Source organism: Heteronotia binoei, chromosome 12, assembly GCF_032191835.1.
Source record: "Heteronotia binoei isolate CCM8104 ecotype False Entrance Well chromosome 12, APGP_CSIRO_Hbin_v1, whole genome shotgun sequence".
NCBI lineage: Eukaryota > Metazoa > Chordata > Lepidosauria > Squamata > Gekkonidae > Heteronotia > Heteronotia binoei.
In genome coordinates this window covers 40,936,204-41,007,823 of record NC_083234.1, presented here as the reverse complement: position 1 = coordinate 41,007,823, position 71,620 = coordinate 40,936,204, and the positions used below count along the sequence as shown (strand labels likewise).

The following is a 71,620-nucleotide window of genomic DNA, read 5'->3' as shown; positions in this document are numbered from 1 at the left end:
CTCAGTTCTATATATTATTCATCTGAAAATGTGAGATCTGACTCACCAAAGTTTACACTGGGATGAAGTTTAGACAGAGACAGTACCTTTAATGGCATAGCAAAAACCTGCCCAAGCCCTGCAGAGACTTACATCCATACACACAACTGTAAACTGGGCATCCAGGAAAGGCTTCACAAGTTTTCCAGGCAGCTGACCAGAACTACATAGAGTTGCCAATCCCCAGGTGGGGGCAGGGGATCCCCCAGTTCGGAGGCCCTCCCCCCGCTTCAGGGTCGTCAGAAAGCGGGGGGGAGGGGGGGAGGGGAGGGAAATGTCTGCTGGGAACTCTATTATTCCCTATGGAGATTTATTTCCATAGAAAATCATGGAGAATTGATCTGAGGGTATCTGAGGCTCTGGGGGGGGGGCTGTTTTTTGGGGTAGAGGCCCCAAATTTTCCATATAGCATCTAGTGCCTCTCCCCAAAATACCCTCCAAGTTTCAAAAAGATTGGACCAGGGGGTCCAATTCTATGAGCCCCAAAAGAAGGTGCCCCTATCCTTCATTATTTCCTATGGAAGGAAGGCATTGAAAAGGTGTGCCGTCCCTTTGAATGTGATGGCCAGAACTCCCTTTGGAGTTCAATTATGCTTGTCACAGCGATCTTGGCTCCACCCCTAATGTCTCCTGGCTCCACCCCCAAAGTCCCCAGATATTTCTTGAATTGGACTTGGCAACCCTAGAACTACACAAAGCTCAATTCCTTGGGAATTCAGGAAAGTTCTAACGTTAGACCTCCAACCCCACACAGAGCATGTTTCTGTACTCCTTTTGAAAGGAACTACTCCTGTCAGAGTTGGAGTTCTGTACTGGTTTCCTGTATTCATTAAGGCCGCCAATTGCCTGCAGAGGAAAAAAAAAATATCCTGTCCCTTTAATAAAACTCTAACAGGAAGTTATTTACCAGATTACTTAAACCGCCAATTTCCACACATTAAGCTCTATTAAAAGAATTAGACTTTTGCTCCAGGCCTGTTGGTAACTCCCATTCATCAATAGCTAGAATGTTTTTAAAATCATAGAAGGGCATGTGTTCTTTCATTTGCCTGGTGATGATATAAGGCCATTTTAAGGTGTTGGGTTACACTCAGATGAGCCCAGTTGAAACATAAATGGAACATATTGTCTTCATTTATTTACAGGACTTTGTTTTTCACTCTGTACTCAAATTGTCCAGTGTTGCCAGGTCTTGATCCAGCTCTTGAAGCTGTCTGTTTCTAGAGTTGCCAATCTCCAGTCAATTTCCTGGGATTACAACTGATCTCTAGGCAACAGATCAATTTACCTGAACAAAATGGTTATTTTGGAAGGTGGACTCTTTGGTATTATGCCCCTTTGAAGTCCCTACCTTCCCCAAATTCTAGTCCCAAAATCTCCAGGTATTTCCTAAACCAGAGCTAGCAACCCTACCTTTTACATAGTGCTTTGATCAGTAGCAGGTCATTATCAGGCTTTATATCCATGTTAGGAAAAACTTCACCTGATGAGTACTGCAGGTGATATCTTTAGGAGAAAGATACCTTCAAGGCATGTTGGGTAATCCCACCCCCTTTATCTGGGCTAGTTAATAATTCTTCTTGATCTGGTAGTTTGGCATAGTTGCTGCTTAAGGTTGCCAGGCTATCAGCAGAGGATGGAGGCTGGGGAGGGCAGAGACCTCACTAAAGTACAAAGCAGTCATTTTCTCCATGGGAATTGATCTCTGTAGTCTGGAGATGAGCTGTAATTCCAGGTGATACCCAGACCTCACCCAAAGGCTGGCATCCCTATGCTGCTAGAAGGCCCAACAGAACTGGTGAGCTGAGTGTTTGATAGACTGTTTAGAAAGTTCTAGAATCTACTCTCCAAAGCAGCCATTTTCTCCATGGGAACTGGTCTCTAATCTGGAGATGGGTTGTAATTCCAGGGGATCCCCAGACCTCACCTGGAGGCTGGCATCCTTGGTAGAAGGCACAACAGAATTGGTAAGCTGAGTGTTCAATAGACTGTTTAGAAAGTTCTAGAATCTGGAAGAACAAGTTAAGTCCTTCTTAGAAGTAGTAGCAGTTGGCTAAAACAGTTGATGCTTCAACAACCTTTTTTAAAGGGCATTTTTAATTTATGAGAAAATTATCTATTTACAGGAGGAAAATTAGGCAATAAGAGAAAAATTGGGCTAGAGACTAGTGATGGGCTGGAAAAAGGAACTACTGCTCATGATTTGTTCCAACTGCTATATTTCTTTCTTCCACATTCCAGGTTATAAAGAAACACCTGGCTTTTGACAGACTTTTCTTGAGGTGGTGGTAGTTTGGTATAAATGTAGTACATTGGGGGGGGGGGGGTTGGTATAAATGCAGTACATTCATTTTAAGTTAGAGCTGAACTGGTATTTCATCTGATCTGGAAGTTTAATTTATGATGATTTGGAATTTCTCAGAGTTGTCATAGGGTCTGAAGAGATCTGTCCCTTTACCTGAAGCTTAATAGGATGTCATTTACAAGGTGATGTTATTTACCTTTGTGTCTTGAAAAGCTTTGACTGTCCATTTCCAAGTATCAGGTCTCTAATAAAAGGGCAAGACATTGTTCACCAGGCCTGTTGGCAGCTCTGTAACTTGGCCCTTTACTATTCTCTGCCTTTTATTTTGTCCACACCTGTTCTAATATGTGCTGTACAATTCTCTGGAGAATTTTGTCCTGTCTTGGTAATTACAGCTGAAGCTGTCATAGAATGGAATTTCACTATTTTTTAAAAAATTAAAATATGGGCCACATACTATCTCTATTACGTAGCACATACAAATGCATAGGGTGGCCAGTCTCCAGGTAGGGCTTGGAGATTTCCTGGAATTAAAAATGATGACAGAGATTAGTTCCCTTAGAGAAGTGGCTGCTTTGGATGGTGGACTGCTGAGACTGGTTGGCTACTGGGTGAGCCAGGATGCTGGATTAGATGGACTATTGGTCTGATCCAGCAGGGCTCTTCTTATGTTCTTATGACTTCATAGAATTACACTCTGCAGAGCTTCCTGCCCTCCCTCGGTCTCCACTCTCAGGGAATTTCCCAACTAGGAGCTGGCAACCCCTTGCTGGAGGACTGAAAGAGCTGTGACTGGCCCAAGATCACCCAGCTGGCTTCATTTGGAGGAGTGGGGAACAGAACCGGATTAAAAATTAGGCCAAGTAGGCATTGGCCTATGTGCCCCCATGCCTTTAGGAACCAGGGGGGGGGGTTGTGGGTGGTGAGGCAGGTGCTCAGACTCTGTGATAATTTGCAAGCCCCCCCCCCCCGCCCTGCCAAGTTTTCAAATGCCTAGGGGCCTCCACAGGGTTTAATTCGGCACTGGTTGGGAATTGAACCTGGTTCTCCAGATTAGAGTCCACTGCTCTTAACCAGTACACCAAACTGGCTCTTTGTTCTCTTATATTTTACAGTGTTAAAGAATGGGTAATTTGTGGATTTGCTCTCAATCCAATGACCTTCCATCTACAAGTTGTTACAGTTGCTGCTTTCGTTGAAGTTTTTTTAAAAAATCATTCCTTATTCTGTTAGTTACTTTCTGTGTGCCATATTACACCCACAACTGGGTGAATGAGAGGAAAGATGCCATGGACGTCCAAAACTAGGGAGTGTGCGTTTTATGAAGAAGAAAAAAATTCACTGGAGTGTGCAGATAAAGAAGCCTGGCTTCTTAGACAAGTGGCCTCCCAGGGAGTGTCAGACTGGCCACACCTTCATTATCCTGATTAGGAGCTGAAAGAATGGGCAGTGTGGATACAGACTTAGTCCTGGCCACAGAAAATTAGTGCAGATAAGTGTGGTTTGGCATTCCTAATCAGTAGAGAAGCAACAAGCATGTGTTTTAGGATGTTCCACCCTACTGGGTGAGGCAGTGAACAGGGTAGGAGAGCAATATGTCTGTGAACCATAGCCTGGGCCAGCTACAGTTAAAGTCCTAAGGGTACTAGAAGAACCATGAAAGGAGACGGGGAAGGAGTCAGAGAAAGGCTGTGGGCACGCTTATTTCTGAACTCTCTCATACGCAACATTTTTGCTATCCCAATCTTTTCTCAGAAGGGCGTCTAAAGCTGTTTGAGGCTGCAGAGGAGATACACCCTTTTTTTTACAGGTCTGTTCCTCCTTGGAGTTGACTGGTTGCTTTGGGTGAGAATTGCTTCCTGCCTGACAGGAGAGGCAAAAATCCACTGCCCTGTTAATTTTCATATGAGCTTCATTATAGCAAATAATTTTGTCCTTACGGCAAGCAGCTTTGCTCATTTCCCCTGTATTCATCCCTCTCCAGATTTTTAATAACTGTTTTGGAAAAGAATAATTAGCTTCCCTGGGTTGTAACCGTGGGCCCACTGTGGGCTTCTAATACTTAAGAACAATTTATTTTGAAATAAGATGGCATGATTGGAGGAATCTATGCTAGCGTTCTCTGACAATGCAGTTCAGATAGAACTGAGAAGCACAGAAATAAGTTCTTTGTTCAAAATCCTAACCCAACCCATGTTCAATGTGTGACCCGACAATCACTTTAAAAATAGTGTGTGGAGCCAAGTTGACTCCTGAGCACACATGTGTTGTGGCAATAGGGGCTTTATCTTTCCCTCCCACCCCATGTGTTTTTGCTTAACATATTATCTAATCAGGCCCTTAAGGTGTTTAAAACATTTTCTTCACCTTTCCTTTAAGTTGGTTAGGGTGGCCTAGCATGGTTCTCCCTTCCTCAATTTTATCTTTACTACAACCCTGGCTAGGCTCAAAGACACTAGTCAGCCCATACATGCCACATTGAGCACAGTTTTGCCTTTCTAAGTCCATTGAATTGATGGGTTTAGCTTTAGACAGATGTTACTTTGCATAGAATGACACTGCCACTAAGCAACGTGAGCATTTGAAGATGGTATATCCAGTCCCATTCAGACACTCTTAACACTGGGATTCCCAACATTTTTGAGCTTGTGGGCCCACCTTTGGAATTCTGACCAAAGTAGGTGCCACAATATTCTTTTCTAGGTTAAGAATTCTGGTTAGTGTGAAAGGTACAAATGGCTGTGCAAGGGGCAAGAGGAAGGAAGGAAGGGTTGTATCTCCTGTGGGTGCTGATGAGGTCTGACTTGAGGGCCAAACTACACAACAAAAATAATAATCCTGAACTGAAATAGTCCCATGCAGCTCCAAAGCTTGGCAAATGATCCCTCCTGGTGCTGTTTTGCCTTTTGAAAAGAGTAAAGGGAGTAGAGTTGTCAACTCCGGGTTCAGAAATGTCTAGAGATTTGAAGGTGGAGCATGGGAGAGCGGGTTTTAGGGAAGGGAGGGGACCTTTGTGGGGTATAATGCCTTGCGGTCCACCTTCCCAAGCATCCATTTTCTCTAGGAGAAGTGGGATGCATGTTTTAAATTTTTAAAAAAGCAATTTATGTTGTCTGGAGGTCTTCACCCCCCACCTAGAGATTGGTAACCCAGATGGGAAGGGGGAATTCAGGAGCCCTTCGTCTCCCTGTCCTATGGTTTTAAGCAGAATGGCTTCTGCAGGCTTTTAAAATGGCATTCCCCACAGCTGGCATGATGTAGCTTTGACGAAAATGCATCTTCGTTTTAAAAGTCTTGTATAGTTTCGCCCCCGGGAGTGTTATGTATAAGTGGAAGCACCCTGAGCAGAAGCTGTATTCCATGCTCAGTTTTTGCTTAATCTACCCTTTAATCCTGATTCTGTTTCTACCACCCGTCAGAGGTTTAGGCAGCAGGCAGTGGTGCACCATCTAGTTTTAAAATGGGTCCTTGCAAAACAAGAGAATATGGGACCCTGCTGCAAGCCCAGTGCCCAGAGCAGTTTTGCAACTTTGAGAGACACCTCGGGCTCTATGCTGTGTTTGTTGGTCTGCTAGGGAATCTGGGTGGCTAATGTGTGAAACAGAATACTGGGCTGGACAGATCATTGTTGGTCTGGTTCAGTTAGGGCTGCCAATCCCCAGGTGGGGGCTGGGGATCACCCAATTTGGAGGCCCTCCACCTGATTCAGGGTGATCAGAAAGCAGGAGTGGGGAGGGAAATGTCTGCTGGGCACTCCATTATTCCCTATGGAGAGCAATTCCAATAGGCCTAGTCAGGGCTTTTTTTAGCAGGAATGCACAGGAATGCAGTTCCAGCTGGCTTGGCAGCAGGGGGTGTGTGGCTTGATATGCAAATGAGTCCCTGCTGGGCTTTTTCTACAAAAAAGCGCCTTGGGTATAATGGAAAATTGATCCGTATCTACCTATGGCTCTAGGGATGCTGTTTTTTGAGCTAGAGGCACCAATTTTTCAGCATAGCATCCAGTGCCTCTCCTCAAAAACACCCCCGTAAGTTTCAAAAAGACTGGGCCAAAGGGTTCAATTCTGTGAGCCCCCAAAGAAGGTATCCCTATCCTTCATTATTTCCAAATGGAGAAAAGGCATTTAAAAGTGGTTCCTTTAACTGTGATGGCCAGAACGCCCTTTGGAGTTCAATCATGCTTGTCACACCCTTGCCCCCAGCTCCACTCCAAAAGTCTCCTGGCTCCATCCCCAAAGTCCCCAGATATTTCTTGAATTGGACCTGGTGGCTCTAGGTTCAGTGGGCCTGAATCAGTTCATAGAAATCAACAGGCCGCTCCTGGTGGTGGTTGACAGATGGGGTGAAGGACCCTTTGGGACCCCCCCCCCCCCTGACAAGTCAATGCTGTAGCTGCCCAGGGCAAGATTCCAGTTCTTCTTATCCCTCATTCCCCTCAGAATCAGCAGCAGGGTAAGATGTAAAAATGGTTGGGATCTTCAGGGTTCTGTGACTGAAACTGCAAGTTGCCACAGATTATCCATTACTATTCAGAAGCTATTGTGCAAAACCTCCTCTCAAAACTTTTGGCTGTTGCTGTTCAATGTGACTCCACTCTTCTTGTCTCCTTGTGGAACTATTCAGCAGCTGAATGCGCTCTGCATTGTTAGACTGCAGGCACAGAGCTAGTGAGAGAGCCAGCATGATGTAGTGGTTAGAGCATTGGACTAGGATCTGGAAGACTGAGGTTAGCTGCCAGCCTGCCATGGAAGCTTGATGGGTGACCTTGGACCAGGCATTTTATCTCAGCCTAACCTCCCTCTTAGGATTGTTGTGAGGATAAAATGAAGGAGAGAGAATGATGCCAGAAGGATGTGAAGGTTTGCAGACCTGCTGCCTCTCCTTAGTTTGGGCTACCTATTGTTTAGGTAGACTACCTGATGTCTGGTTTCTGTTGCCATGTAGCCTGTGTTCTCTCTGCTCCAAGTGTGGTTCCTCAGTTCTTGCCCTGAGTGTGATACCTTAATAAATTCTAGGCTAGTCTGTCCTGCTTGTAATGCTGTGGGCTATCTGGAACCTAGAAGTTCAGTACCTTTCAAAGAACCATCTCTGGCTGTGATGTTAGATGCATTCTTGTTTGTTTTGGTCAAAGCCTGGTTTCTGATTATGATGATATTGGATTTATATTCCGCCCTCCACTCCGAAGAGTCTCAGAGCGGCTCACAATCTCCTTTACCTTCCTCCCCCACAACAGACACCCTGTGAGGTGGGTGGGGCTGGAGAGGGCTCTCACAGCAGCTGCCCTTTCAAGGACAACCTCTGCCAGAGCTATGGCTGACCCAAGGCCATGCTAGCAGGTGCAAGTGGAGGAGTGGGGAATCAAACCCAGTTCTCTCAGATAAGAGTCCACACACTTAACCACTACACCAAACTGGCTCTTTCTGTGGATGTTTGCATCTTGAAAATGGCTTGCTGCAGTCTTTTATAATGAGGACACCTGTAAAAAGGAATTTGGCACCCAAGACTTACCACCAGTTCCTTTAAACCTCTTTGAAAGTTGGAGCTAAGGGGATGTTGTGAAATTCCATGCACATATGATAAAAGGTGCTAAAATCATGAATGGAAAAAAGCTGTATAAGTAAGGCCACAAGTAGGTATGGTAGGTAATAGCCTTTATCAGGTCTACATCTTTTCTTTTGCCAATGTGATAGGGTTCTGAATCTCACAGAGCTCTTTTACAAGTAACTTTCCACTTTTGAAGAAGACTCCGGCCGATTTCCCACTTACCTTACGTTGCTCTTACGTTCCTCTTCTCAGCGGGACTTCCTTTAGATTTCACACTATCTGTCCTGGGGCTGCAGCTAGTGTTGGCTTTTTTGTGCAGCAAACAGAAACCTCTAAAAACCAGTTTGTTTGCCATGTGAAAAAGCCAATGCTAGCTGCAGCCCCAGAACAGACAGTGAGAAATCGGAAGAAAGCCCCAATGAGAAGAGGAACGTGAGAGCAGCGTAAGGTGAGTGGGAAATCGGTCTCTGTGTAATGTGGTGATTAGAGACTAATAATAATAATATTTAATTTATATCCCGCCCTCCCTGCTGAAGCAGGCTCAGGGTGGCTCACAGCATAAAAACACTTCAACAATAAAACAATACATATAATAAATCAAACTTATTATAGATCATTCATACATATTATAGATCATACATTAAAATCATATATTACAAATCATACATTATAAACCCATCTAACTGGTTCGGAGCTAAAATCTTGATGTTACGCATTTTACAGTTGTTCTGTGGCGACGGTATTCCTTCTGCAGAGGATTTTTTCTTAAGTATAGGCCAGCTGGAAAAGAGTTGTCTTGCAGGCCCTGTGGAACTGAGCAAGACTCTGCAAGGCTGGCACCTCCTCTGGCAATTGGTTCCACCAGTGGGGGGCTACAATCAAGAAAGCCTTTTCTCTGGTGACTTTCAGTCTGGCCTCCCTCGGCCTGGGGATTACCAATAGATTTTGAGAACCAGATTGCAGTACCCTCTGGGGAATATATGGGGAGAGACAGTCCCTAAGGTAGGCAGGTCCTTGGCCATATAGGGCTTTAAAGGTGATAAGGAAAAGGAAAGGTCCCCTGTGCAAGCACCAGTCGTTTTCGACTCTGGGGTGATGTTGCTTTCACAACGTTTCACGGCAGACTTTTTACGGAGTGGTTTGCCATTGCCTTCCCCAGTCTTTAGAAGTAGGGTGCCAAGTCCAATTCAAGAAATATCTGCGGACTTTGGGGGTGGAGCCAGGAGACATTGGGCGGAGCCAGAAGCAAGGGTGTGAAAGCATAATTGAACTTCAAGGGAGTTCTGGCCATCATGTTTAAAAGGACTGCACATCTTTTAAATCACTTCCCTCCAGAGAAAATAATGAAGGATAGGGGCACCTTCTTTTGGGGCTCATAGAATTAGACCCCCTGGTCCAATCTTTTTGAAACTTGGGGGGTATTTTGGGGAGAGGTACTGGATGCTATGCTGCCAATTTGGTGCCTCTACCTCAAAAAACAGCCCCCCCAAGAGCCCCAGATACCTGCAGATCAATTCTCCATTATTTCCTATGAGAATAAGTCTCCATAGGTTATAATAGAGTTCCCTCCCCTCCCCCCGCTTTCTCTCTCTCTCTCTCTCACACACACACTTAACTGTCTCTGGTGCCTCCAAAAGAGGTCTGGAAAATACAGGGGCTATCCTGCTCTCTTTTACACACACACTCGTCTGAAACAAAACCAAAACAAGGAGGGGCTGCACTCTGAGGAGGTCTGCTGTTGCTAACCCTTCCCCATGAAGTACTTCCTGCTCCAATTTAAAGGAACACACATTTTAAAACCTGACCTGTTTGCATGTCCTGCCGGAGATCTAGAGGTACATGGTGGCTGTGGGGGGGAGGGGCTTCCCCTGCTGGCCAGCTGGCAGGGGGCAGGGGGAAGCCTGTAAAACCAGGGGATCCCCTACTGGGGATTGGGAAGCCTATTAAAGGTGATAACCAGCACCTTGTAACGAATCCGGTACAGGACTAGGCCTGTGGGGAGCCCAGTTCAAATTCCTCCTTGGTTTTGAACCTCAATGGGTGACTTTGAGTCAACCATTTGCTCTCACCCTAACTTACTTGACACAGTGGTTATGAAGATACATTGGAGGCAGGGAAGAAAACCATGTCTGCTGTCCTGAGTTCCTTGAAGGGACAGTGTTATAAAGAATGTGGTAGCTCAAAAGAGATCAAAAACTCACCCTCCATGTTTCTTGTTACAGTATTTTGCAAACCTCCTTTTAAAAATCTTACATTGATTATGATGCTTCTCCATAGGGCTCCCAGCGGTCTCTCTGGGTTTTAAATCAGGGCCACACCTGCTTAGGTTCTGCGGGCTGTAGTATCAGTTAATCTCAGAACATCCAGTAGATCCTGCTTTCTGACTTCATTTTCTACTTTGACTTTTCAGCCAAGGAATCTGAGAATTGTAGCAGTTTCTGTAGCAAATATTGTGAGGCATTTATTTTTGTGGGTATACTTATCCCCATGCTGCAATTATTAGTATTGCCATGCATCTGTGTTTTTTAAATCTTTGTTTTTCACTGCTGTGTTTTGTATCTGTGTGGTGTTTTCATTTGTCAGTGGAAATAAATGCATGTGGTCATGCATGTATTGTAGCAATTTGTGCACCTAGCAATCAAGTTTTTATTGTCAAATGGTATCATCCTGTTGCTATACAGTTCTACAGTCTCCTCTGTGGCTTCCAGCCCACTGTTGATGGGTGTGCTGCCCCATAATTTATATGATGGAACATGATCATACTCTGAACCACTTCCACATTCCACAGATGGTTGACATAGGGGGAAAAAGGGAGGGAGAAAAGAACACTGCAATCCATTGTGAACGAGAGTGATAGAACACAGACACTTCTATGCCACATAATCCACATTATCAGGGCTTTTTGTGAGCAGGAATGCACAGGAAAGTAGTTCCGGCTGTCTTGGTGTCAGGGGTGTGGCCTAATATGAAAATGAGTTCCTGCTGGGTTTTTCTACAAAAAAGCCCCATGTGAAACAAGTGACACCAGGGGGTATGGCCTAATATGCAAATGAGTCCCTGTTGGGCTTTTCCTACAGAAATAGCCCTGCACATTATGATTTCCAAATGTAGGTATTAGGCCTTGCTTCCCTTGTGACCCCAGAGAGTTCTGTTGTGCCTTGCCACTGCTAGGGTTACCAGCTTTGAGGTAGGGCCTGGAGTTCTCCTAGTGTGATCTTCAGGCTACAGAGATAGCTTTCCCTGGAGCTGGAGGAAATGACAACATTGGAGGGCAGACTCTGTGACATTGCATCCCTGCTAAGCTCAGTTCCCAGTTACCCCAAATCTCCAGGAATTTTCCATGCTAGAGTTGGCCACCCTACCTCCTCCCAGATGAGAGTGTGCCACCAATGGTCCTCTGCGGCTGTGTATTGTAGGTGAAGACTGACAGTGGACAGACAAGGTATCTCTTAGCTTGTTACCAATTCTTCCCTTCTCATTGAAGTTCCAGGTAACTGTGTTGGTTCAAAGAAAACCCAAAAATGAAAGCCAGGGGTGATGTTGGAAACATCTCTGCCAGGTATTTAATATCCAAGCTGAGCTTCTGTTTCCCCTTCCTGTTGCAGGTATAAAGCTTGGTTGTGAATAAAAGATGTGAAGGTCAAAGAGTTCATGGCCCCTGGATTTTAGCCCTTGATGTAGCCTATGGCAGGGGTGGCCAACGGTAGCTCCCCAGATGTTTTTTGCCTACAACTCCCATCAGCCCCAGCCATTGGTCATGCTGGCTGGGGCTGATGGGGGTTGTAGACAAAAAGCATCTGGAAAGCTACCGTTGGCCACCCCTGGCCTATGGGCTTGGATGAGCTGGCCAAGTAGTTCCAGCCCCAAATGTAGGTTATTCTAAGCCTTTGGTGCATTAAATTGTATTTTGGGTAGCCAGCTTTGAATGTTGCATAGTTTTGAGGGTTCCTTTGGACTTCTCAGTGAAGAATCCTTGAAAAGTTTCCAAAAAGATAGTTTGCCACCCATCACCCTATGGCCCTACCTTTACCTGATCAACCCCCTTTGGTGACTAACACTGCAATTCTGCAAAGAGTTAATCCAGTCTAACACCACTGCAATCAACAGGCTTAGATAACTCTTGCAAAGGACTATATTATAAAAGGCCTAACAGTGCTATCATAAGATGAACCAGTGTGGTTAGCATGTCGGAGTAGAATAGGGGAGATGCCGCTTCAATTTCCTGATAAATCATGGAGATTGTCTGAATTTTCAATAAAGCTCTGAAAATTGGAAAAAAAACCCATGGAGTTTACATACTGCCTTCACCTGCTTATCCTGGGTCAGCCTAACCTACCTCACTGGGCCTTTATGAGGATAAAACTCGGTCAGGGAGAACTACATATTTTGACCTGGGCTTCTCAGAGGAAGGGTGAGATGAAAAATGTTGGGTACTGTTGATGATGAACAGTAACTTCTGTTGGACATAGATACCATCTGAGTAAATAGTATTTAGTTAAAAACTGTGTGGTCTGAGAAAAGCCCTATTCAAGCAGGTGCAAGGAGGCACCATTTAAAAGGATACTGAGATTTCCAATTGAATGGCAGCCACATAACGTGCGCATTATGGGCTTTATATAAGAATAAAGTTGGAGTCCAGCAAAGTTTTTTTCAGAATGTAAGCTTTTGTGTGCTAAAAGCATACTTCATCAGACAATAGTGTATAGGGCTTTTTTTGGTAGAAAAAGCAGGAACTCATTTGCATATTAGGCCATACCCCATGACACCAAGCCAGCCAGAACTGTGTTCCTGTGCATTTCTGCTCAAAAAAGCTGATTGTATGGAATTGAATTAGCAGTCTTACATATATAGAGTAGGCAGTGAATCAGTATGCAAAATAGAGAAAATGTTTTTAACAGATTAAAAGAGTAGCAAGTTTGGATCTGGTAATCGTTGGTTTGTGTTCAACTGATAGGGTTGCCAAGTCCAATTCAAGAAATATCTGAGGACTTCGGGGATGGAGCCAGGAGACTTCGGGGGTGGAGCCAGGAGACTTCGGGGGTGGAGCCAGGAGACATTGGGGGCGGAGCCAGGAGCAAGGGTATGACAAGCATAATTGAACTCCAAGGGAGTTCTGGCCATCACATTTAAAGGGACCGCACACCTTTTAGAATGCCTTCCTTCTATAGAAAATAATGAAGGATAGGGGCACCTTCTTTTGGGGCTCATAGAATTGGACCCCCTGGTCCAATCCTTTTGAAACTTGGGAGGTATTTTGGGGAGAGGCACTAGATGCTATATGGAAAATTTGGCACCTCTACCTCAAAAAACAGCCCCCCCAGAGTCCCTGACACCCGCGGATCAATTCTCCATCATTCCCTATGGGAATCGTTCCTGGAGGTGCATAATGGCTGTGGGGGTGGAGCTTCCCCGCCGGCCAGCTGGCTGGGGGAGGGGGGAAGCCTGTAAAACCAGGGGATCCCCCGCTGGGACCTGGGGATTGGGAAGCCTATCAACTGAGGGGGGGGGGCAGCAAAGGCAATAAACATGTCAGTTTATTTAAGTTGCATCCTTAGGAATTCAGCAAATCATGCTGAATTTCTTTTGTGAATTGGGGGCTGGGCCTGGCAGTGGGGGACCCTGGCCTGCACAGATGAGGAGTGAACAATACAAAAATTACATAGTAGGGTTGCTAGGTCAGACTTATGAAACATTTGGGCGTGGGGCCAGGAGACTTTTGGGGTGGAGCCAGGAGTAAGGTTGTGAGAAGCATGATTGAACTCCGAAGGGAGTTTTGGCCATCACATATAAAGGGACTGTGCTCCTTTTAAATGCCTTCCCTTCATTAGAAATAATGGAGAATGCAGGCACCTTTTTTGGGGGAGCTCATAGAACTGGACCCCCTGGTCCAATCTTTTTGAAATGTGGGTTGTTGTTGTTTTTTTGTGGACAAGCACCGGTTGCTATGCAGAAAATTTGGTGCCTCTAACTCAAAAAATAGCACCCCCCTCAGCCGCAGATACCCAGATTGATTTTCTGTTATATCCTATAGGGACTCTCTCCATTGGGTATAATGAAGTGCCCACTGGACATTCAACCCCCACTCCCCACTTTCTCATAATCCTGAAGTGGGGGGAGAGCCTCCAAACCAGGGATCTTCTGCCCTTCACCTGGGGATTGGCAACCCTACATAGTAGGGTAATCAGAATTGCCAACTTTGGGTTTGGAAATACCTGTAGATTTGAGGGTGAGGCCTAGGAGAGTGGGAAGGGAAGGGCCTTGGTAGTATATAATGCCCTGTATTATGCCTTCCAAAGCAGCCATTTTCTGCAGAAGAAGTGATGTAAATGTTTTAAATAAATAACAATTATCTATGTAGTCTGGAGATTAGCTGTAATTCCTGGAGGTCTCCAGCTCCCACTTGGAGGCTGGCATCTCTAAACAATGCTTCAGTCTACTCAATTATGATGGATGGTCATGGTTGAGAGAGAGGTATACAAATGCAGAATCTGGTAAGATTCCTCTTAATGTTAACTTTAAATAACTAAGATTCATACAGGGGCTGTTTGAGTCTAGGGCCCTGAGCAAAAATCCAGGATGGGGCCTTGGGATCACCACCACCTCCAAACCCCTACTGATAATGATTATAATGAATATTAAAAGTTGTTTTTTAAAACCAAATGATTTGTTGAGGGTCTCACCAATAATATAAATAAGAACTAATTGTCCATTTGAATCTTCAGAGATTCTGGAAGTACCAAAATCATAGCAACCATCATGATGTAGGTTTGGCCTTGTCAACTTGTTTTATGGGGTAGAGGCGTAACTGCTTCCTAGCTGCTGTAGGTGTAGAACAGCTCCTTTTTCTTGGTCTGATAAACGGGGCTCTTCAAAGGTTTTCTGGAATATAAATGCTTCAGTGCCAGATTCAAAATGTGTTTTCAGCTCTGGAGCTGACACTGGAATATATGGCTAATGAAAGCAATTTTGAGAACAGAATTCACCCTTCCTGCTTAATTATACCCTGTACCATTCATTTGAGTTGAGGAGGAGATCAAAAATATGATTTTTTTTGCATACGGTGGCTTTTTGTTGTTTTAAATTGATTTTCATAAATTGCTTTTTTTCTCTTAACCCCAATCCATGCTGTCACCACTCCTTCAATTTAATGGACGTGTAGTACTTGTTCCATTTTTACTGAGAGAAGAATGAAAGTAAGGAAGAAATGGAAATATGTATTTCTGGTTACAGAGGAGTGTGCATAAGTTTATTCATCTGCAGGCTTAGGGATGCTAGCCTTCATGTAGGACCTGGGGATCCCCTGGAATTACAGCTCATCTCCAGGCTACAGAGATCATTTTCCATGGAGAAAATGAAGGCCTTTAAAAGATGGACTGTATGGCATTGTACCTCATTGAGTTCCCTGTCCTCTCCAGGCTCCATCTCCAAATCTCCAGGAGTTTCCCAACCTGGATCTGGTAACCCAACCTGCCCCCATCCCTTACCAGTAGTCAGAGTGGATCTGGCAACCTTGTGAAGGTTAGAATAAGTCCTGTCTCCTTTTGGTTTGTGCAGGTGCGTGTACACAATGACATCAACAAAGTATATCACACAGTGCATATTAAAGAACTGGCTTTGTAAAAAGTAACAATGATTGGACTATGAGTGGTCTATGTGCTGAGGTGAATGAGGGGGAAAGTTTGGACCATACAACTTCAGACTACAGGTGGGTTCAACTTCCAATCACCAAATAAAGGAGTGCTTCTCAATCTTTTTGAAATGTGGTTCACTTATAAGCTTGCTTTACCTTTTAGACTCCACCACTGCATTGGCCATGCATGCATATCTGGGAGGAAATTTGTGTAGGCTGTGCCTGGACACAGTGCCCATTACTCCCCACACGCCAACTCCCTGGGAATGAATGAGAATGCAGGGTAAAGGAGAGGTGAAGGGAGTCCTGCAACTGTTCCCGCTCTTCTTCTTTTCCTACCCTTGGAAAAAGGGGGTCTAGAATAATCTCTGCAAGCTCAGGATTTTCAGCCTCCCTTATGAGACAGTCACAGCCCACTGTTGTGTCATGATGACTCACAATTTGAGAACATCTGAATTGTGTGAGTTTATTTCAGGTTGACTTCTCAGTAGCCTACTTGTGGCTAGATTATTTGTGGTTCACCCATATGTATTTAATTTACAAACAATGTACTTGGGTTTAAAATTTAAAAAAAAATTATGGACAGCTATATTGGTCCATTAGAAAAATTAACAAACAGTAACGCAATATCTTTCCACAGGGCAAAATAAAATGTCTTCTGTTTGGTGACCAATCCTTCTAGTTCCACAGAACTCTTCATCAGTAGGGTTGCCAGCTCTGGGTTGGGAAATACCTGGAGATTTTGGGGGTGGAGTCTGAGGAAGGTGGGATTTGGGAAGCAAAGGGAGTTCAGTGGGGTATATTACCATAGAGTCCACCTTCTCAAACTGCAATTTTCTCCAGGTGAATTTATCTCTGTTGTCTGGAGATCAGTTGTAATCCAAGGAAATCTCCAGCAATCATCTGGAGGTTGGCAGCCCTGTTCATTAGTCTTGGCTGTGTTTATATTATCAAGGGGGTGGGGGAGGAGAGTAGCTGACTTTTCTCCCAGAAGCCTTGAATGCACCTTGGGATCAGTGTTCTCTCTAAACTGAGTTAGCGCGAGCTAGCTCACAGATTTTTAGCCTCCAGCTCAAACATTTTTGTCTTAGCTCAGGAAAACTGGTCCCAGAGCTCACAACTTTAATGCCAGTAGCTCACAAAGTAAACTTTTTGCTCACAAGACTCTGCAGCTTAGAGGCAATATTGCCTGGGATCTTATTTTGTACACAACCCTCACCACTCTTCCTGTGGTCCATCTAATGACTGTTACAATGAGCAAAGAAAGGTGTTTCCCCATCATATGCAGGGTTGCCAGCTCTAGGTTGGAAATACTTGGGAGATTTTGGGGGTGGAGCCTGAGGATGGTGGGGTTTAGGGAGGAGACTTCAACAGGGTATAATACTGTAGAGTCCACTTTCCAAAGCCACCATTTTCTCCAGGTGAGCTGATCTCCATCACCTAGAAGTCAGTGGTACTCCCATGAGATCTATTCTCCAGCCACCACCTGGAAGGTGATAGCTCTAATACCTGAATCTTACCCTATCTAGGTGAGTTCTGTGGTATGAAAAAGTTTGCTCACTGACTTGTGATATTTTAGTTAAAGGTATTACTCCACTGTTGTATTCTAAATTTAATAGCTGAGTTTGTACCTAATCTGCTCATGGGCATGCAGGATAAACATATAATGTTCATTGGTGTATGAAACCAAGATACACCCAATCCCAGCATTCTTGAACGAGACTCCTAGCAACCAGAGGGCTCTTCTGATGTCATAAACTGGCTTTTGTTGTTGAGATATACCTAGATCTGTAAGTTATTAATTTAGTAGCTTTTTTTATCCCACTGTTCCTCTATGGACTCAGGATGGCATATGTCATTCTTCTCTGTTTTATCTTTGCGACAACTCTGTGAGGTATGTATTAGTATGTAATACTGCTGAACGGCAACCTTCCGCCTTTTATCGGGAAGTCAATTTCAGGCTGAAAAGCAGGGCTATGTACCCTATTAAAAGAAGCCACCAGGCCTAAGCGGTGTTTCCCTGCCACGTGCCGAAACTTGCAGCACGGATCCACTCAGCCCACATTTCCAATATGTCTCCACATGTGGGCACGAGCATGCTCGGCGTCATTACCGGACAGAAGCGTTCATATGCTTTAACTCGGCTCCTTCCTCACGGATTGCATTTTGCAGTCTTCCCGCCACGCACCCAAACCCACAGTCGGCAAACACCGTTCCCCTTTCTAGGGCCCTCGCTTCGGTAGGTGGGGAGCTGACAGGCGCAGCTCCCGCCCTAGTGGGCGAGATCCCAATGCCGTTTTCTTTTTTTTTTTTCTTTGGGATTTGCTGGCCGGTCTGTAAATCAGGAAAGCCTCCCCGCGCTATTGCAGTAAGCAGCTGCCAGCAGGTTGGGGCGCGGAGAGGCGCTTGCCAATCAAGGGCCAGCCTCAGTGCTCTTGCAAGTTCCTATTGGGCAGGTCCTCCCCGAGGGGGCGGGCCAGGAGGGGGAGGCCGAAGGTGGGTGGGTGTTACTTTAAGAAGTGAACTTTCTCCCCCCCCCCCCTTCCCGCAGCTGCCGCTGCTGCTACCCTTGTTTGTGCGGATGGAGCTGAGCTGTGGCGTCGGGGGAAGAACGAGCCAGACGGCGGCTGCGACCACAGCGCTGCCACCCCCTGTTCCTCCGCCGGGGCCCGGGCTCCTGATGGACGGCGAAAGTCCCGGAGAGGAGGATTATGAAAGCCTGCCCACCGGAGCCTCCTTGTACACGCACATGACGGCCGGGGCGGTGGCCGGCATCCTGGAGCACACGGTCATGTACCCCGTGGACTCCGTCAAGGTGAGCGGCGGCGCGCGGGGGGGGGGAGGGGAATGTGATGGGGGGGGGGGGGGGCTGGGTTCTGACTGGCCCTCAGCAACAGCTCAGAAGGCGTCGGAGGCTCCTGCCGGATTGCAAAGCCAATTTTCCTGCCTTGGCTCTCCAAGCCGCCTAGTGAGTTCCTCCATTCCTATTTTAATTTGCAAGAAGTCTAACTACCTGTCTTAGCGCGCCAGAGAGCATTCATCATCTTAAACATGCAAGTCGAGGAGCAGACAGTTCCTGTGGACTCTGCTCTCTGGCGACCCCCCTGCCCGTTATCACCCCCGCCAGTCGTTGTATACTAGTCAGCTTGCTGGTTTCCGCCGTGCATTCCTCCGTTCATGCGAGCATCAGGGGCAGTCGTTCGGTATTGCAAAGCCAAGAAGTGCCAAGTCAGAGTGCACTCAGCAGCTTCACAGACGTCTGCTGCTTTCGCTTTTTCCACGCTTGCGAAAGGGGGAGTGGGAATGGGAATTGCTCTACTGGAGTGGGTTGGGCGTACTGTTTTCTCCCTTCTCTGGAACCCACGAGGAGTGTGGCTGCTTGCTTTCTTGCTGTACTACTCTGTACACTGGCGTTGCTGCTGTCTTATAACCAAATGCATGTAACAAGCTGGCATCTAACATGTAATATCAACGTTACAAGTAAAAGTGCTGCCCTCTTCAGATACAGCCCCAGCCCTAAATGTGATGCTACAATAGATAGATAGTAAATCTCCCAGTCCAAATTTTCCCAGTGGTTTAAATTACTCAAAAAAGGATCATATTAGGGCCTCCTACCTGGTCGACATCACCTCCCATAATCTCAGAATAGCCTTTACTTCAGTTTGCTGTCAAACCATGCCAACAGCTTTGTCAGCTGAATGTTGCTCCCAAATACTATTTGCTATTTTGGTGCTTCAGTGCTTTTTAACTTTTTTTCTTTTTTGCAAAACTGGGCTTGCTAGAAATGGTGAATTGCCTAAGAGATCACAAAGAATCTTGGCAGCAGTTGAACTTAGATTTGGGGACCTCTGCGCAAGTTCTGTCTTACTATCAAGGCTCCAAGAAATAAGTTCTCCCTGTCTGTTCGTTGTCATGAATGGTGGGGGTGTTGGTGGTTCTGATTGAAGAAAGGACCATAGGGACAACTCCTAGTATGCTGTCACTGCTAAACATAAGCATTTTAAGTAATCTTCAGTCTGGAATGAAACCCTTCACTTCCCTCTTGTATTTTTGTTTTCTTCTTAATTTCTCCCTTCCATGCAGTTGGAGCTACTTAATTCTGTGGCTGTCTTTCCAGAGGTATTGCGAGGTAGACTGCCATGTCTAACCTATGCCTTGTTTATAAGTCTGTTCTCCAACAGGGACCAGGAGCCCCCTCCATTTAACCCACACGCAGATAGGTTAGGGTGGGAGCATGTGACTGTCCCAAGGTCACCCAGCAACTTCCATAGCAGAGTGGGGATTTGAACTGGGGTCTCCCAGATCTTAGACTGCTGCTTGTCATCCAGGCCATGACCCCTCAGTTTCTCTTGTGAAGCTTAGAGCAGCATGGAAACCTGCTTCTTTTCTCCCATTGCCTGTCAGGTAGCTATGTGAATCAGGGCCTTTTGTAACACCACTAATGTGATGGCTGTGGGTCTGGTCTGTCCCTTTCATTAACAAAGTATAATTAATGTGTAGCCAGTTTGTGTTGAGGAGGAGCAGTCTGCTTTGCCTGCCGCTGAGGATGTGTGTAGGAATTTGAGAAAGGAGAAGCCTGCAAGTGCTATGTTTGTGTGGCAATCCCAGATGATGGTTTTGCTCTGAACCTTCTCATAGGATTGTTCAAGGATCTTCTCATAGGATCGCTCAACCTTGCGGCAGCCGCCTCCAGGCCACTGGGCCTCCACCTTGCATGACAAACATAATTGCTGCATTTGCCTCTGTGTTGGACTGGGGTTTTCTGCAGCAGTCAGATAGCATTTCTGTGTTTGCATACTTTATTTATACCCCCACCTTTCTTACCAGTGGAGACCCAAAGCATCTCTCCTCCATTTTATCCACACAACAACAACCCTGTGAGGTAAGTTAGGCTGAATCTATGACTGGCCCAACGTCAGCCAGCAAGCTTCCATGGCAGAGTGGAGCTTTGAACAAAAACACATCAGGTCATATATGTATCTTTCATGTGTATTTGTCACTTAAATGATTTTGAGGCTTCATTTGGACCCCTACAAGGTTTTTATGTTTTTGTAATATGTGTACTTTTGTCTATAACTATTGATGTTTTTAACCTTTGACCCCTTAGTATTCTAAACTTCTTTTGGAGGTTTTTGCTTGGTTGGTTTAGTTTCTCTTCCCCTCTTTTTGTGGTCAGAGTGGAAGTTTGAAACTGGGCCTCCCAGATCCCTAGTTCAACACTCTAACCACTACACAGTGCAAGTATGGGTTGAAACACTCACAGGTGAGTTCTTTCCACACTGCTGAGAGAAGTGCTGGTGTACATACAATTGTAGTATCCGCTGTTCAGGGAGTGCAAAACATTGTTTTGTTTTCAAATTTTTCATGATTTCGTTTACTGTGTTTTTATTCTGCAATTTAGGCCCCAAAATGTATGAGGAAGTGTTTTATAGAATCTTGACAACTATGACAGTTGGCTTCAGGAAGGGACTCTCAGCTTGGAGGGGGATTTCTGGACTCTCGCAGTGAGGAGATCAGATCATCAACCACGTGGGGATCGCACTGTCCTTATGGAGTAGGTGGCATAACTAATACTTAACCTTGGAAAGTTCAGAGTCTTCCTGGTGGCATCCTGGCTGCCTCTTCCTTTGCTCCACAGAAAGAGCCTTTTTGCATCTTCAGGTGTCAAGTTAATAACTGGCAAGATTATGCAACCCAAACTGTACCTGTTGGATCCTTTTGCAGGACAGATTGGACAAGTTAAACTCTCTGTTATGGAAAGGAAACCTGGTGAAGGTGCCAAGCTGAGTAGTTCTTGTTGTGTTTGTTGACAGCATGTCTTGATTAGTACAGTGCCAGGGTGAATGGGATGTTGGTGAACCTCAAAAAGGGTAACATGAAGTGATTAGTGGTTTTAACAGAAGGACTCTCTTCTTCCTTTTTGGCATAGCATGATGCCACCATTAACCCCCCAAAACAATTGACTAAAATGCTTTCCATAAGGAATAATCTCCGTGCCAGAGGAAGGCAGATATTAAGAAAGGTGAGTAATGTGGATTTCAAGACTGTCATTAAATGACTCATCTAGTTTAAAGTTGTGATAGTTGTGGAGGTATAAAGGTCCATAATATTTTTCACATCCTCTGTCATTTGAAACGTAGGTCTTTTTGTATGCTGTGGAGTTCTGGACGCTAACTAGTAGGGTTCCAGAGATCGTGGTACGGCTTACTAGCCTGCCACGGTTTGTGGTTCACATTGACCCATACTATCTTCCAAGTCACATACATGCTGAAACTTGATAAAGTGATCTGTGTCATGCAAATGGGTCTCTTATGTCGTGCTGGACAAAAAGAAACAACAATCTTTTCCCTTATCTTGGCTTTTAAAGCTGGCAAAACCTTGCTCCAAAGCTCAGTGTAACCCACCCCCCCTCGGCTGATAAAAGGGACTTTTTCGTTCTGCTAAAATTTGGAGTGCCTTTGTTGATTGAGGAGAATGTGGTTTCTTGTGTGGTGCTGAGCAGAATTTATGTAGCAGTTTTTTATTGTACCTTCCCCCAGAGAGCTCACAGTGTCATACATCCTCCTCCTCCATTTTATTCTTTTTTTGTTGCTGCTTCAGACCAACACAGCTACCCCACCTGAATCTCTCTAAGGAAAATTACCGATGATGGAATAACAATAAACCTTAAAAACAGTAGATTGACCAATAGCACAGGAGATTTAAACCACCACCCCACTCAGTTTATACAAGTGAAAAACTCATGCACTAGGAAGCTAGGGAAACTTTTCCCAAGCTATAGCACTTTGAGGTTGTAGGTGCTGGAGAAGGCAAGAAGTTGTACATCAAATTCCTGACGAACTCCCTGAAAAACAGAAATGTCAGGGAGAAGAATTCAGTCAAGCCTGATATGCTACTTAAGAGAGATTCAGGTGGGTTGGTCTGAAGGAGCAGAAGAAAGTTTGAGTTCAGTGGCACCTTTGTTGGTCTTAAAGGTGCCATTGGACTCAGACTTGTTTTCCTAAGAGAGATTGCCGTGTCTAAAATGCAGTGTGTATCATCCTGAGATGTAAGAGTTTGGGCACTTGAGATATGGATCATGGCTGCTTTATTTAGTTAACAGGGGTGTCAAACTCATTTGTTATGAGGGCCAGATCAGACATAAATGAGATCTTGCCATGCCGGGCCAGACCATGTGTGTACCTATTTAAGATTAGTTAGCTGAGATTTAAACTTTATAAAGGACACAAATACAATTAAAGATTTTTGTAAAAAAATGTTTAAAACTTTAGCACTTGTTGGTCTTAAAGGTGCTTTCTTTGAGTTTCTTCCATGGAATCCAGGGAACTGAGCAAAGGAAGCTTTGGCTCTTTCCTTCATTCCCCAGGGGACCAGGAGGGGGAGGAGCCTCAGACAGTAGAAGAAAGAGACTTTTCTCAGTAGCACTGCTGTGTGATTGAGAGAGCCTGGCAAAAGGAGGAGCCTCAGCCAACAGAGAAAATAGAGGCTTGGCTCTGTAGCTCCTGTTGATTGAGCAAGCTGGGATGCAGAAGGATGCAAGAGAGAGGGAGAAGGAAACAGATGACAGCCAGTTGTTTGGGGGCCTGATTTGGCCCCCAGGCCGCATGTTTGACACCCCTGATTTAGTACATGTAGCCAGTATTCAGCTTATGTGCACTGACACCATATGTTCTGTTGCTGCATTCCTGTACAGAGATTTGGTTATGGATAATATTTGTGCCTGGCAGCGCTGATGCCTTTGTGTTGGACATCCCCTTTGCACAGGGATCTTATGTAAATGTCCTGAGCTAGTGTACTTCTTGATGGTATTGGAAAAGGGAAAGAGCTTTTTATCTTCATACCCTACTTTTTAGCTTTTTGAAGGTATCTAGGCATCTAGGACTCATCACTGTTGGAACCAGGATATTGGATAAGATGGACTTCATCCTGATTCAGCAGGAAAATCTTTGTGCTTTTATAAATCAGTATAGATAAGCTGGGGGCGATTCATGTAGCATCATTATAGGAAAGTTGCAACCATTTTGCTAATAGCTTGCTTGTGTAAAACGGCTGTTTAATGTGAAGACCCTTGTTGGCATGTAAAAACAGTGCCTGTCAATGAGAGACTCACTATCATCTGGCCAGCATATTAAATAAATTAGATGTTTATGCCTTGCTTTTCTCCCCACTGGGGAGACAAAATGCCTTACTTTTTGGTATAGCACCATACTTTTTGTTATCATGACCCACCGGTCTAAATTTACATGGTATGCTGACCAACTAAAAAAACCAGCTTGCACAAATCAATAAAACAGAAGAAGCCTGGGGACCAGCTTTTTACAGGCTTTGTGACTCGCAGATATGGAAATGCTGGTCTCCCCTCCTCCCTTATATTCCCCCAACAACCCTGGGAGGTAGGTAGGTAGGTTTGGGAGAGACCAGCTAGCCCAAGATCACTCCGATAACTTCCATGGGAGAGTGGGACTAGTCCGGCACTGACCATTATACTAGCTGTCCTGTTAGCTACTACCTTGTAGACTGGACCTTGGGAAATGGGAGAAAATCTTACCTGTGCAGCATTCCTTGTACCAGTGGGTGCTGCCATTAATCTGGTTGCTTTGATTGCTTTGCTTTTGATGTCTGCATTCTGGTGTGATGCCTTCCTTAGAATATAGACACTGCAAGCATAGGAGCTTAAACAAGACTTCAGCCATATGAAACCTCTTCCTTCTTCCCCTCTTCCTTCTATGCTTACCTGAGTGGTGGTGATGATGATGATGATAATGTGTATGTACAGTCCTGTAAGATTTTTATATTGTAGATTGGGGGAGGGGGGGCTAGGAGAGAATGGCTTTCCTAAGGCCTTCTAGGAGCTTGTGGCAGAAAGGACCCCTTAGACCATGGCTTATTTTCTTAGCCAGTATGCTTTCCTGAATGAGCTGTGACCCAGAAGGGCACTGGTTCTAATCTCATCAATGCCAGCAAGTCTTTACATGATCTTAGTTAAGTGTCGCTCTCTTGATTTCACTCCCCCTCCCATCTGCAACTTGGTGATAATACCAGCCTACCTTACAGGGATATTGCATAACTTCTGTTGGGAGCATCTCACACCCATTGTGAATGAACTGTTTGTTCCTTGGATTGGATCTTGTTTGGCATTTGTTATGAACTGGCCTCTCAATAGCATTTCTAATCACCTCCTGTGTTCTGGGTTTGTGGGTGTATGGAACTTTTGGATTTATGCTACATTACCTCTGATGAAGTGAGCTCTGACTGATGAAATCTTATTAAAGCATTTATGCCCTGCTTTTCTTGTGGTTCAAGGCATCTTACAATAATGGTTAAAACATTTAACAGTTTTAAAAAATCCAGTCAAAACCAGTAATCAAATAACATGGCCCAGATCTCTCTCCCTCCTTAGTGCTGAAACCAGTTTGTTAGTCTTTAAGGTGCCACTGGATTCTTGTTCGTCTTGTCTATTGAAAGCAATATTGAAACAGCAAAGTCATTGTTAATCTAAAATGTGGCCTTGTATTATGCTTCCGGGTGTTTAAAAGCTGTAGGAGGTGCAGGGCATGCCTTTCTCTTTCTCTGCCACAGAACACATGAACTTTCTGGTTACCATAAGGCTTTGTCAGTGCATAAGTGCCAGTACTCATATAGAAGTCTGTGCTGATTTCCACCAATTCCCCCCTTCCTCTTCAGGTCCCCCCAAGGCTGTTTCTGGGTTCATTCTGTTTCTCTAGCTGAGGTGTGCTGGTGCAATAGGATCAGGACTTAGAAGAGCCCTAAAAAGTAGTTCTGGTAGTTAGTCCTGGTGAGTATTGTCACAAAATAGTCCTCAGCCTGGGGAAGTGATTCTTCTGCTTTGTTCCCGTTCCTGCTCTCGTTCCAATAATACGAACCTTGTAAACATGACAGACCAGAGGGGGCGGGAGCCCCTGCAGCCATGTTGGGCTGTGCTGATTGAATAAGTTGCATGCTGGCTTCAAAAACTCTTTGGCGTGCTTTTCCAGCGTCTCTGCTTTGCTTGCTGGAATTAAGTGCCCGTAGAGTTGTTTCACAAGTTTAACTAGCATTTCTCTACTGATGAAAACAGGCTTATTTTCTGTAATACTGGGAACCAATACAGTGTGTGAGTGAAGTCTTCCTCATTGTTTCTAGTTTTTTTAATTCCAGGTAAAGAATTTTGGGGAATTGAACTTTCATGTAGTTTGAGAATTTTTCAAACTCTGAGTGCTTGGTTCCAGTAGATTGAATGTACCACCTTGGCCGATGGGGTTTCGGATTGGGCTGTGGAACATTGGGGTTCCTCATTGAGAAGATAGCAAAGAGTTGACAAAAGTTTCCTGAAAGATGCATTATCCCACCACCTGATCTTCCCTAGTAATGTGCAGCCATCAAGGCATGTTGTAAGATGCATGCTTGGTTTACACAAGATGATAGGAAAGTTACTGGGTATGGTTGCTACTCTGAGTTGGGAAACTCCTGGAGATTTGAGGATGGAGCCTCACTGGGGTATAATATCATAGAATCAGCCCCCTAAAACAGCCATTTTCTCCAGGGGAATTGATCTGTGTAGTATGAAGATTTTTAATTTCAGATCTCCAGCTCTAACCTGGAGGTTGGCAACCATATTGGTTGGCAGCATGATGCTTCAGCTGTGTGCAGATCTCAGACCAATCTGAAATCTTATGGAACACGCAAAGGTTCTGTGGCATTTTGGAATTTCTCAGCAGGCCAGCTGATGGCGAAAGAGTAGAAAGGTTTAAAAAACTGGTTTTGGGAGAGGGTTTTTCCTTTACTGACAGTCTAGCATGGACGGTGAGAAATTAAAAGTGATGTGTTCTCTTCTTCCTTACAGTGCAAATAGGAATGAAATAACTTTTACAAAGGTAAGGAAAAGTCCTGAATTGCATCAGAGGCTTGTGTGGGCAGTGATGTAGCACTTTTCCCAGAAAGACCTTAATAGCAAACTGTGGCATGGAATGTGATTCATTCAAGACAGCAGCTATGAAATAAAAAGTTGTCTTGTGTAATCGGTATAGCTGGAGCTGGATTAGTGTTGTGGTATTCTGAATACTGTTTGGGGGCTCTGCATGTGAGAATTACGAGAGCTGGTGTAGCTTTGTGGTGAAAAGAATGAGCTGTGGTTGGGAGGAGCCTGGTTCAAATTTGCTTCCACTGCAACTGTGTTATGTGGCCTTAGCAAACAGCTCCAGCCTCTCCTATCTGTAAGATGGGGATAATACTGGCCTACCACATAGGGCGGTTATTAGAATTGCATCAGACAGCATGTGGAAGATGCTTTGAATATTTAAAAAACCACACTTTATATATATATATAAAATTTTCTCATTTGATTTTCCCCTGGATTTGGGAGGGTTCCTGTTTATCTGGGCCCTGTTCACGCAGCGTGTTGAGTGTGTTAAATTGACCAGGTTCTGTTTCGGATATTATTGATCAGACTGCCATACTGCAATTCAAATCACTCCACGGTGAAACTGTCTTCTGCCGTCCACACATGTAGTTATGCGCATATCGCTAAGCAGTAAAAAAAAAATGATGACTGTAAACCAGATGTTTGGGACTCCCTTTGCTCTGGGGCATCTGGAAGTTGGTTAATATCGCAGCAGAACTATCCAGATGGAGAAAACTACGAAGTGAAACTGGACAACTACCACAAAGGAGCAGGTAACAAAATAATCCGATTTGGAGAAGGATGGAGGGGGGGGGACAACGATTGACTACCAGGAGGTAGATGTTGCTGTGTCTGATCAGCCACTTTTAATCCGGTAGGAAACAGCAGCGACAACTGATTAAACTGTGCGTCTGAACAGGCCCCTGATCTTGTTTGTGGAATGACAGCAGTGAGCTAGTCCTCAGTTCTTCTGTTTGCATGTTTAATTTCCATGCATATTCAGATAGCTGTGCATGGACAATCTGCTATGGTTTTCAGGTTTTTTTCCCCTCACACAGGTTACTTGTGTGCATGAGGACACATCAGTAGCTTGTAAGGAGAAAAGGACGTGGACTGAAAACTGTGGCAGATGTGCCACACTTCCAAAGCTGACTTCAGAAATTCTCTAAGCAGAACCAGAAGGTGGGCAGAACAGAGAGATGGCAGAGCCAGGCTGCTCAATAATAATTGACTGGGTGACATCTGCTCGTCCCTGTTTGTGCTTTCTGACCCCTACAGCATGCTTTCCTATGAGCGTCAGCGTGCACAAACATGCCCTTAAGCTGCACATGACTGGCAGTGTATGAATCCTATTCAAAAGTAATACCACCATGGGTGAAGCTAAAGTGGCTGCCACATTGAGGGCAGTGGAGATGGAACGATAGTCACTGTTCTGATACTGTTGATTCATTAACTAACTTGACATCTGGCTTGGGTAAGGCAGGCGATTCACAGTGGCATGTCATGTGTCATGTAAGGGCTGTCATGTGACTTAATTCTGGTAATCTCTAACAATAATTCATTGATTTTACGAAGTCTCCCCAGCTTTGCTGTATTTGTACAATGTAGGCTGGGCAGCAAATAGCAGGTGGGTTCATCAGAGAGCTGCAAGCCAACATCTGAGTCACCTGGTGCCTCCTGGTTGCTGGCATTCTTGCAGAGAATGGACATATGAAGCTGCCTTATACTGAATTAGACCCTCGGTCCATCAAAGTCAGTATTGTTTACTCAGACTGGCAGCGGCTCTCCAGGGTCTCAAGCTGAGGTGTTTCACACCTATTTGCCTGGACCCTTTTTTGGAGATGCCAGGGATTGAACCTGGAACCTTCTGCTTACTAAGCAGATGCTCTACCACTGAGCCACCGTCCCTCCTCAGCAATGAATTGTGGTATAATCCAGTGAGGTTTCTCAGTGTTTGTAAAAAGAAATACAACCTCTTCAACAGCAGTCCTGCTTTGGAAGCTCACAACACAAGCAAGCTCTTCTCTGTGAAACTGGACTGTGGAATTGGATTTGGGAGTGAGGATTTTTTCTTGCTTTGAGAAGCTGAATTTGCACAGTGCTGGCTTTTGATGCAAGAGCCAGCCATCTTGAAAACGTCTCCTCCTTTCTCAAAGTAGGCTGTGCATGGCGTTGATTGGTTGACCTTTGGGTCAGTCACAAAGCCAGTTCTCCCATCACCTGTTAGAATGGATTTCAAAGACTACAAGGAACCTTTTTTTAAAAAAAAATACAAAGCCCAGAACAGGCTTTTAGTTGGATAGCCATATAGATGCTTTCAAATAAAATGCAAAACATCCCACTTCACATGAACAGGAATGGTTCTGTGACAGCGAAATTAGCTTTGTCTCTAGTCAGCTGTCGAATGGCAGTACAGTGAAAGTGGGAGAGAGCAGACCTCTCTCTGCAGTGACCCCCCCATCTTCTCCTATTTCAAGGTTCATCTGTATGCAGAAGCTAATGTTCATAAGCATTTCTGTGAGAGCACTGTCTAGCTTAATTCAGACAAATTATGCCTTAGGAGATCTGACTGTGCACTCTTATCTCATGAAAGGTGTAGACATGTTGGTAAACTGTAGGGAGCCTAAGGTTAAGGGAAAAAAGACCATTTAAGGTCTGTTCTTGGCCTAGATGCTGCTGTGCCATCTAATCCAATATAGCAATTTGTTTCTCTGCCCCCCCCCCCCCCCAAGTTGTCTTGTTCCAGGGATTTCTGGTACTGGGGGGAGGGGGTCCATTGTTTCATTTGGATGACTCAATGGATTTTACCCATCATAAGAATTTCCTGTTCTTGGTTGTGAGAGAATTTTCTTCCAAGTCAGACCTGGGTTTTTTTATTTTTACATTCCCTTACAGCCTCCCAGTGACTCAGCAGCTTTTGCTGATGGCATATTCTAGTCCAGATCGCATTGTTGTATTGGGTGCCAAGAAGGCATGGGTAGGTGAATGGGGTTCAACCTTTTGGACTGGATTTCCATGGCTTCTCATCTCTCTGAATTGAGCCGTGGTGAGGCTAAAGTACACTTAGGGTAATGGTTAATATCCTCCGAGTATGCGGCATCTGTTTTTCTAATTGGGAAAGGGATGGAGAATTTGAAATATTGATTATATAATGTGATTGGTGTACATGGCATACTGCAGAACAGCCAAATATGTAACACTTCAAAAGGCTTAACCAACATACTCTACCATGAGCTTGTATTATTAAAACTGCATTGCCACCAGAGCAGGAGAGAGAGACCTGAGCATCTTAAAGAATGCAGAAGCCAGATTATTGCAGTGTGTGGATCTCATTGTATTTTTAGTGATTAGCTTTTCATCTACGGACTTACCTAAAGAATACATGAAAAATAGTTGCTGTCAAATCACATTCAACTTATGGTGCCCTCATAGGGTTTTCATGGCAAGAGGTGTTCAGAGATGGCTTCCCACTGCCTGCCTCTGTGTTTGCCACTGCCTCTCTGGACTTCCTTGGTGGTCTCTTAGCCAGATACTAACCAGGCCTGACCCTGCTTAGCTTGAGATTTAAATCGATCAGGCTAGCCTGGGTGATCCAGAGGAACAGGTACATGTAAGCTGTATCACACTGTCATGAAACTGAAGGTTCTCTACATCTTTCCTAGCTGCTTTTGGTAAGCAACATGCCACAATCTGGTTGGCATAGCTTTCACTGCAGAGACTGGACTTCATGGCTTTTCATGCTTTCAATTGTAGAATCCCTATTTTAAAGAAAAAAATAATGGCCAAACTGCAGACCAGTCTCTAGTAAAGCCTTCCTCCAGGACTTGGCTACTACTCTTGCTGCTGAACGCATGCTTGCCCATTCAAGTGACAGAAGAAACCCCAGATTATCTAAAATGTTCCTTGGCAAAATTGTTCAAGGTGGGTCACTTGATCACAAGGAAGCATGTGGGAGGCAGGACACTTGCAGAACCGCAGCTGCACTTAAAAAGAAGTATGAAACCGTGTGCTCTTAGGTCTGCTCAGTGACCTTCATGATTTATCCCCTGCTTGCAGCTAGTCCAGGTTGGTCTGTGAGGAAGCAGTGCCTTTTGATGATTCCACCACTGCTCTGGAATGGGCTTCTAAAGAACTAGTCAGGCTGCTCCCTGGCCTGCAGCTACGGGAGGGCTCTCAACAGGCAAAGCCCCCTCCCCAATTTGTTCAACCTGGCCAGAAGATTGATTGTGACTTGTTTACAGATTTCCTTGGAAGTAAGCTCCATCATGCCAAATTGCCCCTGCCTGCCCTCCCCCCAAGAAAAATCCCTTGCTACGGCCCTGACTGCTCCCCTATTAGCCTTTTAAAGGACCTGTGAGCATTCAGTTCAGTGTAGTGGTTAAGCATGTGGACTCTTACCTGGGAGAACCGGATTTGATTCTCCTCCACTTCCAACTGCTGGAGTGACCTTGGGTCAGTCATAACTGTCAGGGCTGTTGTCTCAAGAGCAGTTTTTGTCAGAGCTCTCTCAGAGCCACCTACCTCACAGGGTAGCCGTTGTGGGGAACGAAAGGGAAAGGAAATTGTAAGCCACTCTGAGACTCCTTTAGGTAGTGAAAGGCAAGGTATAAATCCAATCTCCTCTTCTTACTCTAGAGCAGGAGTGGACAAACAGCAGCTCAGGAGTCACATATGGCTCTTTCACACATATTGTGTGGCTTGTGGACACCCCCCCCTCCTGTCAGCCAGCACGGAGAAGGCATTTTTCTCTTTCAGTTATTTTGCCAAGCCAGCCAGTGGCTTGGAGAATGCATTTAAAGTTACTTTCTTTCCACCTTTCCTTCCACATCTATTTGCCTACTGCCCTGCCCTCCTTCCACCTTGCATCTCTCAAACATCTGACAGTAATGCCTTGTGGCTCTCAAACATCTGACATTTATTCTATGTGGCTCTTACATAAAACAAGTTTGGCTGCCCTGCTCTAGAGGATGTTTTGCTTAGAAGTAAATTTTTGCAGTGTTGTGGAAATTGGCAGAATTTGTATGATTATTGGTAAAGTTACTGACTTTTTAATTGTAAATTGGTAGTCAAGGGGTTGGGTTTTTTTTGTTTGTTCTGTGGTTTTAACTGTTGTTGCGAGCCACCTAAAACATTATGGGAAAGTTGATTTATTTAGAATATTTTAGATACAGATAGGACAGGCAATACCAGACACAGCTGAAACATAAGTAGGGAAGGATGGGAATTTACTGGAACTCTTGAGAAAAGTGCCCATGGTAAGTTTTTAAGAACACATTTAAACATTCAGCAGGAGGTCAATGCGATGCAGGAACCCCTGTACTTTCATTCTGACCACTTCTGAAGAACTCGCTCATTCCCATGTGACAATCAACTACAGAAGCAAAGCTAACTCCAGAAGAGAGATTATCAAGCTCCACTGCAGAGTAGGCATAAGCCTAACACATATCTAGATAAGATGCAATGTGATGCTTCATGCTTATGCGAGACAGAGACCAAAGAAACAGTTTTGTCAATGAGAAAAGCAAACTTCCCACTAACAAAGTATCTGTGAAGATATGTGAAGTACTACAGTGGCTTGGGAGGGCTCACATTCAGAACTGCTGCTTCTTTGGAAAGAAAGAAAAGGAGCTCTGGGAATTTCTGGCTGAAGTTTGCTCTGTCACAGCACACACTTTGCATTCCAGTGCTCCCCTTGCAAGCAAGCATGGCAGTTCTGGGCAGTGGGTGTGAGATGCCGATGCAAAAGGTTAAGCAACACACTTGTTTTACATTTGGCATGCCTGGCCTTCCGAGAAGGGAAAGAAAATCAGGCAGAGGCTCGAGGGAAAAGGCAAGCCGGAAAGAGTGTCTAGGCAAACAAGCAAGGCCTCCCTTCAATTACGCAAGCTTCTGCAACCCTGTCCAGGAAACATCATTTGGTCCTAGCAAAGATTTCATCACTGAAAGAAAACTGAAAGTGCTCTATTCCAGCAATGTGTGAATGATACCCTCCCTTGCTGTCATCTCCTCTGCTGAAATCTCAGAGTCATGCTAATTAGAGCAGAGCCTTTCTTGCTCCTGTTAGTTTGTAAAATGCCAGTTTCCAGAGTGCTGGCCTGGCCTCCATTCAGACATTACAAACAAACTGGATGTTGTTTGTGCCTGGCATGGACCTGGGTTAAGCTTGCCCAGTCCCATCCCTTCTCTTTTGCAGCTCTACGAGATTGGAGGTAGAGATCTTCAGCTACCTCCAAATTGTTATGATGCCCAGATGCGGGTGCCTGAATTCCAGTCACTGGGAAAGGAACTAACCTCCATTTGTTCAGGGCACCTGCATTTGGACATCATGGCAATCTACAATTAGTTAAAGACTTCCATTTCCAGTTGCTTAGTGCCACCCCAGGGGAGCCCAACAACCTGGATTTGTGCCATTCACAAATTAACCCCAGCTTGCTCATGATGTATAAGCTGAGCCAGAGGTGATGGCAGCCAAAACAACAAGAAATCTTGCAGTATAAGTTTTTGTAAGCCAGAACCCCTCTGTCAGACAGAAGATAGATGACAGCCTTTAGCTGGCAGAGAGAAAATACATCACACGCCTACAGAGTGGGCTCTGGATTCCATATCATCAGAAGCAGAGCTAGGAGTTTAAGAATCGCTTGTAGCACAACATAAAGGTATCTGTATTACCTGGACTCCACAAATAAGCACCACCATCAGTAACCTTTGCAGCAGTTTAGCAGGCAGCAGCTCTCTTAGGAGCAAGTTAAAATTCTTTCACATGCTAAGTTGTTTTACTGCTTGTTATTCTTTTATATACATTGCCCACAGTCTTTCCCACTGCAGATCTCCAGTTAAAACATGAATGTCATTATGGGACATAAAAAATTCTGCTTTATTTTATAAATTTATGTTGGTTATCAATCTGCTGAGATGTTGTATTTCACATCAAAACTAAATTTACAAATTGAGTTTTAACTCAGATGGTATACAGAACTAAAGTGTGTTTTAGCATATTTTTGAATTATTCCTATGCACTGATAATTAATGAAATTGGTTACTGTTATTTTATTTGCAATAATCCCTCTGTGCCCTCATTCTTCTAAATTGATGAATAAGTGCTTTGTGCCCTTTCACGTATTCATCTTGGCCTTCCTCCAAGGAGCTCAGGGTGACATGTGGTTCTTCCTTCCCCTGTTTTAAACTCAGAACATCCTTATGAGAGAGGCTGGGAGGGGGGGAATGAGGCCCAAGGTCACCTTGTGAGTGCAGATTTGACCCTAGTTTCCCTGTCATAGTCCAATGTCTGTCTGATAACTTTGTTGTAAGGACAGAGTCTGGGGCTGTAGTGTCCTCTGATTACCCTTTTTTTCTTGGTGGGCCTTGAGAAGACCTCGAATTATCAGGAGGAAGGGGGTTGCTTGCACCTGTTCCCTTTCTTCTGGCTGCCACAGTCTTCTTCCATGTAGCCTGGGGAGTGACCTGGTCCTCCTTCTTTGCCCTTCCTGAACCCCCTTTTTGAAAGGTTCTCTGGGGAGGAACATCCCCAGCCTCTCCTTAGCCCTCCAGTCCAAGGACTAGGCCTTGTATACTTGTAAGAGCCAGTGCGCCCCCCCCCCCCTGCTGCTGTGGGTGCACACTGCCTTATTTCCTGGCTTCCTCTAAAGGAGCTTACTTCCACCTTGCTCAGGCTAGTAAGGGACAGCTTGTTCCCTTTTCTGCCTCATCAGATGTTTTACCTTGGATTTGTCCTTCCTGTCTGGGCCTTCCATTCAGGGCTATTTTTAATAGAAAAAGCACAGTAGGAACTCATTTACATATTAGGCCACACACCCTGACACCAGGCCAGCTGGAACAGCATTCCTGATTTTTTTAAAGAAGCCCTTCCATGTATTGGGCTATGTCCCACCATGCCTCCTTTGTGGTTGCCACACCTCTGAGATCCTTTGGGCCTATCTGAGGCCTTGGCATGTTGCTGAGCAACTCCTCTGGCTGGGCATTTTCCAGACACAGTCTAACCCTCTGCACCACATTGACTCTCCTGAAATGGCTCCTATAGAGGCGGAACTAGATATTGTGGTACCTATGGGTCTGCTGCTGAAAACGGCAGCATCTTGTGGAGTGTGCTGCCTCTGTAATGTTTAGTGAAATTTACATGTCTTTTGATACTGTGTTGGGAGTTTCCTGTCCCCATTAGCAGCAGCCGCTGATGTAGATAAGCATGCAACAGGATAACATCAGGATATTGGTAAGCTTCACTGCCTCTTATGGAGGAGTGGATTTGATGCATAGATGCCTTTAAAAAAAAAAGTCCTGTTTGTACCATCTAGGTCCACTTGTAAAGGACGTAGAATGAGAGATTAGGACTAGGGGGTTTACTGGGCAAACCTTGCAGTATTTAGTATGCTTGATGTATATTGCACTAAGCTTTCTCGTTTTTCCAGATTTTTCTGGAGTCAGGAGGTCTTGAAGCTTAATTTTTATATGGTTTTGTGTGTCAAACCAGGGAGCATTCAGATGAGAGACAGGGTTTTCCATCACCCAGGTAGGATACATTGCCAGCATTATACAACCTTTTTGCTTTTTGTTCATTTTATTGAATGATTGTGATGATTGGTTTTTGTCTCCACTTAAAAGTCATCTTTCCTCCATTGGTATAGTTTCTTTTTGTTTTGCTTTTCCTGCTTGTATGGCAGTATCTTTATGAAAATGCATTAAATGTTAATTTTCTAGAAGTGTGCTCTTGCTGTGAAGGGTTTTGATTGCTATCCCTTCCCTCCTTCAGCTGTAGCCCCAGCCTTTGAAAGATGCTTTGTCCCCCCCCCCCCAGCTGTTAGAGAGAAACATTTGTGTTTTTGGTGCCAAGCTCCACTGCCTGCCATGTGCCACTGTATTTGGACCTTTTATTAATAGTCTTTCTCCTGATGCTGGTAGACATTTTTTCTTCTGAGCAGCTGTGGGCTGTCAGTTTTCTGGAACACAGAGCTAGAAACAGTGTCATTTCAGAATGTCAGTTGGCTGAGTCAGGTAAGTGTGGGAAGAAAACGCATTCTTGCATTCAGACATTGTAAGAGCTTGGGGTTTGAGACATGAACACTGGGCTAATCCGCTGTGTGTAAGTAATAACTCATGGCTTACCCATAAACCTGAACTTGTCAGCTTCATGCCTCCTCCCTGCCTCTCAGTAGGGAGGGCATCTTCCCCCATACTACCATCCCTTTGGTCAAGTAATGACAGGGTGCTGTGCTGCTTAACAAAGTTTGACTGCAGTCCTAAGCACTGTTCTGGGAATAAGACTCAGTGACTGAAATGGGACTTGCTTGTCAGAACAGCTGTTCAGGATTGTTTCCAATTCACCTTAGTTTGCTGCTTTGCTCACAAGCAGGTATCACAATTAGATAAAACTATGGTTTCTTGTGGTGTCTGATTGCATCCTAAGAAGCTTCCCAGGGAATAATGTTGAGGAGAGTCCTAGAAATCTGCTTATCTGCCGGAGGTGTCTTTCTCCCCTGCCATCACCTTTGCTTTTGATGAGGGCTTCTGCCATGAGCCTTACATTCAGCACAAAATTTCCCTTCCTGTTGGATACTCACAGAAGATGGCAGTGGCACCAGTGAGACACCTTCCAGTGCCAGTGATAGAACCCAACCTAACGGGTGGTTCGTTGCAATCAGCCCGGCTTTTTAGCTAAGATTTCATGGTTGCAGTTGGCAGGTTGCTATTTTTTAGAACTGCAACTTAATGTCATTAAAATCTGCATCCATAATAATAATGTCATTGATGGCTGTATTAAAGTGCTTCACATACATTTATAGTTGTCATCCTGACACCAGACCTATGGAGGGGGGAAGAGTTCTAGCCCCATATTGCACAGTGAACACTGATGCTGAGGGAGAATGGCTTGCTTCAAGTCCTCTAGTGAGTTCATGGCAGAGGTGAGATTCAAACCAGAGACTTGCCCCAGCTCGTGGCTATTGCACTGGGCTAACTAATCAGAAATATTCCTTTCTCTTTCTGTAGAAACACTGAATTTTTGCAGCCATCTGCTTGCTGCATCTTTGGTTTATTCTCATTTATATATTTGGATGAGGATTCTTCCTTTTCACTGGACGACTGTCTTCTTTCATGGTCTTGAAATAGACTTTTGGGTAGTTCATTTCTACCAAGTCATGTGCAAGCTTTTAAAACCTGAGTATCTGCCTTGGGGGTCATCAGCTCTGGAACTGGGGCAGGTTTTTTTTCTTTTTTGTCTCTGGAGAGTTTTAGGAGACTGCCTCACATTTTTGGGTGCCAGCCCAGTGGAAGGCTTAAATGCTAAGAATATGCAGCCAACACAGAACCTTGGGTTTTGTTTTTCCTGGCCACGGCTTGCCTCCTTTGTGCCTTTCATTAGTTGGCTACAAAGTGGAATTTGACACAAGATTCCTCCCTGGAAGACACTAGGCTGATGGCAGCAGTAATACTGGCTGAACAGCTCCTTGCCATACTGGTGTTAAAGATGTAGAAGTTCTCAGCTGCTAGTAGTGGGTGTTGGAGAAGGTGTACCACAGTGCTAAAGGCAGCAATTCAGCATCCTGAGTTAACAAGACTCTTGTCTGCTTGGTCTTCAGATGTTTACCATGTTCATATTTTTGTATTTACTTGGTTTTTCTCCCATGGAGACCCAGTGCAGCTTACAGCATCCATTTTACTCTCATCCATTTTATCTGTTATTTCACAACAGCCACCCTGTGAGGTAGACTAGGCCATAAGTGTGTGACTGGCCCAAAGTAATCCAGTGAGCTTCCATGGCAGAATGAGGATTTCAATCCCTCAGTTCCTGGTCTGACATTCTGACTGCTATATTATGGTGGCTCTCCTGTATAGCACTTAACTTTGATCACTCCAGGCAAGTGGACATGGGCTGCGGATGAGCCGTACTTCAAAACTGAGCCCATGCACCAACCTGAGCAGGAAGATTTGTGTGCTGTGATACAGAGACCTGCATGCCCATCTCCTTACATAGGGAACTTTGTGGTCTCTGCTTTGGAGGTTCTTAAAATAGGCCACATTTTCAGGAAACTTATTTATTTGAAACAATTTCTACCACAATAGACCCCACCGTATTTTGCTTTTCTAAATTGTTCATGACATTTTTGCTGATACGAAGCTGCCTCAAGTGATTAGTCCATCTAGTGTCGTTTGTGTCCTGCAGCGTCTTGAGCAGGTACCCTGCTACCTGAGATCCTTTAACTAGAAGTGGTGGGACTTGAGTATGGAGCAGCCTGGAAGTAGATCATATCCCCTGCCACTAAGCCAGGGCCCTTCCCTCAAAACTCAGATCGAGCAGCCAGGGTTTGTATGTTTCTGTTTTAATAGGTTATACTTCAGATAGAATTCTTCAGTCTTTGGACATTAATGTTTGCTTAGTTTCCAGTGGGGATTTTCTGGTGGAACAAAGAATTTTAAAATTCAGATGTGGCAAGCAAACCATGGTTTGTCTGAGAAGGAGCCAGGAATTCTTTGAGCTCTCATGCTCCCTTTCCTTTCACAGCTTAGACTTCCTGGTAAAGAAGTAACCATAATTTTTGGCTGTGTCCACATCATGCATGTTAGCAAACTGTGGATTATTTATTGCCTACCAAAAAGTTCAAAGCTACAGTAAAGCAGCTTGTTAAAAGAACTGGTATTATATTCGTAACAGGAAAACCATGATTTGTAAGAACAGGAGCGAGTGCATCTTCTGAGGCTTGTTGAGTTGTCTGAATGCAGCCAGTCTTTTTAAGGCTAAAGCTCAACCGTTCATTGTTAAAACGGCCTGGTTGGGCTTACTGTCTATCGCTTAAATTGACTTTGAGTAGTATTCTTTCAGCAAACAAGCTGGAGCCAGCTTTCATGGATAGATGTCTGTCTTATGCAATTCGGTTTGTTTACTCTTATGCAGATGGGTTTAGAAGTGTTTGGTTACAGTTAAATAACCTGTCTGATTTCACAAAGGCAGCTCAGATCTGTGTGTGTTTGAGTGTGTGTGTGTGTGAGAGGGAGGGGGAGGGAGGCAGTATGAACTGTCCTGTGCTAGTTTTTTAAACCTCTCCCAGTGAATCTGATGTGTAGTGCACAAACCTGCTTGAAGAATATGAAAGCTATTTCAGCTGCTGGAACTCATTAGTGGAGTGATTTGCAGTCTAAGTAAAGGCGTAAGATTGCTGAGTAGCTATTGAATTGGATGGGTCTGAATGGCAGCTTATCACATCCTGGGACTGAGGTGGATGTGTTTAATTGGAAGTGTGGGACACCGTGCACTATGTACATGCACTTTCTTCTTCTCTCCATGGCATCTTCTGTCCGTACACTTAGCCAGGTGCTTGCTGTCATGGGGAGATGCTGCAGTTGTTGGTGCATGACATGGACTAGTATGGACAGGCCAAGTATAGGTGGAGATGCAGTGCTGGCTAATGAGATGGGTGTGTGCTGACTGTGGGGGCTGGGCAGTGCACTTGCCAGTGTGCCTAGAAACACTTCTTGTCCCTTTCCACAGCAGTTGCATGTGGATATGTGTTTTATGCGGAGTGTCCTCTCCTGTTAATGTTGGTGTCTGTTGGTTTGTGTGAATTGACAGAACTAAAGTGGATCAAGAGAACTCGATACCTTCATACCTACCTTGTGAGCATCCAGCTAATCACTGCTGGAAACAGATTGTTGCTGCTCAGGGTAGGCTCTGGCTAGATTTAGCAAGACCATTGTACTTGTGATGTGATTGGGGCTTTTCAGTTTAGAAGAATGATGAATAAGTGGACAGCGTGATAGAGGCTTACGAAACTATGTATGGAGTAGAGAAAGCGGGTAGAACATTTTCTCTGTTTTCCATAATACTAGAATTTGAGAACCCGATAAAGTTGATTGGCAATAGATTCAGGATGGACAAAAGGAGAATTATTTGCTGAGTTGGGTAAGGATATTGTAGAACTCACTGCCAATGAGCTTTGTGATAGCCACTAATCTAGATGGCTTTAAAAGAGGATTAGACAGATCCATGGAGAGTAGGTCCATTAATGGCAACTAGCCATGGTGGCTAAAGGGAATCTCCATATCTAGAGGCAGCAAACCTCTGAATGCCTGTGATAGGAAATAACATCAGGGGGAGGTCTTGACCTTTGTGTTCTGCCTGTTCTTACTCCAGGGCAACTGATTGGCTACTGTGTGAAACAGGATACTGAACTAGATGAATCACTGGTCTGAGGCAGCAGGGCTGCTCTTATACGTGAAGCTGATGCAAAAGAGAAGAGGCTCGCTGCATTTTGTGCTGTTCCGTGTACTTTTCTGCCCCTTCACCCCCAAACAGTGCCGAAGGTCTGCATTATCCATAAACCTGCTTATGACTAAACTGGGTGTGGCACTGAGGTATTTCAAAAACTTGCCGATTGCATTACCCTTCTTAGCTGTCACGTGTTCCCGTGACTGGCTGTCCTTGGCAGTTGAGCCTTCTTCGTCACATGACTCGTCTGATGAGCTGTCTCCATTTCTAGTAAGCGGGTGGGAGGGGGAGTTGAGTGAATCCACTTTAGCTGCATTCTCATTTTTTTTAAAAAAAAAAACATATTTTGTATTGGTGTCATTGTGATAAATTGGTGATCTTTGCTTTGCGGGCTCTTATAAAGGAACAGTCCCTGGTCTGTATAAAGCTGCCTTATGCAGTCAGAGCATTGTCCCGTCTAACTTAGTGGCTTGATTCTGTTTCAGTCATTTATTCTCTGGAGTTTATTCTGGAGATAAAGGATCAAACCTTGCTGTGTACAAATCAGGGTCTGAGGCAGAGAAAGGTTTTCCCAACATCTGCTGTCCAAGGACCAGGAAAGCACCTGGATCTTCGCACAGCATAGGTGGGCAATAGGTAGAATTCCACAAGACCCTTATTGCTTACTATTTGTTAAGGAAGTTTTGGTATGGTGTACTGGTTACAGTGTCAGACTAGGACCTCATACAATTGGGTTGGAATCCTTGCTCTGCCATGAAATCTCTGTGGGCTCTGTCAGAATCTCTTGGCCTAACCTCTGCTCTCAAGGTAGTTGTTGAGGGTTCAGTGGAGGAGGGAAGAATGATGTGTGAAGCTGCTTTGGGTCCTGATCAAGGTGGGATGCAAATATTAATTTTAAAATATTCACTTTTCTCATGGTAGTGGGCATAAAGATCCAGCATGAGAGCCAGTGTGGGTGTAGTGGCTAGATTGTTGGGTTTGGATTGAGGAGACCAGACTTCAGATGTTCCCTCCCCTTCTGTGAAGGTCACTGAGAGAGCAGGCCTGAGCAGGTCTATTCAAAAGTAACAATGTCTTTATTCCATGAGGCCTGCTCCTAGGAAACTGTTTCTAGGATTGCAGCTTTAGTGTCCTTGGCCAGTCACAATCTCTCTCTTCCCAGCCTACATCATAGATGCAGGATGAATTGTGTACGCTGCTCTGAGCTCTTGGAAGGAATCACAGTATACAAATGGATGTGGGTGTTGATGATGTCCCAGCTACCCAAGCCAGCAGAATTGCAAAGGGAAGTCCATCCTAGATTCTCTTGGCATTTCTTTCTCTCTTGACTGACATCTTCTTTCTTTAATCAGTTCCTGGTTCAGTATGTTGTGAGATCTGCTTGTCGACCCTATGGAACAGTTTCACTACTCCACATAAGGAGCAACGGATTATAATTGCAAAACACTTGTTTAAGCAAGATCAGAAAAGGAAGACAGGGGCTTACTGTTCTTTATATTTTCTCTTCTTCCCTGATTGGTTTAGAGATGGAATGCAAGTATCAGTTTGCTTCCTGGTTCTTTTAAACTTGGCATAACACCTTTGCCTGCCACCCCCTGCGTTGGCAGTCATCCAGGAATGTGAGCTTTCTTTGTAATGTTACACGGTTCAGTCCACCCAAGACAGCATATATGAGCCCATTTACGGGAAAAGGCGGAATATAAGCCTACTAAATAAATAAATAATATAGAAGTAACTATTGCAGACCAAGGGGCAACTTCTGTCTTTCAGGGTGATTCTGGTGAGGCAGGATTGCTTCCCTGTAAGACTTTTCATGGGCTCAGTGTCTCATTTACACTGGTCCAACCTTTACAAAGCACTGATGCATTAGTAATTTCTACATTAGCAGTCTGTAGCCCTTGTGATAGCATGTTAATGAAGCATGCATATTCTTTGCACATGTGCAGGCTGCTTTATATACAAGATTGTGAGCCTGTGCAGTCACACAGGGGAACTCTTTGCTTTGTTGTGTTTAAATCAGGTCAGAGGAAAACAGAGCAATATGTGCCCCCTCAGTTTTATTTTACAGCATTTACATATTTTCAAAGCTGCTTACAAGTAAAACAATGCAATATAAATTTAAATACAGGTCATTTAAAAATACATACATTACTATGAGAAATCTCTTATAAACAACAGGATAAGCTTTTTCATTAAAAAAATCAAAAGTATAAAAGTTCTTTTTCTGTATATGTCTAAATGTGTATGTTATGCCATTAAATGTCTGGATGGATTAAAAAAAATCAAAATACTGACCCATTTCCACAGTCTTAGAAGAACAGGGGGATCTTTGTAAGTGAGGGGGCAAGGTGGAGCCTCTTAAGAGGAGGGACTGTTTCCATACCTATGGGGCCGCTATAAAAAAGGCTGTGTTCCTGTTGCCTTTGAGCTTTATTCTTGCACATATTTGGAGCAAGGCCACCATTGGCATGTAAGAGAAAACACATGGGAAGGTACACGAGGCTTAGGGCTTCAAAGATCAAAGCCAGCACCATTTCCATGTAGTGCTAAATTCTGGAAAGCCTGAAGGGATCAGACCTTAATCCTTCATGTGTCATCTTGAACAATTTAATTTCTCTCAGCCTTGATTTTGTATGTAAACTGGGAATACTGGAGACATAAGGCTGTGCATTTAAAGTGATAGGATTGGTAGTGTAGATGAGGAGAGGGGCAGGGTGGGGTAGGGAGGAGATAGAATTGTCTTTGTAAGATGAACCTGAGAATCTGTACGGCTCTACCAGTTCAGTTCTTATTAACCTTCATGATACAAGTGAGAGGTAGTTTCTGCTTCATTAGGACACTTGCAGTGCTATCCTGTGTGGAGTTAGGCTAGTCGAAGCACATTGATTTCAGTGTATTTAGTCTGATGTAAATGTAAGTTTAGAATAGTACTCTTTGGGTTAAGTGGGACTTGGTAGAAATCACAGATCTCTGTGAAACAGAAATTGCTCTGTGTGTGTGTGTGTGTGTGTGTGTGTGTGTGGTATTCAGACCAGCATTTGTAGGAAAGGAGAGGGGTGTTACTCAATATTCCTTCTAAGCTGTGGAGTCTTGTGAGCTACTTTGTGAGCTACTGACATTAAAGTGCTGCATAAATCAGTTTGCTCTGGGGCCATTTTTCCTGAGTTAAGACAAAAATGTGTGAGCTAGAGGCTAAAAAACTGAGCTAGCTCACACTAACTCAGTTTAGAGGGAACACTGGTACTAATCCTTCCACTGCACTTTTCTACTGATTGAAAGTGCCACCTCCCTCCAATACTGTGGTTAGCCATTTAAAGGAAAGTTGATGGATGGTTGTCCATTTTTTGTTTTCCCTTAAAGAGCTATAATGGGAAGGAGACAGGTTTCAGTTTGTGAATGCAGTTTTCATCCCTCTCCGCAGCAGCTGTAATTGTCTTTTTTTTTTAAAAGATCATGAGACAGTTGTATCACAGATCCCAGCATCTCATTTGACTTGATCCTTTGACTCTGACTGCATGTATTGAAAAGTTGTCAATGTCCATATTCTGTGGTTAATGAAACGTCTGATATTTTAAGCCTACTTCAGAGCTGCAGTAGATCTAGATGATGACGATGGTGTCTGCATCCGCTATCGCACTGATGGCAGCCTGTTCAACCTGAGGCGACTAAAGGCTCACTCCAAGACAATGGAAAAACTTATCCGAGAGCTACTGTTTGCTGATGATGCTGCACTCGTCTCCCACTCGGTATCAGCTCTGCAGCATATGACGTCCTGCTTTGCAGAGGCTGCCAAGCTATTCGGCCTAGAAGTTAGTCTGAAGAAGACAGAAGTTCTCCACCAGCCTGCACCCCAGGAAGATTATCACCCTCCCTGCATCACTGTGGGTGCATCAGTTCTGAAGACAGTCCAGCAGTTCAGCTACCTGGGGTGCATCATCTCCTCAGATGCCAAGATCGACAAGGAGATTGACAACAGGCTGGCAAAGGCAAACTGTGCATTTGGCCGACTGCACAAAAGAGTGTAGAGCAACAAGCATCTGAAAAAAGGCACAAAGATCAATGTTTACAAAGCGGTTGTGATGACAACCCTCATCTACGGCTCCGAATCGTGGGTTTTATACCGTCATCACCTGCGACTCCTTGAGCGCTTTCATCAGCGCTGCCTTCGCACCATCCTCAACATCCACTGGAGTGACTTTGTGACCAACACTGAAGTCCTCAAGAGGGCGGAGGTTACAAGCATCGAGGCACTGCTGTTGAAGATGCAGCTGCGCTGTGCAGGGCATATTTCTAGGATGGAAAACCACCGCCTTCCCAAGATTGCTCTGTATGGCGAACTTTCCACCGGCCATCGAAATAGAGGGGCACCAAAGAAGAGGTACAAGGACTCCTTGAAGAAATCCCTTGGCACCTGTCGCATCAACCATCACCAGTGGTCTGACCTAGCCTCAGATCGCAAAGCATGGAGGCACACCATCCACCAGGCTGTCTCTTCCTTTGAGAAAGCACGCATAGTTGGTCTTGAGGACAAAAGGAGATTGAGGAAGAATCGCACTGCTACAGCACCAACCCCAAATCAGACTTTTCCCTGCAGCCACTGTGGCCGGATCTGCCTGTCCCGCATTGGTCTTGTCAGCCACCAGCGAGCTTGCAGCAGACGTGGACTACTGCACCCTTCTTAAATCTTCATTCGCGAAGTCAAGCCGAGAGAGAGACTTCAGAGGTCTATGGGTGGGCGTTAGATATTGTTGCTAGTCATTTGGAATTGTCAGGTGACTGAAAAGGTTTATAAAAAGTGTTTTAAATTTAAATAATGGTGATCCATTTTAGTGTACTTTATCCGATGTAGCAATATTCTTGTTTCTTATATGGAGAAGTCCAAATAAAGACACACTTCTCCCCAGCTAGAATGTTGAAATATAGTTTTCTTATTAATAAGTTCTTCCTCCTACATGACCTCCACGAGAACTAGAAACTTGAAATTCTGCAGCTTTGTGATCTACTCTTCCCCCAGCATCTTGAAACCAAAATAAAGGTTTTTCTGAAATATTACAGAAATCCGCCTTGTAAAGATTAAATACTACAAACTGATCAGCGTACCTTTTTGATTGCTTTAAAAATCATGTGTTAAAGCAAACAGTCCTGATTGTGCTGAGGCTGGTTGCTTGTGTTTGGCTGGTCCCATTAAACAAAAGATTTGGAAGCTGGCAAATTGGTGTTTATCCACTGTAATTCCTCCATTACATTTCTAGGGATTTTCAGCAAACAAGGTGATCATCATGGATTATATTTGCATGCTTTTCATCTTTTTGAAATAGGTGGTTATGTCAGAGTGGGATTTACTGTACATGGGTTGGCAAGAAACCCTGGATTTAAAACTTGCTGTTCCACTTAGGTAAACATTGTACAGAGGAGGAACTCCCATTGCTTAGGCAGGGCCAGGGGCCTGCACAGCCAGTTGCCCGGCTCCTGAGTGGTTTTGCGTTCTGAATTGGAATGCAGCTCATCAAAGCTGAGGCTCAAGTGGCTTCACCGGACTTGAGTAGACTTGCTAGGCCCATTGCTGGATTTCTTAGCTGCTTGAACAGCTCACACCTGAACCAAAAGAGACAGCCCTGAAGAACTGCAAAGCATCTTCTCTAAGGCAACTTTCTTGAACAATTAAAGCAGAAAATGGAGACTTGAGGATAAAGAGTAACTTTGCAACTTGAAAGCTAGGCCGCCTCAGACATTCCATCTCTTGGCCCCATACCTTGTTGCCTGAGGAAAATGTTGAGTCTTCTTAGGTACAGAAACCTAGAACAGGGGTGTCAAACTTGCGGCCTGGGGGCCAAATCAAGCCCCTGGAAGGCTCCTATCAGGCCCCTGAGCAACTGGCTGTCATCTGCTTCCTTCTCCCTCTCTCTTGCTTCCTTCTGCATTGCAGCTTCCTTTGCATGGCTTGCCCTATCACACAGGAGCTACAGCGCAAAGCCTCTGTTTTCTCCACTGGCTGACGCTCCTTCCTTGGGGAGGAAGAAGGGGGAAGAATACCTTGCTTTGTGAGGCTGTCTCAGTTACACAGCAGAGCCACTGAGCCAAGCCTCTCATCCTTCTATTGGCTGAGGCTCCTCCCTCTCTCGATCCTCTGGGGGAAGGAACGAAAGAGCCAGAGCTTTCTTTCCCAGTTCCTTGGATCACACGGGAGAGATACAAAGAAAGCATCTTTAAGACCAATGAGTGCTAATGTTTTAAGCATGTTTTATTCTTTAATTGTGTTGTCTGGGCCTTAATAACGTTTCTATCTCTTGCTACCTAACCTTAAATAGGTACACACGTGGCCCGGCCCAACAAGGTCTTACTTATGTCAGATCCGGCCCTCATAACAAATGAGTTTGCCACCCGCCCTGCCAAGCTTCATTTCCCTCTGAGGACTTCATTCAATTTTCCGAATGGAAAACCTGGGAAATTCTGGGGAGCACTGAAATAAGGACTCTCATGCTGTAGACAAACATCTATGTGTGTTTCAGAAATATTGATACATACATTTGTAAGACATTTTCCTATGAAAGGTGTGTTTGGGGAATTGTTTAGCAAGATAGATGGTGCTGTTTTGCAACTTCCAGAGATTGGAAGTCTGGTTGGAGGGTAGACAGTACAAACCAATGACTGTAGACATAGTACATAAGAAAAAAAGAGCAAGAGTCCAGTAGCACCTTAAAGACTATTTGTGGCAAGGTATGAGCTTTTGTAAGTCAACGGTCACTTCACATACAGCTAGAATGTGAGTCCATCTGTCTTTATATCTTGAGAGAGTGCACTCTTGCTCTTTTCTACTGCTGCAGTCTGACTAACATAGCTACCCAGGCTTGATCTATCTCCATAACTTAAGAAGGCATCATGTGTTTGGAGTTAATAGTGTAGCTGCCTGGAATGACCACAGAACAACTGATGGATGCTTGTTTATTTCAATTTTAACCCTGCTTTTCAGTGCTTCCAGGGACCGGAATCTAACACAAATAATGATTAAAGTGTTGGATAAAATGCTGCCTGTGTAGAGAGCTTTCAATTCTGCTGGATCCAGGCATGATCCAAGGATGCCTGACTGCTCCCCTAAGAACATAAGATGAACCTTGCTGGATCAGATGAGTGGTCTAACTAGTCCAGCATTCTGTCTCACACAGTGGCTAACCAGTTCCTTTGGTGGTCCAGTAAGAGTATAAAAGCCAAGGCCTTTCCCTGTTGTTGCCTCCCAGCATTGGTAGAGATTTACTGCTTCTGAACAGAGACAGCCCTACCTTCCCTGAGAGAGTATTTGGCAACTCTTGGGCCTGCAAAGGAGAAGCCTCTGCTTCTTGTGGGAGTAAATTCTGTTTTCCTCAAAGGATTGTGATGGATGGTGCATTTTGTTAAATAATTCAAGTGAGATCCTGGTTTGGAACTCTTGAGCATGTGCTGTTGAGACGCAGCAACTTGTTGATATTTGTTTGTTGTTTAACTCTATGATGTACCCTCTTACTTCGATTTTGATATAGATCTTCAGATGGTTATCCTTTAGAAAAATGGGCTCAAGGATTTTCTTTGGTTTCCTCAAGAAAATGGATATCTCCTGTTGTGTGATGAGATTAAAGATGAGGCTTTAGGACTGAATGTTGCTGTGTCCCTCTTAGTACAGTCCTACACTTTCTTATGATGTGTCTCCCTTCGTATGCAGAACCATCACCACTTCTCTCTGCAGCTTACATTGAGTTGGAAGTGTAAGGCAGTGTGGAGTTCAGTGGATTCTTAAGTTGACTGAGCCTTGTCTTGTAACATTCATCACTCCTGAGTCCAGAAACCACTCTTTGGTGGATTTTGGTGCAAGAGCATATACCTGTAGTTTGACTGACTTGTAGCGCCCTCTGCTGACATGCTCTTGAAGTTCATGGGGACTTCACCCTGAGCGAAAGGGGGAGCCGTGAAGGACACAGCTGGACTGTTGCCTACCAACCTAGTCTCAGGTTAAAATGATCTAAATTATTGAGAGCTAATGTAGTTTATGCATAGGGAGTTGGTGTTTTCTGGGGTCATGTTTCAGGTCCTTCAGACTCAGACTGCCTTTATGGTCTTGGGCAAACCAGCTTTGAGTCTGTAAAATGGGCATAATAGTGGACTTGTGTACTTTGTATAAGGCTTTGTATTCATGCAGTCTTTCTATTTCGTTATCTTTTTAAATTTGTGTGCTCTGTATAAGCTTTATACTTGTGCAATCTCTCTTTTTTTGCATCCTGTCCTTCCATACATTGTTCTGTTCTCAGTTTTGTCCTCACAACACTCTGGTTCAGTTGGTAGGGCTAAGAACCATGATGGGCCCAATGTCATGAAGTGAGCTTTGTGTCTGAATGGTGGTTTGAACCTGGGTCACCCACATACTAGCCCAGCACTCTAACCACTACACCACATTTGTTCTGTATATTGAGGCTGGATCGTAGGTTAGTGTCAGAACACATGCTTTGCTTGCAAGATGTCTCAGATGCAATCTCAAGAGCTTGCGCTGTTCCTCCCACCCCACCAGTGGAACTTGATTATAAGGTAGAAGTGATTAATGAATATACTTATACTTTCTTCTTGTCTTTGTTACAGACAAGGATGCAAAGTTTGCAGCCCGATCCCAAAGCCCAGTACAACAATGTGTTTGAAGCCCTGAAGAAGATTATCCGCACTGAAGGCTTCTGGCGGCCATTACGAGGGATCAATGTCACCATGCTGGGAGCGGGCCCGGCCCACGCACTGTACTTTGCCTGCTACGAAAAAATGAAAAGGACTTTAAGTGACATTATTCATGATGGAGGGAACAGCCACCTGGCCAACGGTATATTGACAGCACCCAGGGGTGCAATCCCCACCCTTTGCTCACTGCGTACTTTTCTTATGGTCTGACATCTTCAGTCTGCATTTCTGGCTTCTAAGGAAAAGACTCTGGGAAAAGACTATCCTTGGCAACCTAGGCTTCTCTTTCCCACAGGCGCCTGCAGTGTTTAGATGCTCATGTCTGAAGAATGCGGAAGATACGTAGTGTTAAAGATCCTCCGAAAAGTTAGATATTGCAAAGCATTTGACCATAAGTACCTTTTGAGTTGGGAATTACTGGGAAGTAGATACTTCAACGAGAGCATTCCAATCAAACAAGCCTAGCACAATGAGAGCTCCAAGAAAATGGTTCTTAGGTCTATCCTTTTGCTTTTGAAATCTGACATTATTTCTAAATTTTATCAAATTTGGCTGTCATGGCGTTGAGAATATTAGACCAGTCTTCTAAGAGATCAGGACAAAAATTTATCTAACCCAGTAGTCTGTTTCCAGCATGAGGCAGTCAGATGCTTGTGGAACCTTATAAGCTTTTCCTTGCTTATGTCTATCACCTGGCATTCAGAGGTATATTGCTTCTGTATATGGAGGTTCTGTTTGGGATCCATGCTGGTATTAACCTCTGCTGGTGAACCTTTGCAATCGTTATTTGAGTACATTCTCCAGTCTCCATCTTGCAGTTCAAGAATTCTGTACTTAGCAGTTTGTAATCTGTAAATGTAATTGAAAATAGCCTATGATTGAAAAGTTTTAAAAATTTGGGCTAAATGCAGGAATGCAAATCTTTCACTGCATATAGCAGTGTGCTGGCTTTTTGAATGGTTGTGCATATATGTTGTATTGTTCAATGTGCAGAACCGTGTAACAAATACACATTGCACATGTCTTGGCTCGTTATGTGAGTGGTACCCTGTCATCTGGATCTGTGGCAGCCAAGAGATGATGCCACCTTTGCTGATTACAGCCAAGCCAGAAACCATATGTGGGCTGTATACTTTGTATGCTGGAGGCTTCTTACTGCCCCTACATCACAGCCAGATGTGCCCAGAATTTGTAATGGGCTGAAAGTGTCCTTGGGTTTGCTACATTCTGAATGGTAAACCAGTTTGTACATTACATGTTGTGGACTATGCACCTCTTTGGTCTAACTGGTAAATGAACCAAGCAGTAACTACAATGAGGTTGTATCTGAGGTATCACGACAGAAGCTTTTCTGTTACTAACAAACACAGCTTCCTGTTCTTGCACCATTTCCTCAGGTACTAAGTATGATTAGAATCTTCTTAGAATGGGAAGTCTTGAGTAGAGTTCCTGTTTGCAGTAACATCTCAATTCAGAGATCTTGGCCAACAGGAGTTTCCTAAAGGCCCAACTAGATGAAAATGGTGACCTCAAGTTTTCACCAGGGGACGTGCTGCCATTTGGACATATGGACATATGAAGCTGCCTTATACTGAATCAGACCCTTGGTCCATCAAAGTCAGTATTGTCTTCTCAGACTGGCAGCGGCTCTCCAGGGTCTCAAGCTGAGGTTTTTCACACCTGTTTGCCTGGACCCTTTTTTGGAGATGCCAGGGATTGAACCTGGGACCTTCTGCTTCCCAAGCAGATGCTCTACCACTGAGCCACCGTCCCTCCCCAAATTTTGTAGAGTTCCCACCAGGGAACTTCTTTTAATGATGCTTGGAGTGATGTTGGTTGGGACCACTGCAGCATGGGGGGTGGTGGGAAGCTCCTGCTGCCCCCTTTGCCAATTTTCTGACCCAGAATGGCACTGGATGGGGCTTTATTTGCAGATGACATCCCTCCCCTGTGCACCATTTAGGTCAGAAAAAATAGCACAGGAAGGTAAAAATTCCATCTCCCACACTACAGTGGTCCCTTGCAGTGCTGTTACAAGGATTTCCCTAGTGGGAACTCTCTACAACATGGCAATACATCCCCAGGCCAAACTGAGGGACCCTGTCTCATCTAACTTGGCCTTGAATCTCTTGTTAGTCTATAGAGCATGGGGTGGGTGGAATGAGTTCCAGTTTGGCTGTTGCTCCAAATTGGTTTTTGAATTAAGGTTTCTCAAACCTGAAGCTTTCATATGTGAACTGGGTCTAAGAAATTTTCACCTTTCACCCTATAATGGTGCATATGCACAGTCTAAGGTGAGTACATCCCATTTGAACAACCTGCACCTCCTGATTTTGGTAGTGAATACATCATGTGACTGGGATCTGTTCCCAAGGCTTTATATGTAGGTACTTGTCCCATTTCAGTAGAGACCCAGTATGATGTTTTGGTTAGAGTGTTGCATTAGGACTGGGGAGACATGGATTCAAATCTTCACTCAGCCCTGAGGCTTGCTTGGGAGACCTCAGCCCAGTGTCTCCCAACCACCCTCCCAGAGTTATTGTGAATATAAAATGGGGGGAGAGGAAAGCCTGAGCTCCTTGGAGAAAGGATAGAATTACGGTGGATAGATTTTTTTTCAGCTGTTGGCTAGATTAGTTTAGTGTCCATGGGACAGGATGTGACTGACCTTGCAGAAGTCTGCCTAATTAAACACTGAAGGAGACATCTTCTTGGAGGATAGTTGCACATTTATTTACGGCCAGAACAGAGAAGACTGGGAGATCCTATCTCTTTTTAGAGCTGATTTTACCATGAGGCATTGGTTAGTTATGATACTTAGGAAGAAAGGAGTAAACTTTTCACCTGTGACTGATACTAACATTTATGGGTTTCTTATATTTCATTTGTTTTGGACCCAAAGGACAACAGTTTTATGTAGCATTCCTTCTTTTAGCATTGAATAGAATTGTTCTCCCTCTCTTTCCGATAGGTGTCCCAAGTTTGGATAGATAATATTTCTAAGAACAAAGGAGTAAAGAAGGCAGTATCTACCAAATAACAATTAGAGCAGTGGCATTAATTTCTGAAGGGACTTGTCTTTCATTCTGTGTTCATTGTGATTTAAAGATTTGAATGAGGGTGCCGCCTTCTTGTTCATTTGGACAGGTGAAACACTGAAGTCATTCTCCTTCAAGGTAAAGGTAGTCCTCGGTGCAAGCACCAGTTGTTTCTGACTCTGGGGTGATGTTGCATCATGACGTTTTCAAGGCAGACTTTTTACGGGGTGGTTTGCCATTGCCTTCCCCAGTAATCTACACTTCCCCCCCAGCAAGCTGGGTACTCATTTTACCGACCTCAGAAGGATGGAAGGCTGAGTCAACCTTGAGCTCAGCTACCTGAACCCTGAGTTTCCCATTAATAAGTTGCTGCAGAGGGTGGTGTTGGATGAAAAAGGCATTTGGTGATGGTTTGGCCTCTGTATAAACTTGTGATATCACAAGTTAATACTTACTGGAGGGCAGTACTTTGCGTTACAGAACTACACTAGGTGTGAAATGAGTTTTTGAATGACTGACAGGACCGTGAGTCACGTGTTTTTCATTGTACTCATAAAAAGATGTAACTTATGAATGAGATGCTCGTTAAAGAGCCAGGATTGCCTGCATCTTCCTGTTTTGAGTATACTGTTGGTGGAAAGCCATTATGAAGTCTGCTGCCTTGCAATGCATGGGATTATGCATTTGTAGGCAGGTTGAAACAAAGCAGCTTTATTCTGAGTAGATCACTGGCCTTTGTTTGCCAAGTTTTGTTTGTCTTGATAGCAGCTCTTGAAGGACTTCCACAGTCGTATAGAGCTGTGACTGGAGATGCAGGAGACTAAACCAGGGACCATGGGGTGAATAGTCTCATATCTGGAACATGAGTTTTTTTAAGGAGTGGTGGTTTTCCCACTTTTTATGTGATGGGCTGCACATACAGGGAAGATTTTACATTCAGAAGCCAGGCTAAGAATTGGTTGGTCAAGGAGTTCATTGTGAAAGGAAACTTTCTGTCTGTCTTTCAGGAGTAGCAGGGAGCATGGCCACCTTTCTACATGACGCTGTTATGAATCCGGCCGAAGGTAACACTGTTGGGTACAGAATGCGGTGGGGTTGAATGGAGGCAAGGGCAGTATAAATATCAGGATCTGTGTAAGAAGCATACTGGTAGCACTCTGAGTGTTTAAATATGTTGTCTCACAATTAACCTAATTATAATGGGCTCTGGAAGTTAGACTGGTAATGCCCTGCATTGCAAGAATTGAGGGAGTAAGGAAGGAATGGCATTTGGGTTTAAACAGCAATGGCTACCTGAGTTTCCTGACTTTGCAAGCTCCCAAATTGCTTTTTAAAAGGGCATCATTCTAACTGAGCAGATATAGGCTTTGGTGCATCTCAGCCCTTAGCACATTTTGCGTATGCCTGTGATGAATAATACATAGTTCTAAGTGAATAGACAAGTGGTAAGTTTCCATGATGGAAGGCCTGACCTGGATGGGCCAAGCTAGCTCTGTCCTAAGCTAAGGCAAGTCAGCCTTGGCTAGTACTTAAATCAGAGATCATCAAGAAATTCCAGGGTTGCTCTGCAGAGGCAGGTAGTGACAAATCACTTCTTTTGGTCTCTTTCCTTGAAAACCTCACTGGGTCACAGCAAGGCAGACTGCAAAATTTCTCTGATCCTCCTTTCCCTCTTGCAGTCATTCTCAACATTTGCCCCTCATTGCTGGTGTGAAGGTAGTGCTGGGCAAGAACACAGCTGGTTTGCTGTGCTTGCACACTCCCTCCCTTGTGTGGAGCGCGATTGACAGTGCTCTGGTTTCAGAAGCTGTAAATCAAACTCCAGTTTATTGTAACATCTGAAAATGCATGTGTTGAGGTAAACTGGAGTTTGTTTCTTCCATAGCACACCGTGACATTGTGGAATTTTGATTTGAGTCTTCTCAAACCAGGATGCAGTGGTCACATTCTGGAGGTGGAATGAAAGGAGCGTGTGAACTCTGCAAGCAAGCTGTGTTTGTGTCAGCAGTGAGTTGATGAGGTTGTTTTAATGCCTGAATGCAGCTTGTGACTTGCAACTAACTTGGCTTCTCTGTTTCTTCCTTTTCCTGCCATCCTGGCTTGGGACCTGCCTGACCTCTTGCCACTTGGGCCAGTGGTGAAGCAGCGGATGCAGATGTACCACTCTCCATACAAGACAGTCTTGCAGTGTATCAGGACTGTGAGAAGGACTGAGGGGCTGGGGGCCTTCTACCGTAGCTACACCACTCAGCTCACCATGAACGTCCCATTCCAAGCCATCCACTTCATCACGTATGAATTCATGCAGGAGCAGATCAACCCTCAGCGACAGTACAATCCTCAAACGCACATTGTCTCGGGGGCTATTGCCGGCGCTGTTGCGGCTGCAGCCACAACTCCCCTGGATGTCTGCAAGACTCTCCTCAACACTCAGGAAAACATGGCCTTAAGTTCTGTGAACATCAGTGGACACCTCTCAGGAATGGCCAACGCATTCAGAACAGTTTACCAACTGGGGGGTGTCGCTGGGTATTTTAAGGGGGTTCAAGCGCGAGTTATATACCAGATGCCTTCAACTGCCATTGCCTGGTCTGTGTATGAATTCTTCAAGTACTTCCTTACAAAACGTGAGGCAAACAAAAAAACGCCATGTTAAAACAGCGGCCCCAGAACTGCCAAGACAGATGCCTTGGGTGCAAACTCTCCTGGCACCTTTTGTCAATTAGGAAGGTTTCTGGTAGATTCATCGCCATGTTCTGTTTTAGTTTTTTGGAGAAGTTCATTTTTTCTCTTCCCACCATCCCTTTTGGCTAAACCAAATTGTGTAAGGACTTTTTTTTTAATAATACAAGTATTTATAATTATATTTCAGTTTGATAAACTGTGATACAGAGTTGTAAAAGAGTATATTGTTTCTTCACTGGAATGCTTTTGGCTGCCCAGAGATTGATCTCTGGGGGATTGCTTTAAAAAAACAAACACAAACACACACACAAAGATAAAGCCTTTAACTGAACAAAGTTTTATATAGAGAAATTGTGTAATATAAATAGGTGGATAATATTTATCCTTTATTTTTCTACATAGTTAGTCGGGTGGCTTGAAAGTGTGGCAGCTGATGACAGAGGGGTTTTTAAAAAGTGCTTAATTGTTTTTCAGTAACCAGTAGCGTACCATTTCCTGGTTTTCCTGAACCAGAAGGTGTTTTAACTCAACATCATAGTGGTAGTGCTTAGATGCATGCTTTGAATACTCAGCTTTAAAAGATCTTGATGCTTCCATACATACAATTGTGTCAAGATCAGTGGCTGCTTCTGGAAATCTCTTCCAGCAGTTTGCATATCAGAGTAGAAAATGATTTCTAAGCATATTTTTAGGAAAACACTTAAAGGTACATTAAAAAGAACAAACCTCCATTTCTGAGCAGGTTTTGTGACTTTTAATTTATTCCTTCTCACTAAGCCCTGGACCCTGCTTTGCACATAACTGGCATGCACAAGGAAGTCTGTTGCACTAGTGTGTATATGTAAACACTGACGGCCAAGTGTTTTGCAGGAGCGGGGCATCAGTTTACATTTCTGAAGAAAGCTCAAACTGAATTGCTTGTAGGCTTTTTTTTTTTTGTAAATAAAAGATTGACCAGGGAAGGCAGCTGTTAGCTGCAGTGCAGCAATCAGGCCTTGGAAAACAGAAGCCTTAAAACAGGAAAAGAAAATCAGGCTGTATTCTAAGCCAAAAGTCAGCAGTGTTTGCTGTCAGCCATCTGAACTGTACAAATGAAGGCGTGCAGAAGGGGTTTTAGCACTTGTGTGATTGCTTTGCATTTTGCTGCTGTGAAACCTTATGCATTGTGTGGTGTCCAGGGGAAGGGTTTATCAAATCAACATGCACAGTTTTTAAAATGTGCGTATGTGTTTTTCTTCAAGCAGGGATTGGGCCTGGATGTTTTCATGCCCCTCCTCCTCTGCTTGCTACTGCCCATTCTTCTGGTAAATGAAACTCTAGAATGGGGGGAAATGCCTTGGAATGAAGCCAAACAATTATATGTGAGAGAAATTGTAATGTGCTGTTTTTCAAAATGTAATCTTCAGGTTGCACCTAAAACAGGACTACTGCCATGAAGTCCCCCTCCCCAAACATGTAGGTTTGCTTTCCCCTGGTTGTGATAACATGGGAACAAACATAGTATAATTCCTGGTTCTACATCCTTGATTGCTGTTTATGAATGAACATCCATGGTGTAATAACATGGTGTGAGTGATCCAGCACATATGGGAGGAGACATCTTTGCAGAGAAGTCCTGTGCCAGGGAGAAGACACTTAATTCTGCCCCGAGACAATTCATGATCCAAAGGCCCTAAACTGGCAAAGGGAAATGGCTGGAGTCACCCTGATGCCAATGAGGCTATAAAATGAATTGGACTCATGCTTCAGCCTCCATGTTGATGGAGTTTGAATCTGAAAGTATAGTGTGTAGTATGCTATTGTCCAGCAGGCAGGTGCTATTGTACCTGCAAACTGTTTGCCATTGCTAAATGGTTCATAAAGTACACAAGGTATTCCCCCCCCCGATGCTTGTATCTCTATTTTATTTTTAAATTGTGTACAATTGACAAAATTGTTTCCCCCTCTGTGTGTGTGTGTGTGCACACATGCTTGCAATGAAGGGTCCCTTTCCAGAGTCTTACAACAGCAAAAAAGAAGAGGAGGAGTATTTGACAAGATATCTGTTAAACAATTTTATCTCCTGTTTTTGTCAGCAGATGTGGAACAGAAAGGTTATTGTTGCCAATCTTGATCTAAAAAGAAGTCTGGTTTTTTTAAGTGAATGACTTTCATGCAACTGAAGGATTTTATTCAAGACAGGTACTGCTTGAGTCTAGCTGTTGAGGTTCCTGTTTATTGTATTTAGTTTCTGATATAGTGCCTTTGGCATTGAGCACCAGACTGTAAATGCAGGATACAAGTTTATAAGCAAAACAAGCCAGCATCTGCAGATTCCCTTAACCTTGAATGATTTTGGATTATCAAGGCAGCAAATGGTGCCATGTGTGGTTATAAACAAGGCTACCACCAAAGTGTCCCATCTTTGAGATTTTATTTGGTTGGGCAAACGGAATGACTGTGACACTACTATTTAAATCTGAATGTCTATGTACTAAGGCTTGTAGCCTGGTTTCTCTTCAGTCGAAAGTAGACATTAAATTTCCAGTCTCCTTAGAGATAGCATCTGTAATATTGATCATGGTGTTATAGCTTTTCAAAGGTTCTAGGCAGAAACAAAAGATGTTCTCATGAACTGGGCAAGAATGTGTGTGCTTGCAAAATTATACTTTGCTTCTGAGGACTGAATTTGAGTCAGTTTTTATAAACTAGCCATCAAGAAATATAGCAAAGTCCTTGAACATTTAAAAAAAAATTGCACATTAGGGAGCATTAGCCTAGCATACTAGTCTTCCATGTGTACGGATTTCTTTTTTGAATGCCCAAGAGCTTGAACATACCTAGCAAACTTTCTGTCTTAAAACAGCTGGTCTTTGAGCTATATCACTACCTGATTTTTAAAATCTTATTAGTTTCTGTAGCAATTTGCCAAGTGGCAGTGAGGAGGTATAACTTTTGTATTTAGATTGCACCCCAATGGCTGTTTTACATGTGTCTGGGTCAGATATGCATTTGAGAATGCATCTGCTGCTGTGGTCCAGAGTGGAAAGCTGCAGTTCCTGGATGGAAGCTGAATGGAAAGTGAGTCCTTAACTAGACATTACACTGCTTTATGGGTCTGCTCTGAGTCCTGTAAAACCAGTTGTGACCTGCGAATTCTGCACTGAAATGAAATTTGCTGGCATATGGGGGCTTGATTCAGATTAGGAATTATGGGGGCTTGCTTCAGATTGGGGGCAAACTTCCATCAATGTGCATAAGTTTCCGCAACAGGGCAGATAATTTCAGGTGGGGGAAATGGTGTGTATATGTGGGGTGAGGGGCTTAAAGTCCTCCCTTCATACTACAGCCCTAATCTAAATCAGGGCTCTGTATTATATAGTGCAACAGGCCTTTCATTTCCCACAATACTTGTTCCCATTTGAAAGTGCTGTTTGCTCTTTGTTTAAAACAGATCTTGGGATGTTTCATCAACTAGAATGACCTTAGGGACTTCTTAGTATTTCCTAAAGGAAGCATCTGGAGTGGAATTCTAGTCGCCCAATTCTGGTAATCCAGAATTCTGGGTTATTACATTTTAACTCTGAACATGTGGTGCTCCTGTTTCTTTCTAGTGGATACGCATTAATGTTTTAATTGCTGAATCTTCCATTTGAAGCACATTCTAATGTCATGTCAGGGTGCATCTTACCTTGGCTGGGAATTCTCTATCAAACATGAAAATATACCATTTAAAATGTATTTGAAATGGGTTTAAAAACAAAAGACATAGAAGCACAGTCATTGCTGCTTTGCCTGCTGCAACCGCACATTATTTTTTGGATGAGGATTTTTTTTTTAAGTTTGCTGTTTTTAAAATTACCTTTTTATGAGTTTACTAATGTCAGCTTCTTAAAAGAATGTTTGGTAGTGCTGAAAGGTGAGTTTCTGAAATGCTGCTACAATTATAACACTGGAGTTCCTGAAATAAATGATTTGATCTGTTTGCCGGAATCATGCCAGTCTGCGTGTTTTTTAACCACTTGGATTGAAACAAATTTGAGTGGTAGGGAATGTGGGTAGGGGTAGTGGGTAATGGTAGCTTAGGAACTATGCTGTACTTCTACAGATGTTTCACTTGACTTTCATGCATAGGTACATTATTACTTCATTTATTGTAGGCCATTTTAAATCGGTGAGAAAGGCTGGTTATAAATTAAGTTGTTGATATTGCTAATATGCCTTCCTTTTGCTAATATGCTAATATGCCTTCCTATGCCGTCACTTTCTCTTAGTACCACTTCACACATGAAAAAAATTTCCATTTGACCAGAACATCCTCTCTGTTCTATCAGTGGTAGAGCTATCCTGTGTGTTAGAAGACTGCACTGCGACCAGAGTATGTGATTTAGACAGCCCTATGTTTGTAATGTGAAGGGAAGGTTCACATCCTTAGATGTGCAATAAACATGCCAAGGCTAGTTGAGTGTTCCACTATGCTCATGTCCAAGTAGTTATCCCAGAGGATACACTGTAATGACTGGAATTATCTTGAGAGTCAATGTGATGGTGCTGAACTGGGAAAAGGGAGACAGCATTTTCAAATAGTTGTGTGTGCCATTAATTACAATAGATAGCTTTTGGCAAGTCACAAAACGTGAATATATAAAGATGCCTTGACCTGCTATAGAACACTGGTCCATTTTGTTCAGTATTGTCTCTTCTGATAATGGGTTCCTAGTATCTGCCACCTGAGTGGTGTTGCCAGGGATTGAACCTGGACTTTACTTTCTAGTAGCCTACTATATCTGCATGCCACATTTTCTCCTGCCTCACACAATGATAATGAACTCTTCATTTATATTAGCATTCATAGACGATGCTTCCTCTGAAGGATAGTTTAAAAAATACTGCCAAAAACACATTTGTCAAAATAATTCATAACCTGCTTAGTAGAATGGTCGCAGACTTTTCCAATAATGCAGTGAAGCAAGCTACTTTTGAGGGAGCCAAACACCAACAGTACAGGCCCCAAACAAAGGCCCCATAAGATAACCTCCATAGTGAGGGTGTGTAATAAATTTATGTGTGTGTGTTCCTTTAATTGTTGGTAAGCTGCAGTAGAGAAAGGGGGGAATGAATGAATGAGGTGATTGGTTGGTGACAGTGTGGGCAGAAGTAAGTGTAGAGAGAGAGAGGTCAGCAGTTAACTCTCAGCAGAGTGACAGCCGTTAACAGTCAAGTTGTGGTTAGTCAGCATCTACAGTGTCTGAGAAGCAGTCTTCTGATTAGAATCCCATACTAGTGCTACGAAACGTATTAATATTCCGGAGGAGAAAAGAAGCATACTTTGGAGGGCATATTAGGGGCTAGATAGGCTGAATCTAATATTACCAGAGTATTATAGGAGTGCGAGACAAAAGCTGTCAGAAAGCTGAGTTAAGAAAAAGGAAGATTTGAGAGTGAGGAGAGTGTGAAGTGAAAGTGGCACCTCAGTTATAAGATTACTATTCACTGTAGAATTATGCTATAAACATCTTGAAACCAATACACTTACTGAGCAAATAAAGTTTTGTTTTATATTAGCCTGGAGTCCCATGATATTAAATTACAAAAGTCTCATCTTCAGGGGCACATAGTCCAATGAAGCAGCCTTAGAACTTGGACACAATTCAGTTGGGAAGATTAAATAAAGTGTTCAGAATTGAATTGCTGGTGTCAGCATTGCATACATTAAGAGGGAAGCTGTGACAGAGTATCTCTCTGGGAAAAGCATAGCATGCTATTGTGCTTTCTGCCCTCAAAGCTGCATTCCCTTCATTTCAGAGGAAGGAAATACAAAAAGGTGATGGTGCACACATACACAGTTCCACTGTCACTTGTCTGGATTATGCTTCAATTAGTAAAACATTTGTTCAGGGCAGAAAATGAGCTGCAGATGTTTATCCCATTTCAAGGCATGAAGCTCTTAAAAGAGAAGTTGGGGAGGGTTGAATTGGCCTGCTATTTCCTTTTATGATAAACTATAATTTAATAGATCATAGTAAATTGTACCGAGGTTTATCAAGCAGAAGTGTGCTCCCGGGTGAAACTAGATTCCCAGGTACAGGCCTAATTCAGATTTGGACTGTGGTGAGAGGGGAATTAAGCCTTGCTTCTGTGCTGATAATCCCACCTGGAACTGCCCTGGGGAGCTGCTGTGTTCCCCAGTGGGCACACCTGGAAATCAAGTTTCATCTGGGACACGTGCTTGATGTTGCCCAGGCAACCCTTCCCCACCACGTATTAATGCAGCTAGGCTCCGTATGTAGGAAGTCAGGGATAAAGATCCTGTTAATGCAATTACTTATCTCCAAGTCTCTTTTTGTACTGGAAGAGCAGAGTCTCCATCTCCAGTAATGTGATGGAAGGGTTTCACAAACAGGGAAACATCGTGTGAACTAGGCCACTATGTACATGGCTGTATGCAAGAAGAAGCACTAAATTGTATGTTATTGAAGGGCCACAGACCCACATACTCAGAATAAAAAGGGACTTAGCCTCTACAAAAACGTGGGCTGAGAGACTTTTTTTTAAAAGAAAAGTTGGGAATTCAGATAATGCATAGATGGTGGCAGTAGATTTTTGTGACACTACTGTTCTATAGTGATCTAGCAACTACCATTTTTAAAGCTCCCCCTGATATGGGGGAAATGGCAGTTGTTGGAGGCAAGGAAAGCATGGGAATTCTAGGGGAAAACCACCATACGAGCATTCCATGAAAGCTACATGGAAAATCATTACCTGAGGAAGATGGTGTGATGCACTGAGATGTGGAATTTGATACTTTTAAAAGGATTCAGCATTCAGAGAGGTTTTTTTTTTAAGTGAAATGTTAACCTTCAGGACTTTGGAGGATAGGTTTTGAAAACCTATGGGAAATGCTGGTGAGAACATGAGTGGAGAGATGGAAAGCAGGATAAAAACATAACATGTTGATCAGGCCAATGGGCCCATCCAGTCCAACACTCTGTCACACAGTGGCCAAAAAACTACAACCAGTGGGGCCATACATTAGACGCCCTCTCACTGTTGCCTCCCAGATAGAGAGTTCCATCTATACCTTATGGTTAATAGCCACTGATGGACTTCTGCTCCATTTGTTTATCCAATCCTCTCTTAAAGCCATCCATGCTTGTAGCTGCCCACCACCACCTCCTGTGGCAATGAATTCCATGTGTTCCTCTTTGGGTGAAGAGGTGCTTCCTTTTATCTGTTCTAACTCAGCTGCTCAACAATTTCATTGAGTGCCCACGAGTTCTTGTACTGGGAGAAAGGGAGAAAAGTACTTATTTCTCTGCCTTCTATCCAATGCATAATCTTGTCAACCTCTTAAATTTTATTTTAAAAACACCACCACCACCACCACAAATATCAAAAAGCAGTGAGTAGAATACAAATGAATAATATGACATGGACATTAATGTTAAAAGTTCTTACTAGTTCACCAAACTTTAACTAAAATTCTTCTGTTTCCTTCCTTCCCCTCCCCTCCCCTCCCCTTTTCTTCTCATTGTAAACCTGATTAGGAGTATCAAACAAATTTGTTATGAGGGCCGGATCAGACATAAATGAGACCTTGTCGGGCTAGGCCAGAGCATGTCAGGACAAGTATATATCTATTTAAGATTAGGTAGCAGAGATATAAACTTTATAAAGGACACAGACAAACACAAAGATTTTTTCAACAAACTTAAAACATACTTAAAACATTAGCACTCGGTCTTAAAGGTGCTTTCTTTGTATTTCTCTCATGGGATCCAGGAAAGTGGGCAAAGGAAGCTCTGGTTCTTTCCTTCCTTCCCAGGGGACCAGGAGAGGGAGGAGCCTCAGCTAGTGGAAGAAATATCGGCTTGGCTCAGTAGCTTTGCTGTGCAATTGAGAAAGGGAGGCGCCTCAGCTAATGGAAAAAATAGACTTTGCTCTATATCTCCTGTATGATTGAGCAAGCCTGGCAAAGCAAGCTGTGTTGCAGAAGGAAGCAAAAGAGAGGGAGAAGAAAGCAGATGACAGCCAGTTGCTTGGGGGCCTGATAGGAGCCCTCTGGGAGCCTCATTTGGCCCCCAGGCTGCATGTTTGACACCCCTGCACTATACTAAACGCTCTCAGGTGGGGCTGAGAGAGTTCTGAGAGAGCCATGACTGACCCAAGATCTCCCAGCAGGCTTACTTGAAGAGTGGGAAATCAAACCCGGTTTTCCAGATAAGAGTCTGCAGCTCTTAAGCACTACCCCGTGCAGACTTTCAGTAACACCTGCCTGGCAGCAGCACTTATCTAGATGGATCAACGTTATTTGGTTGAAGCACATTTGAACATACATGAAGCTGCCTTAGGCTGAACCCTTGGTCCATTAAAATCAGTCTTGTCTACTCAGACGTGCAGCAGCTCTCCACAGTTTCAGGCAGAGAGAGGTCTTTCACATCACCTCCTGCCGGATCCTTTCAACTGGAGATGCTGGGGATTGAACCTGGGACCTTCTGCATACCAAGCAGAGGCTCTTCTACAAAGCCATGGCTCCTCCCCTCAAATAACACATGAAGCTACCTCATTCTGAATTGGATCATTGGTCCACCAAGGTCAGTCTTGTCTACTCATACTGGCAGAGGCTCTCCAGGGTTTCAGGAAAGGTCTTTCCCATCACCTCCTACCTGATCCTTTTCGCTGGAGATGTCAGAGATTGAACCTGGGACCTGCATGCCAAGCAGAGGTCCTGCCAGGGAATCAGTAACTCTCCCTATAAGCATAGCTATTCCACATCAACTGCTGGCCTATGGAGTGCCCCTGGATGGGCCCATTTGCATAGGAGACTTTCAGTTCTTCCACCTCACTAGATGCAAAGAAGCCAATCAAGACTCACCTTTGGCCTGGTTCAGGTGCCCCAAAGAGGGACTTGAGCTCCTTCTCGAAGGTAATGGCGCTCTGAGTGTGGTTCTGGTGCAGGTGCCGCCATGTTTGTTCTAGCAAATCTAGGAGGAGGAGGAGGAGGAGAAATAGACGTTACTTGATTCACTCACCTACTGCTCTGCATGTTTGTGTTACACACAGGCTCTAGTAAGGAGTAAGAAGTTTCCATGGGAAATTAATTTTGGAGAGACATATGTCTAAGAGACTAGTATCTAGAAGTTTCAGGTTCAAATCCCCACCCATGCTATGGAAGATTTTTTAAAAGCGTAAAATAAATCATGCTTAAAACATTAGCACTCATTGGTCTTAAAGGTGCTTTCTTTGCATCTCTCCCATGCGATCCAGAGAACTGGGCAAAGGAAGCTCTGGCTCTTTCTTTCCTTCCCCAAGGGACCAGGAGGGGAGGAGCCTCAGCCAATAGAAGGAAGAGAGGCTTGGCTCAGTAGCTCTGCTGTGTGATTGAGAGAGCCTGGCAAAGCAAGCTATGCCTTTCCCCCTTCCTCCCCAAGGGAGGAGTCTCAGCCAATGGAGAAAATAGAAGTTTTGTTGTGTAGCTCCTGTGTGATTGAGCAAGCCCGGCGACGCAAGCTGTGATGCAGAAGGAAGCAAGAGAAAGGGAGAAGGAAGCAGATGACAGCCAGTTGCTCGGGGGCCTGATTGGAGCCCTCTGATAGGAGCCTAATTTGCCCCCAGGCTGCATATTTTGACACCCCTGCTCTATCATGTCACCCATCAGCCATTATTTCTCCGTGTCACCCCTCAATCATTGTTTCTCCAATGATTTCTGGTAGTAGAGGAAGATTTCATTGTTATGTGTTGTATTTTGCCCTTTTATGTATCCAACAAAACCAGAATAAACCACATAGCAGACATTATATATAGTGGCTCAATTTCATACTGTTCCTGTAGATCGCCCACCTACTCCCTCCAGGGAAGTATACCTCAGACTTTTCAGGGCCATTATTTTTTATTGCTCAGGTTATGCTGTTGAAACAAATATAACATGTAAGAATGGTATTCCACTGAGAAAATATGCGTTTTTTGGGGGGACTCAGTTGTGCCTGAAAATTGCATCTTTTACCACACAAGCCCTTCTTCATTTTTGGATACTCTGAGGGCTGACTATGGTTTTTCAGTGCCAGAAGGAATAAATATTGCATGTGTCAAGTGCAGCTTGTAACTTGGTTTTCCAACATCTGCAACAGTTGGTTTCGTCTATTAATAATGTCTGTTCTTCGTGGTCTCTGTGCATTCACACATATGGGTATTCCTCCAGAATGGCCCTGACCTCGGAGAGTTCAAAGCAATCTTGATCGTAGATCTGGCGCGCCTCCCCCTCGTCCTGGGGCGGAGCCACCGCCTGCGCATGCGCGGACGAGGGGGGAGGCGTCTAGCCACTCAGTTTCTTCCTTACCGCTGACCCGATCGCACCTACCTCGTTGATCTCCAACTTCCTCATTGCAATCTTCAGCAACTACCTCTTTCTTCAAACCTACTTCAGTCTTTCATCTTCACCTGGTATCGTATAAAAAAAAAAAAAAAAAACCCTTCCTCACTATCTTTCGGACTTTCTCCCTCACCCCCCCCCCCCGGGAGCGGATGGAAGGAAGGGACAAGGTCACTTTCAAACGCTGCACGCGCTGCTCTGCCAAGATCCCATCGTCTGACGGGCACTCCCTCTGCCTTTTCTGCCTCGGGGAGACCCACCGCACGGATTCCTGCGTCCACTGTAGCCAGTTCGGCAAACAGGCCCGCAAGAATCGCGCCGCGAGACTCCGGAGCCATCTAATGGAAGCCTCCCTCCGACCGCATGGCGCGCAACACCAGCCTCCGCCATCTTCCCCACTCCACGTGGGAACGGCGCAGCCGGCAGCTTCCGTGGCTCAAGGTCCCTGCAAGCCTAAGTCCGGCAAACATACCACAAAGTCGGACGGCACCAAGAAGCGTCACCGCTCCGAGTCCGCCCACGTGGATCCGACGAGCACCGCCAGCATAAAGAAAACCAAGTCTGCGCATCGACCCTCCGACCAATCTGGGCAACCCACGAGCTCAAACCCGGCCACGAGCTCGACCGCAGTAAGATCGACATCGAACCCGACCACGAGTTCCGCCTCGGCTCCAAAGACACCAACAGTGAAATCGACGCCGACGCCGAACATCACACCATTGGAGATTGTGCGCATCTCCTCCAAGTCGCCGTCAATCACGACCTCTCCACCCGACCAAATACTCGAGGTCCACTCCCCTGCAAAGAGCCACCAACCACTCGACCCCCGCGCCTTCATAGATCTCTCTAAGCCGCTGGAAGCCCAATCCCTGACCAGGGAACCTTCAACTCCGAGAGTCCTTTTACCACGGCAACCCACACCAAGAGCTCACAGCCGCCAACGCTCACGCAGTCGCCGACGCTCCCGCAGCCACCGTAGGCAACGTTCCCGTAGCCGCCGTAGGGACAGCCGCCAACGTTCCCGCAGCCGCCGCAGTCACCGTTCCCACAGCCGCCGTAGAGAGAGATACTCCTACTACTCCCCGTCGAGATCTAGATCTCGCTCTCCCCGGACCCGACGAGGGCACCGACGATCCCCCTCTCACGACCGCTACCGCTCGGATTCGAGAGGGCGCCACTACCACAGCTACCATGACTCCCCTCGGTACCGAGACCGCGCGGACAGACACGATCGAACCCGACACTACGAAGCGTCCCCGCGCACACACCACCTCGACTACGACACACTCGCTCAGCTCCATGACGAACGCAGTCGCCTCGACCTCGAGCCGAAACTGCCCTCACCACCGGGCTCCATACACACTGCGACAAACAAACAGCTGCCACCTGTAGAAACCCAACCAGACCTACAGCACGGATCCGACGACGACTCCGAAGCCGAACTCTCCGAATCCGACCGCTCCTCGGGGTCGGACCTACAATCCCCGGCTTCCGATATAGCTAAACCGGCGGACCTGTCTCCATCAGAGGGTCCGAAATCCTACCTTGACTTAGTCTCCAATATGGCGAACTCGCTGAATCTGAAGCTTAACACAGACGCACCCAGGGTCTCGGACGTCGTCTTTGACCTCGTACATTCAGACCTCCCAGCAAGCTCCTCTCTCCCTATGCTCCCCGTCCTCCTCGAGACACTCAAGGAAGCCTGGGACAAGCCGGCATCGGTACCTCCAACCTCCAAAAGAGTCGAAGCCCTTTACAAGATCCACGCACCCGATGCAAAGTTCTTGTTCACCCACCCGGCTCCCAACTCCATAATAGTTCACTCCTCCTCGAAATCGAAACAGACGAGACACCCGGTACCCCCGGAAAGAGAGGGCAAGAAGCTCGATACTATAGGGCGAAAGATATACTCGCTCACTACAGCTGCAACAAAGATACAAAACTACACGGCATGCTTCTCAGCATATGCATACAACCTAACCACCTATCTCAACACCCTGATACCCTCCTTACCCGAGGAATCACGAAAACCAGCCTCTAACGCCCTACAGGAATTAGCAAGACTGAGCAAGCAGCAGATTAACACAGCTCGCCATGCTGCACAGTGCTCCTCCAAAGCCTTGGCCTCAGCTATAGCCTTACGCAGACATGCGTGGCTTAGGTCCTCGTCACTCCAACCGGACATTAAATATAAGATTGAGGACTTACCCTTCGACGGCCTTGGACTGTTTAACGCAGCCACAGACGACATCCTCACATCAGTCGATGACGGCAGGAAACGGGCGAAACGCTTGGGGGTCTCCCAACACCAACCCCAGTTCAACAGGCAGAGGAACTGGAAGTCCACCTACCATAAGGGTACCAAGTCCCCCAGACAGCAAACCTCATGGAGACGGAAAACCCCCCAGTCCAAGCTGTCATCTCAATACAGACCACGCACGCAAACTTCCAAAAAGACCGCAGCTACCTCAAAACCGTCTCTTTGACCACCCTGCCACGAGACGTCCAGTTTCCCTCCTTCAGCCAAACCCCCACACCCGTCTACAACAGTTTTACTCCGCCTGGAGAGACATAACATCGGACGCTTGGGTCCTCACCATCATACAGAGAGGATACCTAATAGAATTCACATCCACCCCGAAACATCACAGATTTCTTACCACCCCATCGTCCGCACCGCTACAGACAGAAATCGCGTCCCTGCTAGACAAGAACGCGATAGAACCAGTCCCACCCCAATACCATCGCACCGGGTTCTATTCCCGCTACTTCCTGGTGCCGAAAAGGGACGGAGGTCTCCGCCCGATCCTCGACCTTCGCAAACTAAACCTCCACATCACCTACAAGAAATTCCGTATGATCACACTCCAGGCAATCCTTCCGCTTATCCCAGAACGCTCATGGATGGCATCCATAGATCTACAGGACGCCTACTTCCACATCACAATCAACCACCATCACAGAAGATTTCTCAGATTCGCCGTCGGGGAGCAACACTTCCAGTTCCGCTCTCTCCCATTCGGCCTATCGACGGCCCCGAGAGTCTTCACCAAATGCATGGCAGTGGTTGCCGCATCATTACGACAACGGAGCATATCGATATACCCATATATAGACGACTGGCTGATCGTCGCCCATTCAAGGGAACAACTCCAACTGGACGTCTCCACTACCCTCTCCCTCTTGGCCACACTCGGCCTCCAGGTCAACTTATCAAAATCCAAACTAACCCCCACTCAGAGAATTCAGTTCATAGGAGCAGACATCTCCACAATCTCCCAAACAGCCTCTCTACCGCACGACAGAGTACTCAGCATACAATCTCTGGCCAACACCATCATTGCCCGGCGCTCCCAGACAGCCCTAACGTTTCAAAGGATGCTAGGCCTAATGGCAGCAACCACCGCAGTCCTATGCTTCGCAAAACTTCACATGCGACCCCTGCAGATGTGGTTTGTCAGGACCTTTCATCCTCACACACAGCACCAATCCACACTCTTGACCCTCCCATCGCACATCGTAACATCCCTCAAATGGTGGACGATGGAACATCACCTCCGCACGGGCATGCCCTTCAAACAAGCCCCTCCCTCAGTGATCGTCACCACGGACGCCTCCAGGTGGGGATGGGGAGCCCACTTAGGAACCCTCACAGTCCAAGGCCAATGGTCGGACTACGAGCGGTCCCTCCACATCAACTGCCTAGAGCTCCTTGCAGTACACAAAGCGCTGAGATCCTTTCTCCCATCGCTACGGAATCAGCACGTCCAGGTCACTTCCGACAATATCGCCACGGTCTTCTACATCAACAGACAGGGAGGCACCGCCTCCATCAGACTCTGCAAGAGGGCCCTGGCATTGTGGCATTGGAGCATCACCCAGGGCATCTTCCTCACGGCCGTTCACCTACCAGGGACCGAGAATACCCAGGCGGATGCCCTGAGCCGCCACTCGACCAACAACCACGAGTGGTCTATCAGCGCTCAATACATCCAACAAATCTTCAAAACCTTCGGAACCCCGAGCATAGATGTATTTGCCTCACCATCAAATGCCCAGTGCACCCACTTCTACATGAGAGGTCCACCATCCCAGCTCTCCAGAGGGGATGCATTCCTCCAAACCTGGAAGGGAAAACTACACTACCTGTTTCCCCCCATCCCACTCATCACAAGGGTCCTGCAGAAAATCCAAACAGACCGCACGAACTGCATCCTCATAACCCCATGGTGGCCACGCCAACCCTGGTTCACCACCCTCCTGTCTCTGTCCAACAGGACATTCCTAATCCTCCCACAAGCACAGGACCTCCTCTCCCAACAAGACGGGAAGGTCCTACACCACAACCCGGCATCCCTCAAATTGACGGCCTGGAGAATCAGTTTTTAGACTTTCCCCCGGACGTTCGCCAAGTCCTACTGAACTCTAGAAAACCATCCACTAGGAAAGCCTATCTACTAAAATGGAAGCGCTTCACCCACTACGCCTCTCAACACAACTTTGACCCTAACTGCGCTACCATCTCTCAGGTATTAACTTATACCTTAGCACTCTCAAGAACAGGCCTCTCATACTCCTCCCTGAAGGTACACCTCGCAGCTATCTCTGCCTTCCACCCCCACATCGGGGGAACAACAGTCTTCTCTCATCATGCCACGAAGGCCTTCCTCAAGGGCATCATTCGCCTACACCCTCCTGTCAGACAAATCCTTCCAACCTGGAGCCTCTCTCTAGTGCTCAGCCAGCTCATGAAACCACCCTTTGAGCCCATGGCATCTATTCCACTACACCTGCTATCGTGGAAAACAGCACTACTCACGGCTCTCACCACAGGCAAGAGGGCTAGCGACATCTGTGCCCTGAGGGCGGACCCACCCTACACAATCTTTCACAGTAACAGGGTGGTCCTTCGCCCCGACCCGACCTTCCTACCAAAGGTCGTTTCTCCATTCCACCTAGGGAAACAGTCAACCATACCAGCCTTTTTCCAGCACCCCTCGGACGCAGGCCAGAGGGCTCTCCACAACTTGGACGCGCGCAGAGCGCTAGCTTTCTACATAGACAGAACTCGAGAATTCCGTAAGGATCCGAGACTCTTTGTCACCTACGCCACCCATAATAAGGGCAGCAAAATATCTACTCAGAGGCTCTCTAAGTGGCTCGTTGCCACCATAGAACTCTGCTACCAACTGGCGAAACAACCAGTCCCGCAACACATACGAGCTCATTCTACTAGAGCCGTCGCCACCTCGTCAGCTTTCACGAAGGGCATCCCTATAGAGGACATCTGCGATGCAGCGGTCTGGTCCTCCACGTCTACCTTCGCCTCGCACTACGCTCTTGACGTTCGTGCCCGGCGTGATGCCTCCTTCGGACAGGCTGTACTTCGCTCCATCTTCGACTGACCACCGTAAGTACCACTCTCATTACATTCTGGTCTAACCTTGCATACTTTTTACAGATCCAGCACCCGCCTCCGAAGGGATAGCTCGCTAATCACCCATATGTGTGAATGCACAGAGACCACGAAGAAGATGGACAGGTTTCTTACCTGTAACTGGTGATCTTCGAGTGGTCATCTGTGCAATCACACAGACCCACCCAGCCTTCCCCGCTGCTGGACACTCACCTAGCACGTCTTCCACCTGTCCGGTGGCGGGAAGAAACTGAGTGGCTAGACGCCTCCCCCCTCGTCCGCGCATGCGCAGGCGGTGGCTCCGCCCCAGGACGAGGGGGAGGCGCGCCAGATCTACGATCAAGATTGCTTTGAACTCTCCGAGGTCAGGGCCATTCTGGAGGAATACCCATATGTGTGATTGCACAGATGACCACTCGAAGATCACCAGTTACAGGTAAGAAACCTGTCCTTTCGTCTATTAATAATGTCTGTTCTTGCATTTTGCCAAAAGGGGGCAGGGTATATCCATTGTTTTTGGGTTTACTCATTCAGTATCTGAAATCAAGGATTTTTTCCTTAACTAGTTAGAGTGTGAAATTTCAACTTAAAACAGCTGCATACACTTTCTCTCCTCTCAGTACAAAAGAAGTCCCTTTCCCACCTCCATTTCTGCAACATGTTAACTTCCCCAGAAATTTGATTTGTTTTGGAATAGTGCTTAACTTCCAATCTGTCATATATAAGATATGAACCAACAGATTTATTTTAATTACGTAATATATTTATACTCCACCTTCAAGTACACTTACAAAGGGTTTTTTTTTTTTGCAAGTATAGTAAACATCAGTAAAATCCAAAATAACATTTAGCATGGCAACAGTCAGTAAATATTAAATTAAGCATGGTATGGCGAAAGTGAACAGAGAGACCATTTTATCTCTTTCCTGTTATGTTAAAAATTGGGGGATCCCATGAAGGACATGGGTGATAGACTCGGGACAAAGAACCTGACACAACTTACTGCCATAAAACAGCCCAACTTAGGCCTGGTTTTACACAGGTATCACCATGAGGTGGTAGAACACCAGGCTGCACTACTTTAAACTGCACGCAGGGGAGTCGCATTTTAATACTTAACTTCCCAAATAAAACATTCTGGATTTTTTTTAAAAAAATGACATCATGAGGAGAGGTTCTAGAGTAGTTTTTCACAAGCTGTGCAAGTTACAATTTCAGGAAATTATTAAGGTAGGGGAACTTTGAAAAAACCCTTTCCCCTGCAGTGTGAATCCATTCTATCATCTCAGCCACTTTATTAATATCCCATTCTATTGTGTGAGGGCAGATGAGGCCTTAGATATGCCAATACCAGGCCACTGACAGCTTTGCAGGTAAGAACTTTTATACTGAATTGTATGAAGTGACCAACTAGTAGCTGCTGGGAGGATATTTCTGCTCCTATCTGGTGAACAACTTTGTGGCTGCAGTCTCAACTCACTATAATTTATAGTGTTTGTAGGCAGAGATGTGAAGGCCTGGAGAAACTTGGGAAAAACCATTTTCCCTTAGAGGATTTCTTTTCAATATCTCTGATGGAAATTGTAGAGAGTGCTGAAAAAAAATCTCATGAAATACATTTGATATACATTTCAAAATATATTTACTTAAAATATAGCTAATGTCATTCACAATTATTCTGCTGTACATAAAACTGTTGAAGAGTTAAGTGTTATCAATGTTATAAATTTGCATTGTGAAATTCTATGGGGATTTTTTTGAGAGAAAAGGAATCTAGCTATGTCCTGGCAAATCAACTGACACCAACAGGCACT

General features: G+C 44.9%; 1 protein-coding gene and 1 non-coding gene across 3 annotated transcripts; one reads left to right on the top strand and one right to left on the bottom strand.

Moving 5' to 3' along the window:
• Positions 1-18,059: 18,059 nt before the first annotated feature.
• Positions 18,060-54,977, top strand: SLC25A37 (solute carrier family 25 member 37). 2 transcript variants are annotated; one of them, XM_060250816.1, is made up of 4 exons: positions 18,060-18,333; positions 48,233-48,461; positions 52,365-52,421; positions 53,493-54,977. In XM_060250816.1, exons 1-4 carry the CDS (start codon positions 18,100-18,102, stop codon positions 54,011-54,013), a joined length of 1,041 nt encoding a protein of 346 aa, XP_060106799.1. In that variant the 5' UTR covers positions 18,060-18,099; the 3' UTR covers positions 54,014-54,977. The 2 variants fall into 2 exon arrangements, with proteins under 2 accessions (XP_060106799.1, XP_060106800.1); XM_060250817.1 differs by lacking the exons at positions 18,060-18,333; positions 48,233-48,461 and adding an exon at positions 48,496-48,685.
• Positions 28,255-28,321, bottom strand: TRNAT-AGU (transfer RNA threonine (anticodon AGU)). The gene has a single exon. It is a non-coding gene; the product is annotated as a tRNA-Thr (tRNA).
• Positions 54,978-71,620: the final 16,643 nt, after the last annotated feature.

What these genes read in the sequence shown, in the direction of transcription:
- SLC25A37 (XM_060250816.1), top strand. Translation starts at nt 18,100, where the DNA reads ATGGAGCTGAGCTGTGGCGTCGGGGGAAGAACGAGCCAGACGGCGGCT. An exon ending in GAACAGCCACCTGGCCAACG is followed by an intron (nt 48,462 to 52,364) that starts GTATATTGACAG and finishes TCTGTCTTTCAG; the next exon opens with GAGTAGCAGGGAGCATGGCC. An exon ending in TGTTATGAATCCGGCCGAAG is followed by an intron (nt 52,422 to 53,492) that starts GTAACACTGTTG and finishes CACTTGGGCCAG; the next exon opens with TGGTGAAGCAGCGGATGCAG.